The 72,089-nt window shown below is 44.8% G+C and overlaps 1 protein-coding gene, 2 long non-coding RNA genes and 1 pseudogene across 3 annotated transcripts; all 4 read left to right on the forward strand.

Annotated features, from left to right (window-relative positions):
- The first annotated feature begins 7,337 nt into the window (after positions 1–7,337).
- On the forward strand, positions 7,338–7,479 carry LOC123100895 (uncharacterized; annotated as a pseudogene).
- A 6,781-nt stretch (positions 7,480–14,260) lies between these two features.
- Positions 14,261–14,836, forward strand: LOC123100091 (uncharacterized). The gene is made up of 3 exons (XR_006448353.1): positions 14,261–14,283; positions 14,384–14,699; positions 14,768–14,836. It is a non-coding gene; the product is annotated as an uncharacterized lncRNA (long non-coding RNA).
- Positions 14,837–14,843: 7 nt separating this feature from the next.
- Positions 14,844–15,339, forward strand: LOC123100092 (uncharacterized). Its single transcript, XR_006448354.1, has 3 exons — positions 14,844–14,916; positions 14,998–15,174; positions 15,255–15,339. It is a non-coding gene; the product is annotated as an uncharacterized lncRNA (long non-coding RNA).
- Positions 15,340–15,827: 488 nt separating this feature from the next.
- On the forward strand, positions 15,828–17,476 carry LOC123100093 (uncharacterized). Its single transcript, XM_044522076.1, has 7 exons — positions 15,828–16,035; positions 16,123–16,321; positions 16,400–16,516; positions 16,582–16,841; positions 16,935–17,010; positions 17,101–17,230; positions 17,329–17,476. Exons 1-6 carry the CDS (start codon positions 15,965–15,967, stop codon positions 17,224–17,226), a joined length of 849 nt encoding a protein of 282 aa, XP_044378011.1. The 5' UTR covers positions 15,828–15,964; the 3' UTR covers positions 17,227–17,230; positions 17,329–17,476.
- The last annotated feature ends 54,613 nt before the right edge of the window (positions 17,477–72,089 follow it).

Here is a 72,089-nt window from a genome sequence, read left to right on the forward strand (position 1 = left end):
TCTCCTGCTCCCAAATCGAGCGACTTGGCTAGTGGCATCCTGGCAGGTCGATGCATCATAGGAGCTTGTAGTGAGGGGAGGGGGCAGACCGTGCCATCACGGGCAAGCCGACGCTCGACGAGGAGAGGGGAGCAGTCGTGCGGGCTAGGGGCAGAGGCTAGTGGATGGAAGCTATGGGGGCATAGGGCTAACAATGGCATGTGGCGACGCCGCGGCTTGGAGGGGTGCGGGTGATTGGACGGAAGCCAGCCGACGACCCATCAATCGGCAATCGGGAGGCGAGTGGATGTTAGGTCTCTCTCTTGTCTAACCTCTGGGAGGAGAGGAGTGTGAGAGGAGATGGATTGTTGCTGCACCTGGGTTGTGTGTCTATTTCAATTGACTTGGATGGGCCTTCAAATTTAGCTAATTATAACATGGTAAAAAGATTTTCCAAAACTTTGGGTGTGCCATGGCACACCCAGCACTAGGTCCGCCACTGCCGCCGGGCCCTCTTCCAATACTTACATTTGGCACGTTACTCTTCGGTCTCACCCGAAAAGGGTCCACGAGGAGGGTCCGAACGCGACATGGCTCTAGTGAGGCGGTCGCAGAGGAAGATAGTGGGAGGAGAGGAAGATGGGTGGGTGTGGCGGCAACAAGGAGACTACCGGTTTATATAGCCGCGGGCGGCCTGCTTCAACGGGAAAAAGGGGCTGAAAAAGGTTGCACGCAGCCGCCGTCCACCCAGGATCCCACCGCAGCCAAGTACCATCTGCCCAACTGCCGACGACGTCCATGGCGGACATCATGCCCGACAGGTGTTCGGTCAAATGTCATTAAGCTTATTTTTGAACTTCATGTTATTTTCTAGAGTAAGCACAATGCCGGGGTACTCGATGAAGGAGGATGAGTTGTTGTGCGATGCATGGTTGGCCATATCTGCGAACATTGTAGGCAGGTACTCAAGGGGCTTGGTCTTTTGGCGTCCCGTGCTTGGTTCATTTCATGGGAAAAAGCACTTTGCGCCCTACGACATGCTAATCATCCATGAACACGGTGTGAGGTCATTGGGGCACATGGTACAACATCCAGAACTCCGTCATAAAATTTTGCGGCACGATTGAACCCGTGGAAGCAATGTGGCCATTGGGCGTGTCCATGGAGGTCGGAAGTTTTGGTTCTTGTTGCTATACATGTTGGTTAATTCTTTCATTCACACAATGTTACTCTACACGTTGATAGTTTGCACACTCTGCAGTGATGTACTATAGGACCGAGGGCACGCCATTCATGTACATACATTGTTAGATGAAGCTCAAGGAGAAGCCTGTGTGGGACGACATGAGCCGACTCTGATTATACTGATATCATTGAATTCGAAATCAATGAAATCGAAAAACTTATAGAGCATTTTTTATCTCATTGAATTTAAACTAGTATTGTATTAGAGATATCCGCATACTATTTATGGATGAATTCTGTTATTTTCTACAATTACTTCGAATGGTGCGGGCTTGATTTAGTTAAACGAATGAAATATTGCCCGTTTTATGTAAATTATATTTGAACTTTGCCGAATTCCTGTCGTGCTTGATGTAATTTGTCTGATTTGTTAAAATCCGGTTTAAAGTGTATGCAAGGACTGTTGAATGACCGGCTCTCACATCACTATATGCAGACTGGTTCTCACCGGTCCATGGACTCAGTGTCCGACTTGAGGATCAGCGTTGCATATGCCCTTATTCTCTTGCGTTACGTACGTGCACGCAGTGTGCCAATTCATTTTCTGAAGCACATAAGACAAGTGGCAGATCCTTTCTTTAACTAGCCTGCATATACACGCGAAAAAAAGGGTCAAATTATGTCATCATACCGAACCTTTGCCGAGCAATGGGAAGGATCATAACATCACGAGCTTGTTGATATGCTCAGATTTTTGTTCCCCACTGGATACCAATGTGCTCAGCCCTTGACATGCACGTTGGCCTTTCGCTGAAACACTGCCACACTTGCACAAGATGAGAAGCGAGGGTTTAAACAACGTGAGGCCATGATTGCTGCGACAAATTCGCTTGGGGTGCACTGGCCGGAGCTTAGCCTAATCGCATGCCAGTATGCCACTGCTCTCACAAGACAAAACCAAAAGGACAATAGAGTTCACATGCCGCCCAGGCTCTCTTGTCGCACCCATGGGCCGCCATGGCATCCACTGATCCACACGTGCTTTCTTCGAGCAACGAGTACAGCATGTCGGCGCTTGTACGCATACCATTTTTTGCCGGGTCCTTTTTTCCGGGGTTAGAGCATCTTCAACAGAAGATGTATATTTAGAGATGTAAAAATAAGGGTTGTATAATTTACATCATTAAAAAATAGTTTTACATCTTCAGAAAAGTTTAACCTTCAACAGATAATGTATATTTAGTGATGTAAAACTTCTAGTCCGATGGATGATGTATTTAAAGATGTAAACTAGTTCAACTACTACATCATTTCAAATACAATTCAAACATAGAGGGTTAACTTGAAGCAAACATAGTTTTAAATTAAATATAATTAAACATAATTCTAATTTAAACATAGGTCAAACTACTACTACTTCAACTACAGCGAACATAAAACTACTTATCATCGCTCTTGAGCTGCTCCCAGAACTACTCCTTGTTGGGTTCGTCGCACTCGTCGTCCTCCTCCTCCGAGTCAGGCCAGTACGACGAGTCGTGGGGCCGGCCTCATCCTCCTTCACCCCCTTCTTATGCTCGCCCTCGCGCTTCCAGAAGAACTCCCGCTCGACCTGGAGTTAACCTCGCCATTGTTGCCTCGTCATTATCGCCGGGAGCAACGCGAATAGCGAGTTTCTTCTTCTTCCTCTCCTCCATCCAGAAATTCTTCAGCGCGAGGAACTCCGCATCCACTCGGGTCTTGATCTTCGGAAAGTTGAGCTCTGTCCTCGGCCGGCCAGAACGCCACACTGCCACATCGAACGCACGTGCAGCCTCCTCGACAGTCTTGTACGTGCCGAGCCAGAAGCAGCGGCGGTCGTCGGAGAACTCGACTTTCAAGTTCCAGGACGGCCTCGCCAACACCTCGAAGAAGCTTGTCTTGCTCTTCGAGAGCTTCTTCAGCGGCGGGGCAGCACCGCAATGGGTGGGGCTTCAATCGAGCGGCGGCGGTCGTCGGAGAACTCGACTTCGAAGTTCCAGGATGGCCTCGCCAACACCCCGAAGAAGCCCGCCTTGCTCTTCGAGAGCTTCTTCGGGAGCGGGGCGGCGCAGCGATGGGTGGGGCTTAATCGGGCGGCGGGGGTGGCGTAAATGCGGAGGGTGATGGCTAGGCAGCGGAAGGAGAAGAATCGGGTTGCGGCAAGGTGGCAGCGGAGCAGCGGAAAAACAACAGATTGGGCAGATTTAGAGGCGGGCGGCGGCGGAACATGCGGCGGGGGTGGTGGAGAGGCCGAATCTGGTGGCGGAGCGGTGCAGCGTGGTGCGGTGGGCGGGCGACGGAAGGAGAAGACGTGATCGCGTGGTGGGTGGGGGAGGAAATGAAGTGACAGTTGGCTGTTCGCGCGGCTGTCGTTTTACATCACCACGTAGGTGGAGATGCAAATTTGCATCTCCAAGTGTTGTATTTTACATCACTTGAAGGAGGTGGTGTCAGTTTTTTGTTTGCATCTACATCATCTGTTGGAGCTGCGTTTTTAGGCCTTAGTGATGTAAAAGTTAGTTATTTTTGCATCTAAATATTCTACTGGAGATGCTCTTAGGGCATCTCCAACACTGATCCGCAAAATTGCTCTGGTATCCGTCCACGGACAGGGGGACCAGTCTGCGAATATGGATGGGGGAGCCAGCCATCCAAAGCTAGCCACATATGTCCGGTTACGTTTCAAACACTATTTAAGCTAACCTGATGAAATTCATGCAAACACGACGGATTTCATCAAATTTCAGATATAAAGTAGCACAAGTTATCCAGACATAGCATGCAAATAAGTCTAGTACAACAATAGTTCAAATTCAACAAGATTAACCGGATATTCAACAAGTTTTTTATGAACGGATCATGTCGTCCCACACATACTGCCTCTTCAGCTTCATCCAACAGTATATGTGCGTAAATGGTCGTCTCTCTGTCTTGTGGTACATAATGACAGTGCATGCGGGTTACATAACATGTAGACCAACATTGAGTGAATGATTCAATCAACGAGTTGAGCAAGAAGAAACAAAATTTACGATCTCCTCCTCTGCTGCGCACAATGGCTACATTTCCTCCAGCCGACTAACCGCATCACAAAACTTGGTGACGGAGGTCTGGATGGCACACTGTTGATACGATAACGACTTCACATTGCTGTTGGAAATCTACCCAATAGTCAATAATATTGTATTATTTATTTCCATGTTTATAAATAAAAATTTATATTCCATGCTATAATTGCTATAATCCTGGAATATGCGATTCAATGGAGAACTCATTAGCACGTGTGGAATGATAAAACGGTAAAATCTGATTCCTAGTCTCGCCTCTAGGACTAGCTCAAGTGTTGTTTGTGGTCATGTTTTCCGGATCTTGGAATATCGTTAAGCGTAACAGTAGTCCCAAAACAATTTTGAGAATATGACGTTGGAAGAACGATCATATTGAACTGACCGAACTTATTTGTTATACTTTGAGATTCTATCGTCACAAGTCAATCGTTACAACATGAAGAGTAAACGTATGCTTTAGTTCCTTAGACCATGACAGTATTGTTAGGGCTCTCTCGGTGTGATGACATCCATCATCGTCTGGCCAAACAGGTGACTAGGTCACAAGGATGGCGGAACATGTCAACGAGAAAGAAGAACAAAACAGGTAAAGAGGAGACATGTATAGTAAGCATGAGAGTGACTAAAGAGGATAACGATATATCTCACCTCGGGTTTTGTAAAGTATCGCAAAGCGAAGGGAATAGCACATGATACCCAAAGGTTCGCTCGAATATCATTTGTGTATTCATAAGGATCAATACAGATGTCCGTGATTCCGCTATTGATCATTGAACAAAAGGAGTTTTTTTCATGACTATGTTTTACCGAACCTACAGGGTCAGAAGCTTAAGGGAATCATTATCTGCTGAGTGTTAGTGGAGTGGGAGTTATGAGAAAATATTCTCGGAATAGTTTTGGGAACATAAGAAATAGTTTTGAGAGAGTCTGGAAAGAGTTTCAGATGTTTCCAGAAATGTTCTGGATGGTTCTGGGAACGTCCTAGGAACTTCTGCTAATGTCCAGAAGGTTACAAAATCTTGCGGATAAATCTAGAGGGTCCCTTGTGCGAGGACACCTTGGTTGGGCCAAAGGGTAAGGCCCACGAGGCCTTAGGTCGGTGCACAAAGGGGATGTATGGAAGGCAGGGGCTCGATGCCAGGGTCCATGACATCTACCCTTGGGCCACACGCCGGAGCCCGTGGCGTTCACGTAAACGCCGGGATCCTTGGCGTTTAGCCCTAGAGTATGACGAGGACTCATCTTTGAGGTTTAAACCGACCTTAGGGAGGTCCCCTCCCCAAGTTGCGACCCCAGGTCTGCGCATATAAATAGAGGAGTAGGGCAGCCCCCAGAACATAAGTTTTGGAGCCTCTAGTTCTCTCTTGTTCTAGTTCTCGTCTAGTTCGATCTAGACTAGATCTAGTTCTAATTCTCTGTAATCCTCATAATAGAGAAGCCTTGTGCTATTCTCTTCTTCTCCCTCTAATTCTTCAGCAACGATTAGCTCTGGACGGCGAATCACTGCTGGATCACGAAGCATGTACACTTACAATCTATAGAGAGGTCATGCTTTCGGTCTTTTATTCGAGGGATCGTCGTGGACGGTTCAAGGGACTTCAAGAACGATCTACACCAACTCTTCTTCTGCTGCATCTCGAAATTGATAATGATCTGAACTAACCTTGTATGCATCTTCATAGTGATCCGGGACCTTGATCGTTGGGCGATTTTTTTTGTTTTCTGCTACGTTTCCCAACAATTGCGTTGTTGGATGATGTGCATATCGTAGGGCACAATGTGCTTTCACACGTGAAATGAACCATGCACGCACTGCCAGAAGATTCCCCCTCTGTTTCTGCCTACGAAATCTGCGGATACTGCCAACCATGCATCGCACAACAACTCATCCTCTATGGTCGAGTATCCCACGATCCTTTGTACTCTAAAAAAATGACATGCCGTTCGAAAGCTCGATGACATTTGACCGAACACCTACCAGGTGTGGTGTCCGCCATGGACGATGTCAACTGGGGGGCGGAGTGTACCTGCCTACAGACGGGTCCTAGGTGGACGACGCCGTCGTGAAAGGCGAGCGGACGTGTCGGTGCTGGTTGTGGAAGTCCGGCAATGCCTGTGTGCCGGCCGGAGAGGTACAACGACATCGTCGGACGAGCAGGGTGCGGATGCAAAAGCAAGGTAGAAGGGGCGGAATGAAAGAAAATAGGACCGGGAGGGGTGATTTAAAGGGCCGGGGGTGTCGGAGTCCTTTGTGGGGGGAAATGCGTCCGGACTGCTCGGTGGGCCGATACAAACCCGCGTTGGATGGCACAACACATTTGGACTATTAGAATACATTGTAACATGTATATACGGTATAAATATAAACCGTATATACGCCCGGTAGGCTAGCGTGTTGCGTGGTTGTTGTAACAGGTAGTTGTGGTTGTTAGGATTCATCCTCATCTCTGTATACCTTTCTTGAGGATCAATCCAACACAACCGAACTACCAAATCTTGTAAACCTCTTTGCCTATATAACATGCAACGCGTCCCTGCCAGAGGCATATGCTTCATCCAATCTTTCATGGTATTCAGAGCCAACTTCCTCTCCCACATCCAAACCTAGTCATGGCTAGCTCCAGCTCCGCCGCCGCCGCTTTTGCCCTCATTCCCATCGCTGATAAGCTGCACCGGGGCAACTACCTGGTCTGGCGCGCGCAAGCCCTAGCCGCCATCCGCGGAGCGCAGCTGACGGATCACCTCAACCCTGATCACCCGTTCCCGGAGCCCAAGCTTGCCGATAAAGACGGTAAGCCGACAGATGTGCCAAACCCGGCGTATCTTGTCACCCTGGCGCAAGACTCGCAGGTGCTGAGCTTCATCCTCAACTCGATCTCGCCACCTGTGATGATCCAAGTCACCCACTGCACTAAGGCCGCGGCGGCATGGACCGCCATCAGGGAGATGTTCCTCTCCCAGACGCAGGCCAACATCGTCAACACGTGGATCGCCCTCTCCACCACCAAAAAGGGCACTGCAACCATCGCCGACTACATCGGGCGCATGAAAGCGTTGGGCGATGAGATGGCTTCAGCAGGCAAGCCGCTCGACGATGATGACATGGTCTCCTACATCCTCGCCGGACTAGACTACGACTACATCTCGTTTGTCTCGTCCATCTGCGCCGCGAGGACTGAACCAATCAAGGTAGCTGAACTTTACTCTCAGTTGATCGGTTTTGAAAAGCGTCTTGCTATGTTCGAAGGTGGCAACCACTCCTCCCAGTCCTCGGCCAATACTATCTCTCGTGGCCGTGGTGGTTTTGGCCGCGGTGGAGGTGGCCGTGGCAATGGTGGCCGCGACAATGGAGGAGGTGGCCGCGGCAACAGAGGCCGTGGCAATGGAGGCGGTGGCCGTGGAAATGGAGGCCGCGGCAACGGCAACGGAGGAGCCAATGACCTTCCTGAGGTCGTCTACCAGATCTGCAAGAGGTCGAATCACACCGCCCTCGAATGCTACCGTCGCTTTGACATCTCCTACACCAAGAACGAGAAGAGCGTCGGATCTGCCACAACCTCGTCCTATGTAGTAGATACCAGCTGGTATCTGGACACTGGCGCCACCGATCACATCACCAGCGAGCTCGACAAGTTGACCGTCCACAACAAGTACCACGACAACGATCAAGTCCACACTGCAAACGGAGAAGGTATGGAAATTAGTCATATTGGTCACACTACCGTTCGTACCCCTACTCGTGATCTTCATCTAAAGAACATCTTGCATGTGCCCGATGCCGCCAAAAACCTTATCTCCGCCCATCGCTTATCCACTGATAATCATACTTTCCTTGAAGTTCACCCAACTTTTTTTCTCATCAAGGAACATGGAACGAGGAAAACCCTTCTGTGCGGCAGGTGTAGACAAGGTCTCTACCCCGTATCATCGGCTCCTTTAGCTCAAGCAAGCAAGCGTTTGGTGCAAATAAACTGCCTGTTGAAAGGTGGCACAGTCGGCTAGGGCATCCGTCATCCACCATAGTGCGTCATGTTCTTAGCCAGAATGATATTCCTTTTTCTAGTAGCGAGTTGAATAAAGAAGGAGTTTGTGATGCATGCCAAATGGGCAAAAGTCACCAACTTCCTTATCCTAGTTCAAACAGTGTGTCTAAAGCTCCTTTAGAGCAAATTTTCTCCGATGTATGGGGGCCTGCCCGTGATTCTATCAATAAGAAGAACTATTATGTGTCTTTCATTGATGATTACAACAAATTCACGTGGATATATCTACTTAAGCACCGATCCGAAGTGTTTAAGGTCTTTCATGAATTTCAAACCCTTGTTGAAAGGTTGTTCAATAAAAAAATAATCACTATGCAAACAGACTGGGGTGGCGAATATGAATGCCTAAATTCCTTCTTTCGTCAATTAGGAATCACTCACCATGTCTCCTGTCCCCATGCTCATCAGCAAAACGGGTCAGCAGAAAGAAAACATCGACATATTGTTGATGTAGGGCTCTCTCTCTTGCCCATGCCTCCATGCCCTTGAAGTTTTGGGATGAGGCTTTCCTCTCTGCCACATATCTGATAAATCGCACCCCTAGCAAAGTGATTAATTTTGAAACTCCTCTGACACGTTTGTTTCAAGAACAACCCAATTATCATTCTCTTCGGGTCTTTGGATGTGCATGTTGGCCGAATCTTCGCCCTTATAATTCAAAAAGTTAGAATTTCATTACAAACAGTGCGTGTTCCTTGGCTACAACAATCTTCACAAAGGTTTTTAATGCCTAGATGTTGCTGCTGGACAAGTATATATATCCTGTGATGTTATTTTTGATGAAACAGTTTTTCCTTTGCAAATCTAAATCCAAATGCAGGCACCCCTCTCCGGTTGGAAGTCCTTTTACTTCCTGAGTCTGCACCTCTTGATCAGGGGGACGAACCTGCAGTTGATCAATAGACTAATTTTCGCCCTAATCCTGTTGCTAACAGTGGATAAAGTCCAGTTTTTGTGCATGATTTTATGCAGCCAGAACAAGACGAAAAAGTTGCGGAACACGAGGAGGATTCAGGTGCTGCGGGCAGCGATCCCGAGCCTGCAGCATCAGCGGGCGCAGGCGGCGCAGGTGGACCACGGGGCGAATCTGCCTCGACTGCGCAGACGCCGCCGCGGGAACGACGCGTGGCGCGCGCTGGATCGCCCGCTGGATCTCCCGACAGCGCGTCGTCAGGTGGGCCAACCGGCTCCCCTCTCGCGGGCCGCCAGGTGGGCCAACCAAGCGAGGGAGGCGTGCGCACGGGCTCCCGCGTCGATCTGCCCCGACAGGATGAGAGATCCTCTGTCGCTGGCGACAGATCTGCTACGGGATCGCGCGCTGACATGGGATCGCGTGCGGATCCTCCCTCCTCCGGCGGATTTTCTGTGCCGCATGCACCTGCAGCTCCTGATGTGCCAACTCGGCGAACACGGTCACAACACGGTATTTCAAAACCTCAAATTCGTACAGATGGCACAGTTAGGTATGACAAGCTCAAACATCGTTTTGGTGGTCTGATAACTACTGGTGAACCTCATAATTTGCAAGAAGCTTTGAATGATACAAATTGGAAGAGGGCCATGAATGATGAGTATGATGCTCTTATTAAAAATAAGACTTGGCATTTAGTCCCACCAACAAAAAATAAAAATATCATTGATTGTAGGTGGGTCTATAGGATTAAAAGAAAGGCAGATGGTCAAATTGACAAATACAAAGCAAGGCTAGTAGCAAAAGGTTTCAAACAAAGATACGGTATAGATTATGAAGATACCTTTAGTCCTGTTGTTAAAGCAACTATTATCAGACTTGTTCTTTGTGTTGCAGTATCCAGTAACTGGAGCCTCAGGCAATTGGATGTTCAGAATGCGTTCCTCCATGGCGTTCTAGAGGAAGAAGTCTATATGAGACAACCACCTGGCTATGAGATTAAAGGCAAGGAAAATCATCTCTGCAAACTTGACAAAGCGTTGTATGGTCTAAAACAGGCACCTCGAGCATGGTACTCCAGGTTGTGTGACAAACTTCAAGCACTTGGTTTTAAACCATCAAGGGGGGATACTTCTCTGTTCTTTTTTAGAAGAGGAAAAACTATTATGTTTATGTTGGTCTATGTTGATGATATAATTGTTGCTAGCTCATCACAAGATGTAACTGTAGCTTTGTTGGCAGATTTGAGAAGAGATTTTGCCTTGAAGGATCTAGGAGATCTGCATTATTTCTTGGGAATTGAAGTCAAGAAGGTAAAAGATGGCATCCTTCTGACCCAAGAAAAATATGTCATGGTTATATTGAAACGTGCAGGTATGACAAATTGCAAGATTTCAAACATGCCTCTCTCAACATCTGAAAAACTGTCAAAGGAACAAGGAGAACCTTTGGGGGCCGAAGAGTCAACAAGGTATAGAAGTATGGTAGGTGCCTTGCAATATTTGACATTGAAAAGATCGGATATTTGTTTCCCAGTGAACAAAGTTTGTCAGTATTTGCACTCTCCTGCCTCCCAACACATGACAACAGTTAAAAGGATTTTGAGATACCTTAAAGGTACCATGAGTACAGGTCTAAAATTCACTAAGTCAGCTTGCAACATTGTTAGTGCTTTCTCAGATGCTGATTGGGCAGGATGTCCTGATGACAGAAGATCAACAGGAGGTTTCTGTGTGTTTTTTGGTCCCAACCTGATCTCTTGGAGTGCACGTAAGCAAGCTACTGTTTCAAGGTCAATTACTGAGGCAGAGTATAAATCATTAGCCAATGCAACTGCTGAGATTATTTGGGTCCAAACTCTTCTGCGTGAACTTGGAGTTGCTCATTCGTCAGTTGCTCGTCTTTGGTGTGACAACATTGGTGCCACATATTTGTCAGCAAATCCAGTGTTTCACGCAAGAACGAAACATATAGAAGTTGACTATCATTTTGTTCGAGAGAGAGTAGCTAGCAAGCTACTAGATATTCGATTTATACCCACAGGTGATCAAGTTGCTGATGGGTTTACCAAGGCCTTATCAAGGCGGAAATTGGAAAATTTTAAGAGCAATCTCAACTTGGTGAAGTTATGATTGAGGGGGCGTGTTAGAATACATTGTAACATGTATATACGGTATAAATATAAACCGTATATACGCCCGGTAGGCTAGCGTGTTGCATGGTTGTTGTAACAGGTAGTTGTGGTTGTTAGGATTCATCCTCATCTCTGTATATCTTTCTTGAGGATCAATCCAACACAACCGAACTACCAAATCTTGTAAACCTCTTTGCCTATATAACATGCAACGCGTCCCTGCCAGAGGCATACGCTTCATCCAATCTTTCATGGACAATACGATCAAACATATGCGGACAGTTTAAGAGTCGACGTTGGAGATGCCCTTAAGCACGCTGTAGCTTGCACGTGCTTACATATTCTATAGACTTGTAGTGTTCGAAGATCGGTGAACAGACCGTCAATCGTCAATGAATATGTGGTCTCGTGGTAATGGAGCCCGGGGTAGGCCCTCATGGAAAAAACGGGTTCATGCTAATTTGCAGGCATCTAAGATTTTCATTAGCACCCGCTCGACGTGAAAAGTCGATTGACATTTCAATCCATGTAAAATTTTGATGTCCAGCAAAAAAAGATTACTTTCTGCACTAGTTGAACAAATCGTCATAACACAGTGTACATTTTTTAGATATATGCATGGACAAAATTATTAAATTGTCTAGAAAAGAATAGTTAATTCCAAGTAGACTGGGACATAGGCACCCCCGAAAACTTCAAACAAAATTCCAGCCTGATAAAATACGCAATGATTTTTTTCTTGCAAACAAATATGCAATGAACTTAAACTTGCATAGTCACGGGTTAAAATCTCTCCCTAATAATAAAGCACGGATCGACTTTGTCGGGTTCACCGTCACAATACGCTTTCTTCTCATGTCATAATACGCTTTTACAATTTGTATGGACAAAATCATAATATAAACAAGGTGGTACTAATAATTACGTAAAAACCCAATTTCATCTCCTGCCTCCCAATCCCATCTCGCGGCTTTCTTCGCTGTTCAAAACTCCTCCCTTTCCAGCGACGGCAGCGACGGCGGAGCACGAGCACGTGAGGGGCGGCGCCTTCCTCCCTTTCCAGCGACGGCGGAGCACGAGCAGGTGAGGGGCGGCACCTTCGTCGGACAGCTAGCCGCGGTGGAGGAGAAGGCGGACGCCATGGGTGCGGCTACAGACGAGGCGGAGGAAAAGGCGGACGCCGTGGGCTTGCTGCACGGCTACAGCCGAGGCGGAGGAGAAGGCGGACGCCGTGGGCTTGCTGCACGGCTACAGCCGAGGCGGAGGAGAAGGCGGACGCCGTGGGCGTTCATGGAGGATGGTACACCGGCCGCCAGCTCCGGCCGCCAGTCCTCTCTGGCCTCCTCCGTGGTATCCTTCTCAACCTCCGCTGCTCCTATCGTGATTTGGATGGAAAATTGGAGGCCGGCCGTGTCCTTCTCCAACACAAATTGATGTAGTGCCCGACCCGGATTTGATTGGCTGCTATAAGAAGCAAGGATCCTCGGCCGGAATCTCCATCAGGTTTTGCCCTTCGACCATAATCTCCATCATCCTGTCCAAATTGCAATTTTTGAACAAACATCCAATGTCGCCGCCAAGTTCGCCGGAGGAAGAAGCGCCGAGTTCGCCGGAGGAACAAGCGCCGAGTTCGCCGGAGGAACAAGAACGCCCGCCGAGTCCTGTGGTGGCTACACGAGAGGTATGTATCCCCTCGAAGCTACGCCACGGCGCGGTAGAGCCTGAAGTTCGTCAAAACTTGACCTGACCGTGACCGTCACTAACGCCACCTTGCTGCCGCTGTTGCTGGAAATGAGCTGAATATCAAGCTTTGGTTGCCTCTTTGCTTCCACTTCACTGCTCTTCGACTATCTGTAATTGTAAAACACCTAATACGATTCTTCAGCACTTGATACTGGTGGTCATGGTCTTCTTCTCTTACTGTTGCGAGACTTGGTTTTAGTTAGTAATCTTGAGATCAAGTGTACTCGTGGATTGCTTAGATGGAGGACCACTGTTGGTTTTGTACTTAGATGCGATTGTGAATCATGTACGGTTCAATTCAGATTCATGTGGTATTTTTCCTAAATTTGTACCTGCCTGAACATTATTACTATTAAACTATGAATAATGATTTTTGCAACTGTAGGAGAATTTCTTTGCCGCATCACAAGAAAAACAATTTGAGACAGAGAACTGTACTGAACCTTCTAATTATTGTATGAACTTGCTTCACTTAATTTGAACGGCATATTTTTCAGTAGAATTAAGTGCCGGGTGCCACTTGAGAGAATAAAAGAATGATCAGCTATTTTTTTCACAGTTATGATTTAGTCAACATTGATGTCCGTCTGCAAAAAGCTTATTCTGATTTGGAGTTGATTTTTTTTCAGGCCCTTAAGATGAGTGATGAACATCCGTTGAGCCGTCCAATGTTGCCTTTGGCAACTACACCAGAGGTATGAATCCCCTTCATATTAGTTTGCATATGTGAGCACTGGTACATGTACAATGCGTCTATTACTGCGACACTTTTCTCCATATATACCTTGTAATACTTTGTTTTATCTAATAGAAGCTGGGTGTTTTCCCTTCTGTTAGGGAAAAAAATTAGAAGAACATAGCTCACCAATGCAACATAGCTCAGTTCTTATCAGAACAATTGAGAGAATGATGAATACAGCCTTTTTAGTTGATGGCACTGTTTGTATTATTTCTGTTAACACTGAAGTGTGGCATCTCTTTGATGGTTTAGTAGAATTAAGTGTCTGCTGTCACTTGATGTTCAGAATTGCCCTGCCATTCATGCAATAAATAAAAAAGCGATTTGGCCTGGTTTTCATGTCTCTGATGTGTATGCACGTGCAGGTGCCAAAGGCATCCAATCCAACTCAGGTGGAGGCCAAGGAGGTTCAGCTCTCGGACATTGCACCAATAATGTTGGATGATACCGACGTGAAGACTGTACGTTTCATATATTCAGATTGGGAGCTATGGTGTACTACCTCTGTTTCAACTGATCTAACGGTTGGAGATTTACATTTTATTTTTGTTCTGACTGCAGAAAATAGATGACATCGCTGAACTGGACATTGCAGAGGATTTTGATAACCGGCCTTCCAAAAAGGCAAAAATTTCTGAATCACGTGTACTGGAACCATCACCTATGTCACCAACTATGAAAACATCTTCTCCAGGTTCAGAGTGTTTTGAATCGTTTGTGCCGGAATCAGATAATTAGATGAATCATGATACACTACCATCACCTCCATCCCCATCTAGCTCGACAATATCTCCTGTTTTCCCATTGCATGATATTAAGGAACCAAATTCACATAAAGAGATCAAAGTTGATGAGACATATGATTATCTCCCACAAGGTATTTGCTTGATTTATCACGTGTGCTTTCATATACAATATATTCTTAAATTATTTGATTTTCTGCAGACTATACATTGACCGACCATGATCTATGTGCTCATATAGCAATAGAATCATCTTTGAGAAAACAATTGCTGGCTCAGATAGATGGAAGTTCTGTCTTGCAACATCAATTGATGTGCCTGCTAGATGAGAAAGAGTGGGTAAATGATGATGTAAGTACCCTTACTCAAACAGTAAAGAGTTTCTAATCACTAATATCAATTAGTAATGTATTTTTTAATTCTTAATTATAGGTGATCAATGCATATATATGTTGTATAAAGGACCAAATACATCTCCAGAATGATAATAAAGTATATTTTGAGAGTCCATTTGTTACCTCACTATTTAAACGAGATGGCACCATTGGAATACAAGAAGGTAGTGCCTTCATGACAGAGATTGTCCTCGAATATATGCAGCATGACATGGTAATCTCCATATTCATAATTTACATGTTCTAGGTTTCATGCATTTTCATTTACTATTTTCCTAATTATCTTTATTACAGATTAAACTTCCAATAAATGCCAATAACACACATTGGTATTTAGCTGTTGTGAATACAAAAAAATGTGAGGTTCAAGTTCTAGACTCCTTGTGCTGGAATTCTGGCAGAGATGATCTTGCTAATACGGTTAGTTACAACACGATTTTTAATATACTTAGATAATGTGTATCATTTCTTCTTACCACTATTTTATTTTTAGCTACGAGGAATACAATTTCATTTGGACCTTCTTAAAAGTCAAAAGTTGGTAAGCGACGATTGGAAAGACGTTGATCTTACTGAATGGAAGATCATAGAACAATTACAAAAGGCAATTCAAAAAGATAGTTCTTCATGTGGTTTATTTATGGTTAATTTATGGAATATTTCACCGGATGTGCACTATCCTACCCAATTACACAGGTATATATCTTTTTTTAATAAAAAGTATGTTACTTTTACAAAAAGTACTTTTTAAATATACTAATAATTGTTCGTGTTGCACAGGAAATGATTACTTCTTTTAGGTTTAAGTTAGCCAGCATACTATTATGTTGGAAAACAAACACTGCAGCAATGACTATAATCGTTGAAGAAAGTGACGATGACAGCAAGGGAGATCCTGATGATGTTCAAATATTGGAAAGTTTAGATGATATAAAAAAACAAAAACAAAAATCCCATTATCTGTTGAAAATAAATACAGATCACTAATATCAATTCTTTCTAATATGACCTTACATGAGTTAACAGCTGGACTCTGTAGCTTCATTAAATCAATTAATTACACCGAGATTTTAGAGTAAGTAATTTTAAATTAGTATTGCAATTGTATAGTATCTGAATTGTTTTATTAATGGTTTATTTTCTTAATTTGTATCATTATCAGGAAAGTATGGATCCGAAGTTCAAAACCATATCCAATTAGCTTGTCTCTCAGAAAACTACAAGGATTGCTAAAGGATGATTTACCCATGGACCGTGATTGCTTTAATTTGATCGTACGGAAGATTATGTTGGATGACATCCAAACATCACAAAAAACAAAGCAACTGATAGCAAAGCATTATCTCGACATGAAATTTTGGGTATGTTTTTATATTCGTTATATTCTTTTTATATTCTAATTTTTTATCATCTTTCTAACCAATAATTTTATATACTAGATGACTACTGATTTTGGAAGGCACCCAGATTTTCGTAAAAAGTTAGATGTGGAGCAACTAGCAAATTCTGTTCGTAGTTGGCCTGGTATCAAATATAATGTTTCAACATGCAAATCGGTAAGAGCACTTTTGTATACTTTAGAGCAATTTTTTTATTGCATCTAATATGTAGCCTATTTCAGATCCATATTCCAGTACAATGCATTGATGAATTCATTCTATTCACATTGGATCAAGATACCAGAACAGTGTACATTTTGGACCCTACTCCTATTAATCCAATGTACCGATACAACCCACTCGCAAAATATGTGAAAAAAATTATATGGATTTCCGAACATTTACCGAAAGCAATGTCAAAAGCATGCCCTGGGTCTAGATGGAACGAGGATATTCTCTTATGGCATCATAGAATCCTAGATGATATTCCAGTTTACAACAGGTATTTTTCAGAAGATGAATACTAGATACTGATTATTTGTTGATTTGAGTATGTAGACAATATTAATAAAGTATATTTATATTCTTATATAAGGGAACTGTCTGGTTATCTTGTTCCCCTATTCATGTCCACATGGGAAGACGAAAGACCACATTTGCCATTTTTAAAGGTAAATATTGCAACCGTATAGATATTTGCTTTTATGATTATTATACATGTGATGCTGATGTCATTCTTTTACAAAAAAATGAATGAATAGGATGGATATGAACTCAGAAAACTAATTTTGGGCCAACTACTAACATTCAAGGACAATGAATGTGAAGATAACATGCCTGCTGGTGTACTGGACTTCATCAATTGTATTAGGAAAATCCAAAGTTAAACGGGTATGTCAAATAGTATCAATTCATCTCGAAATGTCAAATGACTCAAATATCTTATTCCAATATGCTAACCTTGTTTTCCTACCAATATGCTTGTGTAGGGAGCTCAATCGGTGGAAGGTAATTTGTCAGAGAGATTTCTTGCAGCCAACAGTTAATAGACAATGAGCAGGGAGACGATGAACATGTAGAGATGGATTTTTTTCCTTTGAGAAATTAATAGTAGATTTTGGTTTCTACTTAAGATATCCCTTACATATATGTAGAAAACTTTTGGAGCTTGCCAGGATATACATTTTTGGGGGTTGCCAATTATAAGAGATGACGGATTGCTTCAAAATTCGATGTTTGTGGGTTCAGACATGACAATACTGTGGAAATCACAAATAGTACAGAATCGTGTACTCTGTTGATTAATAATTATTTTATAGTTTGTTTCTATTCGAAAATGCCAACTAGAGACCGAGCTCCACGGAGGCCTTTATTTGAAAACTTCTAAATCCAAACGTTTTAGTTTCAAAAAATTCTGAAAATAAATACACATATACGTAGATACATAATGCACATGTAACTTCTAAATCCAAACTTTTTAGTTTCAAAAAATTCTGAAAATAAATACACATATACCTAGATACATAATGTACATCTGTGCAAATTTTCAGGTCGAAATACATTAAAATGTGAGCTACACAAAAAAGACAAATCTATATGTACTGTACCAAAAAAAATGCTTTGTATTTCCCTCTAACGTCACTGTAGAGTGTACGTACATGTATGGTATTGATGAAAAAATTAACGTTTGGATTGGTATATTTACTTAATTCTCAAGAGCTAAACGAGAATATATTCATAAAAACACGTAATTTAAACAGGCTACAGAGTTTAGCAGGCTTGACCTAACTTTGGCTAGAGAAAAAAAAACCACATAATTTTGGTTCAAATCCTGAGTCTTCAGTCACACAGGAAAAAAAAAATCAACTAATGACTTTTATTGAGTTGAACTTTGCGAGGAGCATTTTTTTCGAAAATCTATTTCCTTTTTTCTATTATATTTTCCACTGAGACAGAGATCCTTGAATGATATATATCTCTTCCTAATAATAAAGCATGGATTGACTTTGTCGGGTTCACCGTCACAATACGCTTCTCCTCGTAAGTTTACGCTTTCACTTTGTATTTCGTAAGAAGGAAGTTGCAAACCAAAACTGTTGGTTTTTTTAGATTCTGAACTTCAGGGGTGGGGGTGTCTTTAGCCATGCTTATTGGATAAGGTTAGGACCATGGGCTATTTTTTAAAACTCCCGCTGCAACGCACGGGCATGTTTTCTATGCTATAAAAAACACTAATCTGCTTAACCTTATTATCGATGTTTATTAAAATTGGATATATAAAATGGTGCATAATGAAACATGAAGCCAGTTGTGCCCCTTTTTCGCCCGGTGCAACGCACGGGCATTTGTGCTAGTAAATAAACCTAAATGCTATAAAGTATAGTTCACTACAATTGTGCCTCTCGCGAAACAAATTTGTGCTTCCGTGAGAAGTGAATATGTGCCTCTCGCGGAAGAAAAAAACATTTTTGTCATGCAAAATTATTTTCTTGAATTTGTTTTCTCCAAAATCTCACGAACATTCTTTTAATGTATGAATTTTTTATATGTGAATACTTTTTAAAATTAGTAAATATTTTAGAAATTCTGAATTCTTTTCAGCAATTTTCATATCTTTAAGTTGTTCAGAAACTAACCCTATGTTTAGTAGTCGGTTTTCTCACATTGTTTTTACCTACCGAGTAAATTTTTTAGGTGAACTAGGGATTTATTCAATGTTCACAACTCGGAAGGCTGGCCCTTGCTATGGACCTTTGAAAGTGCGTTATATCGACTAGAGGGGGGTGAATAGGCGATTTTTATGAATTCTTCAGTGAGGAAATTCCTTAGTGAAGAACTACTTGCAGCGGAATAAGTACTCAAAAGTATGCATAGCAGAACACAAACATGATCATCATGATGAAATGAAGACAAGCACAGAGTACAGAAAGTGTAAACACAGGATAACACAGGATGAAGACAAACGGACTGAAGAAATTGAACTGAGGAAATTGAGAAAGTCTTCAGTCAAAGTCTTCAAACACAGATATGAACAAATGCACTGTGACGCCCGGATAATTAAGCTACAGTAAATCTCTGTTAATGATGCCACGTCACCACGGTTATTGTTCCTAATCTCGCGTTAGTTTGAAACCGATTCAAATTTAAATTCAAAATCAAGTCAAACGGTAAACGTTTTCAAACATTAAAACTAAAATGTTTGGGGAGAGCCAAATAATGCATAGGTAATATGAGAGAGAAACCACACTTTTATAAAATGTCTCAATACTCTAAAATGAGTAAAACAGTAGCAAAAACAAATATTTAAATGCTTTTAAAATGATAAACAATTACAAAATATTATATTTAGGTGCCAAGTTAATTGTGGCAGTGGTATAATTACTATTACTAATTTAGAAGCTAACTATATATTTTACAAAACTAAAACAATTTGAAAGATGAAATAAACAGAAAAGAAATTGAAAGATAAAAGAAAAACAAAAAAAATCAAAAGGGTAGACCCCCAAGCTCCCATGGGCCTCGGCCCATCCCAACCCAGTCGGCCACCCCACCAGACCGGCCCAACACCCCCACTACACCTATCCCCACTTCCTAGAAACCCTAACCACCCCACTCTCCCCCACTCCTCCCTCTCCCCACCCCGTTTCTGGACCGGGGGAGCGACCCCCTTTCGCCCTCCCCCCCGCGCGATCTGGATCGGGAGCGCCCCAGCGCTCACCGCCTCGATCCCGCCGCCGCCCGGAGACCCCGTCGCCGACCACCGCTGCCTGAGGTCTCCGCCGACGCCGCCATCGCCCCGCGTGCCTCGGCCTCCTCCTCGTCCCGTGCCGAGGCCGCCGTTCCTGTGCCGCGCCATCGACCCCGTCGCCTCGCCGCACTCGTCGCCAGCGACCCGGACGCCGCCCCTTCGCCGTCCTCCTCCCCGAGCCCACTGCCCCGTCCCTACGAACCCCCAGTGAGGCCCCATCTTCTCCTCTTCCCCGCACCACGCTGGTCGCGGTCGCCGCGGACACTCCGCTCCCGTGCACTCGCCCGCAACCCCCTCGCGCACGCTCACCACGGACGGGCCAAGCCCTGGCCGCGCGTCACTCCGTCTGGCCGCGCCCGTCGCCCCGCGCCGACGCGCCTCGCCTGCACCACCCAGTCGCGCCGCCAGCCTCTGCCCCGTCGCACCGTGGCCGTGTCGGCTCCGTCCTCCACTGTTGCGGCGTGACCGCACGCCCGCGCCCGCGCCCGCCAATCGCCCCGCGGCGCCCAGTCGGGTGCACACCCACGGGCCAGCGCCCGAAGCCCATCGCCCGATTGGCCCCTATGGGCTAATGACATGTGGGGCCCCGCCCCCAGAACGTTTTTTTAAAGAAAAAAGAAAAAGAAAATAAATTAAATTAAATTAATAATTAATTAATTAAGTTAATTAATCCTGTTTAATTAATCTTCTTAGCTAGTTAGTTTAATTACATAGTAATTAGATTAGCTAAATCCTAATTAATCTAAATAGAGTATGACAGGTGGGTCCCACCTGTCAGGTTGACCAGGTCAACAGTACAGTTGACTGCGGACGTCATACATACGTCATGCTGACGTCATCCCGCACTGTTCTTGATAATGTTAGAATTAAATAGATAAGTAAATTCAGAAAATGATTAAAACTTTAGAAAACATAGAAAATAAACCGTGCTCAGATGAAAATGTTTTCTACATGAAAGTTGCTCAAAACGACGAGACGAATCTGAATACGCAGCCCGTTCGTCCGCCACACGTCCCTAGCATAGCGAACATGCAACATTCCACCTTCGTTTCATCTGTCCGAAAACGCGAAACTCCGGGGATACTTTCTCGGATGTTTCCCCGCTTCGCCGGTATCACCTCCTACCGCGTTAGGGTACACCTAGCACCGCTGTTTGCTTTGTCATGCATCGTCATGCATCTGTTTGCAATGTATTTACTGTTTCTCCCCACTCTTCTCCTCCGGTAGACCCTGAGACCGACGCCGCTGCTACCCAGTACGACTACGGTGTTGACGACCCCTCCTTCTTGCCAGAGCAACCAGGCAAGCCCCCCCTTGATCACCAGATATCGCCTATTCTTCTCTATACAGCTTGCATTAGAGTACTGTAGCATGTTACTGCTTTCGGTTAATCCTATTCTGCTGCATAGCCTGTCATTGTTGCTACAGTTGTTACCCTTACCTGCTATCCTACTGCTTAGAATAGGATGCTAGTGTTCCATCAGTGGCCCTTCTCTCTTCTCCGTCTGCCATGCTATACTACTGGTCGTGATCACTAGGGAGGTGATCACAGGTATATACTATATACTTTATATACATGACACATGTGGTGACTAAAGTCGGGTCAGCTCGTTGAGTACCCGCAAGTGATTCTGATGAGGGGGCTGAAAGGACAGGTGGCTCCATCCCGGTAGAGGTGGGCCTGGGTTCCTGACGGCCCCCGACTGTTACTTTGTGGCAGAGCGACAGGGCAGGTTGAGACCACCTAGGAGAGAGGTGAGCCTGGCCCTGGTCGGCGTTCGCGGATACTTAACACGCTTAACGAGATCTTGGTATTTGATCTGAGTCTGGCCATTTGGTCTATACGCACTAACCAACTACGCGGGAACAGTTATGGGCACTCGGCGTCGTGGTATCAGCCGAAGCTCTTTTTGACATCAGCGATGGAGCGGCGCGCGCCGGATTGGACTGGAACGCCTGCTAGGCTAGGCCTGCTTCCGGCCGCCCTCGCAACGTGCAGGTGTGCAATGGGCGATGGGCCCAGACCCCTGCGCGCATAGGATTTAGACCGGCGTGCTAACCTCTCTGTTGAGCCTAGGTGGGGTTGCGACGTGTTGATCTTCCGCGGCTGGGCATGACCCAGAAAAGTGTGTCCGGCCAAATGGGATTGAGCGTGTTGGGTTATGTGGTGCACCCCTGCAGGGAAGTTTATCTATTCGAATAGTCGTGTCCCTCGGTAAAAGGATGACCCGGAGTTGTACCTTGACATTATGACAACTAGAACTGGATACTTAATAAAACACACCCTTCCAAGTGCCAGATACAACCCGGTGATCGCTCTCTAATAGGGCGACGAGGAGGGGATCGCCGGGTAGGATTATGCTATGCGATGCTACTTGGTGAACTTACCATCTACTCTCTTCTACATGCTGCAAGATGGAGGTGGCCAGAAGCGTAGTCTTCGGCAGGATTAGCTATCCCCCTCTTATTCTGGCATTCTGCAGTTCAGTCCAGCGATATGGCCCTTTACACATATACCCATGCATATGTAGTGTACCTCCTTGCTTGCGAGTACTTTGGATGAGTACTCACGGTTGCTTTTCTCCCTCTTTTCCCTCTTTCCTTTCTACCATGTTGTCGCAACCAGATGCTGGAGCCCAGGAGCCAGACGCCACCGCCGACGACGACTCCTACTACACCGGAGGTGCCTACTACTATGTTCAGGCCAATGACGACGACGAGGAGTAGTTTAGGAGGATCCCAGGCAGGAGGCCTGCGCCTCTTTCGATATGTATCCCAGTTTGTGCTAGCCTTCTTAAGGCAATCTTGTTTAACTTATGTCTGTACTCAGATATTGTTGCTTCCGCTGACTCGTCTATGATCGAGCACTTGTATTCGAGCCCTCGAGGCCCCTGGCTTGTATTATGATGCTTATATGACTTATTTTATTTTTAGAGTTGTGTTGTGATATCTTCCCGTGAGTCCCTGATCTTGATCGTACACGTTTGCGTGTATGATTAGTGTACGATTGAATCGGGGGCGTCACAAGTTGGTATCAGAGCCGACTGCCTGTAGGAATCCCCCTTCCACACTCCTTGGCTGAAGTCGAGTCTAGACATTACAAAAACTTTTATTAACATGGCTGTGTGTCTTACGGGCCCACGTCGCCTTTTGGGTGGTATTAGTATCTTTTATTCCTCGACCTATACTCTGGGACTCTGACCTCTCTTCTATTCGAGTGAAATGATTTTACTAACTCTGACTCTAGGTTCTCGTAACTACTTCCTCCCGGAGAGCCCCTCACTCCAGATGATTGCTTGGTGCACCGAAGGATTTCAAAGATACTCTCCGATGTTCTCGAGACCTTGTGCCCGTTGCTTTTGCAATGCCCTACCACCAAAATATCCCTATTGATAAATACTTACACCTGTCATTCTTACTTTTATTCCCAGTCGATCTTGTTATTACAAAATACCCCGAGAATACTTTGTGCCTACTACCTTGCAGTTCTTTGCCACCTGAATACCCCTACGGATAATTTCTCGCACTTATCGAGTATCCGCTCATCCCCAAATGATTCATGTATTTCACAAAATTCTTCGAAATACCATTCAGTCTTCCGAAAATCCTGAGCAGCCTATTGCTCCAGAAATTCTTGCTTGTGTTATGGTTAATACCATAAATCTCGTAATCTTATTGGCATCCCTCATCATTTTCATTTTGAGTCTGTTGATTCAATATGTTGCGAATGCTTGCAATCCTCAACCAGATCCTAGAATTCATCCTTCCGGCTCAGACGGCATTTTAAACATGAGCTGGATCTCGACCAGTCAAATTGTCGTCGATTGTACCCCTAAGCTTACTCAACTTATCCGTCCTTAATCAGAGCATTTGCTTCTGATTGCTTCATTTGGAAATCATAACCCCTTTACATTGAGCTTTGAATTAGTCAGTTGTTTCTATAAAATGATCTCCTTGCATTCTTTCTCCTTCTAGTTGAGTACCGATGCTCACATAAGATCCCTTGTGGACCGCCAGATCCTTTGTTGGATTTCATCCAACAACGTCCTTCATATTCAATAAACTTGTGAGTTTTCCTCGGATACATAATGCCTTTTGGTAAATCGTGTCTTTTGCCTTTGGAGACTTGTATCCTTTGCTTGTCAACCGTGCTCTACTTTCGAGCTTGTGCTAACTACTCCTACAGATTGTGGTATATGTTCCTAAGATGCCCCGATGGGTTGAACCTATGCCTTCCTTAATATGTGTGAACTCGAAAGTTTTCACGAGTCATACTCTTCTGGTATTTTGCCAGATAAAATTTCAACACTACAACTTCATCGAACGCGAGAAGTAAATGAATGGTTATGCATTGGAGAAGTGGGAGTCGACCTTGAACTTTGTGTTCATGCCCATGGACACGATGTAGATCTTCTCATCGAAGCTTCTTTTAAAAATTAATTATTCCCTTGGTATAAGTTCATCTTATATCTGGGATCTGACCTTTTTCAATCGTGGTTCCGACCATGTTCTCCTTTAAATACCATTTCCTGTGCAAGTTTAAGCACTTGTCTTCTATAGAGCAATACCCCGGTCCAACCTCTACTTTGATCTATCGTCGAGTATTACCCCCCTGGTATCTCGAGATTATCACGGAACTGCATAACTTCTTATGAGTTCTTCATCAAGTACTACATTCTCACTGATTCCATTTTTTTCACGGGCTCTGAGTTATTAGACACTCAAAGACACCGATAACTGAATCAAAATCGCACCGCGATTAAACAACTCTTGGTAACCTTCATTACTTACGAATTTGAACTCGATCACGTAAGTCCTAGCCTGCTCGGCTATATCATTATCATGCTAAACTTTAACTGTGCTACCTGGTCCTTAATCCCGGAGCACAACTTTCAATGATGAGCTAAGCTTACGTCGATCTTCCTCGTCATATCAGTTCGCCTTGAACAACAAGCTTGATTTCAAGTTTGTGTCCTACCCATGGTTCCAATAACCTTCTGCTTTTCATCATTCCTTTGACTTGATGTCGTCGCTGATTGATTACATCTTCATGAAATCTCTCGACAAATGTGCCGTGATCATCATCAACCTTATGAGCTCTTCCAGGATATCAATTGAGTTCATGATGAGAAATACCATCCTTGCCCGCGATGATTTGCGTTATCATCGACCACTTTATTGCCTTTCGTTCAACACAAACTTGTTCGTGATTTGTGATATACCTTGAGATCCTTGCTATCCAGCAATTGTTCTTCTTTACCTTGGAGTATTACCATCTTTTATGTCAGGAATGTCGTGAGAATCTCACCACCTCTTGAGAATTCTTGATATAAGTGATACTTCACCATCACCATTCTTTTCTTGGTCCCCGTGTTGTTCCTAACAGGAATACCGACAGATGGACTAGTAATTTTAAAACTTCTAGCAACCTTATTGCTTTGAAGTTAATGGTCAACATTTCATTCTTAGACCATTGGTTATCAAATCGCCATTCTAACATTGTTTGTGCTACCTAAGTCCGTATTTCGGGTGCACCGTCAACCAATGTTCAATCGTGTATGTTTCCTTGAGCATACCTCATTATATAATTTGAACTGACAAAAGCTATCTCCTTGTACACATAATTGTGGAAATCCATCTTTTGGAAATCTCAATGGAATGTCGCTGAGTCCATCAGCCACCTCCTAACCCTCTCCTTGGTTTAATGATGAACTCTTGTTTCGGAACTTGCTTTCATAGTTCATTTCCCGAGAATCTTACAGTGTCATCCCATCAATTTGTGTTGCACCTTTCTTCTCAGACATCCTGAGTCTGAGGTATCCTGACACCAATCAGATCTGAATCTCGATCAGATATGATGGTTGGAACATATTTCCAAGAGTTATAATGTTGGTCTTTATATGACCCGGTAAGGTGGTGTCATACCTAGCCCGCCTGGCCGGAGGCCCTATTGTTATAGTTCCCTTTTAGCAATGTTATCCATTCTTCCATGATGAAATTGTAAAACTTATTCTATAAGTTGTTCCTGATGGATCCTTTGTGTATCCAAAATCTGACCCTTACATGATGACCATGTCAATGCTATCTCAAAGCATGTATGTGGTACTCCGATTTTTCTACAAGAACACTCGCAGCCCAATGCTAATTGTTTCTTGCTCAATTGTCCAAACAGCGTTGTATGGGTGATGTCATGAAATTTCTCTCCCCTTTCCTAAAGGGAATTCTTTTTTATGTTATATCCCGTCATGGATAACATGCTCTGCTTGCCCTTGGGAAGGATATACACCTGAAATATGTGTTTAAACACATTTTTTCCTTTCCATTGTTCTGTTTAATCTGATGATCAGCTTTTCCTTTCCATTATTTTGTTTAATCTTTCTTGTGATCAATATGAAATAAGCAGTAATAATTCACTGCTTAAGTAAACACCTCGGTGTACTAATCTATCAATAAGACCCTGATACTATTGTTGATTAAATTCCGGTAGCCACCAATGGATGAGAACCTTGCCTATTGGTCCGCCTCGTTCAACGAGCAGAAAAGTGGTTCTCTTCGTCCCTCGCCCTTGGTACCGATGTTATTGCCGACATAACCGACAGACTATCCTCTGACATGCCTTGCTTACGTGATCGTGCAAGATGTCACCGCCCTTCCTACTTTTAACCCACATGGTGGGCCCATAACCCACAGTTCCACAGGATCGAAACCTGACTCTTCTGTACACCCCTGTTCGCAAGGTTGTTCCTCGCGCGTGGCCTCGTATGTAACTCATGGACCACCTTCCTAGTGATCTGTTCCAGTATCAGATGCAATACTTAAACTTGATGCTTTGAACCCCTTCCACACTCTTTTTCAGGCATCGAACGATTGTCTATCCGCTTGGAACCTCTTATTGTACCTTCGTACCTTACTCTCGATGTATTTTAAATATGGTCAACTCGAGAGATACTCTTATGCTCATTCATGGGTTAACCCCCAGATTGTTTCCCTCATAAGCATTCTGTCGTAGCCGAGCTGCCCCTTACATATTCGTAAGTACGATGGAAGTCCCGAAGAAAGGATGACGACTTCATCATGATGACCTGGAGCAGAGGAATGAAGGCATCAACGTAACAGATCAACTTCTTCGAGAAGAGTAACCAAGGCCGAGAAGATCCGTTAGAATTTCACAACCACAAATTTCCCCCTTACACCACCTCTTAAATCTCGGGACGAGATTTCTTGTAGTGGAGGAGAATTGTGACGCCCGGATAATTAAGCTACAGTAAATCTCTGTTAATGATGCCACGTCACCACGGTTATTGTTCCTAATCTCGCGTTAGTTTGAAACTGATTCAAATTTAAATTCAAAATCAAGTCAAACGGTAAACGTTTTCAAACATTAAAACTAAAATGTTTGGGGAGAGCCAAATAATGCATAGGTAATTATGACAGAGAAACCACACTTTTATAAAATGTCTCAATACTCTAAAATGAGTAAAACAGTAGCAAAAACAAATATTTAAATGCTTTTAAAATGATAAACAATTACAAAATATTATATTTAGGTGCCAAGTTAATTGTGGCAGTGGTATAATTACTATTACTAATTTAGGAGCTAGCTATATGTTTTACAAAACTAAAACAATTTGAAAGATGAAATAAACAGAAAAGAAATTGAAAGATAAAAGAAAAACAAAAAAATCAAAAGGGTAGACCCCCCCAGCTCCCATGGGCCTCGGCCCATCCCAACCCAGTCGGCCACCCCACCAGACCGGCCCAACACCCCCACTACACCTACCCCGACTTCCTAGAAACCCTAACCACCCCACTCTCCCCCACTCCTCCCTCTCCCCGCCCCGTTTCTGGACCGGGGGAGCGACCCCCTTTCGCCCTCGCCCCCCCCCTCCCGCGCGATCTGGATCGGGAGCGCCCCAGCGCTCACCGCCTCGATCCCGTCGCCTCCCGGAGACCCCATCGCCGACCACCGCTGCCTGAGGTCTCCGCTCACGCCGCCATCGCCCCGCGTGCCTCGGCCTCCTCCTCGTCCCGTGCCGAGGCCGCCGTTCCTGTGCCGCGCCATCGACCCCGTCGCCTCGCCGCACTCGTCGCCGGCGACCCGGACGCCGTCCCTTCGTCGTCCTCCTCCCTGAGCCCACTGCCCCGTCCCTACGAACCCCCAGTGAGGCCCCATCTTCTCCTCTTCCCCGCACCACGCTGGTCGCGGTCGCCGCGGACACTCCGCTCCCGTGCGCTCGCCCGCGACCCCCTCGCGCACGCTCACCACGGACGGGCCGCGCCCTGGCCGGGCCTCACTCCGTCTGGCCGCGCCCGTCGCCCCGCGCCGACGCGCGTTGCCTACGCCGCCAGCCTCTGCCCCATCGCACCGTGGCCGTGTCGGCTCCGTCCTCCACTGCTGCGGCACGACCGCACGCCCGCGCCCGCCAATCGCCCCGCGGCGCCCAGTCGGGTGCACACCCACGGGCCAGCGCCCGACGCCCATCGCCCGATTGGCCCCTATGGGCTAATGACATGTGGGGCCACGCCCCCAGAACGTTTTTTTAAAGAAAAAATAAAAAAAATAAAATAAAATAAAATAATAAAATAAATAATTAATTAATTAGTGAATTAATTAAGTTAATTAATCCTGTTTAATTAATCTGCTTAGCTAGTTAGTTTAATTAAACAGTAATTAGATTAGCTAAATCCTAATTAATCTAAATAGAGTATGACAGGTGGGTCCCACTTGTCAGGTTGACCAGGTCAACAGTACAGTTGACTGCTGACGTCATACATACATCATGCTGACGTCATCCCGCACTATTCTGGATAATGTTAGAATTAAATAGATAAGTAAATTCAGAAAATGATTAAAACTTTAGAAAAACATAGAAAATAAACCGTAGCTCAGATGAAAATGTTTTCTACATGAAAGTTGCTCAAAACGACGAGACGAATCCGAATACGCAGCCCGTTCGTCCGCCACACGTCCCTAGCATAGCGAACATGCAACATTCCACCTCCGTTTCGTCTGTCCGAAAACGCGAAACTTCGGGGATACTTTCCCGGATGTTTCCCCCCTTCGCCGGTATCACCTCCTACCGCGTTAGGGTACACCTAGCACCGCTGTTTGCTTTGTCATGCATCTGTTTGCAATGTATTTACTGTTTCGTCCCACTCTTCTCCTCCGGTAGACCCTGAGACCGACGCCGCTGCTATCCAGTACAACTACGGTGTTGACGACCCCTCCTTCTTGCCAGAGCAACCAGGCAAGCCCCCCCCTTGATCACTAGATATCGCCTATTCTTCTCTATACAGCTTGCATTAGAGTAGTGTAGCATGTTACTGCTTTCGGTTAATCCTATTCTGCTGCATAGCCTGTCATTGTTGCTACAGTTGTTACCCTTACCTGCTATCCTACTGCTTAGAATAGGATGCTAGTGTTCCATCAGTGGCCCTTCTCTCTTCTCCGTCTGCCATGCCATACTACTGGGCCGTGATCACTAGGGAGGTGATCACGGGTATATACTATATATATACTTTGTATACATGACACATGTGGTGACTAAAGTCAGGTCAGCTTGTTGAGTACCCGCAAGTGATTCTGATGAGGGGGCTGAAAGGACAGGTGGCTCCATCCCGGTAGAGGTGGGCCTGGGTTCCTGACGGCCCCCGACTGTTACTTTGTGGCGGGGCGACAGGGCAGGTTGAGACCACCTAGGAGAGAGGTGGGCCTGGCCCTGGTCGACGTTCGCGGATACTTAACACGCTTAACGAGATCTTGGTATTTGATCTCAGTCTGGCCATTTGGTCTATACGCACTAACCAACTACGCGGGAACAGTTATGGGCACTCGGCGTCGTGGTATCAGCCGAAGCTCTTTTTGACGTCAACAACGGAGCGGCGCGCGCCGGATTGGACTGGAACGCCTGCTAGGCTAGGTCTGCTTCCGGCCGCCCTCGCAACGTGCAGGTGTGCAATGGGCGATGGGCCCAGACCCCTGCGCGCATAGGATTTAGACTGGCGTGCTGACCTCTCTGTTGAGCCTAGGTGGGGCTGCGACGTGTTGATCTTCCGCGACCGGGCATGACCCAGAAAAGTGTGTCCGGCCAAATGGGATCGAGCGTGTTGGGTTATGTGGTGCACCCCTGCAGGGAAGTTTATCTATTCGAATAGCCGTGTCCCTCGGTAAAAGGATGACCCGGAGTTGTACCTTGACCTTATGACAGCTAGAACTGGATACTTAATAAAACACACCCTTCCAAGTGCCAGATACAACCCGGTGATCGCTCTCTAATAGGGCGACGAGGAGGGGATCGCCGGGTAGGATTATGCTATGCGATGCTACTTGGTGAACTTACCATCTACTCTCTTCTACATGCTGCAAGATGGAGGTGGCCAGAAGCGTAGTCTTCGGCAGGATTAGCTATCCCCCTCTTATTCTGGCATTCTGCAGTTCAGTCCACCGATATGGCCCTGTACACATACACCCATGCATATGTAGTGTAGGTCCTTGCTTGCGAGTACTTTGGATGAGTACTCACGGTTGCTTTTCTCCCTCTTTTCCCTCTTTCCTTTCTACCTGGTTGTCGCAACCAGATGCTAGAGCCCAGGAGCCAGATGCCACCGCCGACGATGACTCCTACTACACCGGAGGTGCCTACTACTACGTTCAGGCCGCTGACGACGACCAGGAGTAGTCTAGGAGGATCCAAGGCATGAGGCCTGCGCCTCTTTCGATCTGTATCCCAGTTTGTGCTAGCCTTCTTAAGGCAATCTTGTTTAACTTATGTCTGTACTCAGATATTGTTGCTTCCGCTGACTCATCTACGATCGAGCACTTGTATTCGAGCCCTCGAGGCCCCTGGCTTGTATTATGATGCTTGTATGACTTATTTTATTTTTAGAGTTGTGTTGTGATATCTTCCCGTGAGTCCCTGATCTTGATCGTACACGTTTGCGTGTATGATTAGTGTATGATTAAATCGGGGGCGTCACATGCACAACACAATTATGAGGAAATGAAAGAGTTCAGGAAATAGAACCAGAAAGCTTGGTGAAGACAATGATTTGGTAGACCAGTTCGAACTGCTATCTCAGTTGTACATCTGGTTGGAGCGGCTAGGTATTTAAACCTGAGGACACACAGTCCCGGAGACACAGTCCTCACTGTATTCTCCTTGAGCTAAGGTCACAAAGACCTCGCCCAATCACTCGTGGTAAGTCTTCAGGTGACTTCCGAACCTTCACAAACTCGGTCACTCGGTGATCCACAATTTCCTCTTGGATGCTCTAGACCATGACGCCTAACCGTCTGGAAGAAGCACAATCTTCAAAGGTAACAAGCGTCGGATCCACGCAGGATCAATCTCTTCAGTGATGCTCAATCACTTTGGGTTTGTAGGTGTTTGGGTTTGGGTTTTCCTCACTTGATGATTTTCGCTCAAAGTCCTCGGAGGATGGGATGCTCTCAAATGACAAGTGTCAGTTTCTCTCGGAGCAGCCAACCAGCTAGTGGTTGTAGGGGGCGGCTATTTATAGCCTAGGGAGCAGCCCGGCATGATAAGACATAAATGCCCTTCAATGATATGACCGTTAGGTGGATAAGATATTTTGGGATAGCTGGCGCGTAGCACAGCAACGGTCGGAAATTTGAGTATCAAATTCCTCAGGGCTATCATGTTCCTCACTGTGTAGGCAATTCGCACTGGCGAATTCCTAACTCCTCAGTCAGAACAAATTCCTCAGAGACCAGAAGAACTTCGTCTCTGTCACTGAAGAATATGACTGAACTGTATGAGATTTCCAATGGCTTCACTCGAAGGGGTTGGTAGGTGTAGGATTTTGAGTTGAGCATCACATGGAAATTTTTCCTTAGTATTTCCTCGACCCCCTTTAACAGTACGGTGTTTCCTATGACTCAAGAAATAGAAAATGAAACTACGAAAACAAAAGTCTTCACGCTTCATGTTCCTCAAATGAATACCAAGTCTTCAAGGTCACACCAATTTCTTCACTTTCAAAGTCTTCAGAAAGTCTTCAGAAATCCAAAGTCTTCAGTCGAAGAACTTCATTTTTAGGGGTCGACTTTCTCTGTAAATATCAAACTCCTCATAGACTTATAGACCTGTGTACACTCATAAACACACTAGTCCCTTAACCTATAAGTCTTCAATACACCAAAATCACTAAGGGGCACTAGATGCACTTACAATCTCCCCCTTTTTGGTGATTGATGACAATATAGGTTAAGTTTTCAACGGGGATAAACATATGAAGTGTAAATACTGATATTGAGGAATTTGATTGCAAGATATAGAAGAACTCCCCCTGAAGATGTGCATAGTGAGGAATTTGCTTTTGAAGCAATGCACACTTGAAGAGTTGAAATCATGGAGATCTCCCCCTATATCTTGTAATTCATACACGCATTTGACATAATATATGAAGAATTTGAAATGCATGATGAAATATGGTGACTGATGTAATTCAGCATGCGTGCAATAATATTAACGAGGAATAAGCATGCAGAGGAAACAACAAAAGTATCAGGCCACCATAGAGTTTAAGTTTACAACTCGATCCAAGAAAGTCATCAGAAGAACAAGAGTTGTAACTTAGAAAAAAATGCCCATATAATAGACCCACTTGAAGACTAACTCAAATTTCTCCCCCTTTGTCATCGAATGACCAAAAGGTTCGAAAATGAGGACTAACGCCCCTGAAGAATATCAAGTTGATGAAGGAGCGTCAGTGTTGTTGGGGTCGTTTGTTGTAGTAGGGCCTGCCGCAGTGTCGTCCAAGTCTTCATGCTCATCGGTGTCACGCGATGAAGAATAGGAGCTGGCCACCAAGGACGGAACCTTGACCTTCTTGTATTTCTTCGGTGGAGGTGCAGACCAGTCAAAGTCCTCCTTGATACCCATTTTCTTCAGATCTTCGGCGCTATAAATGTGCGTCAGAACAGCCCAGGTACGGTTGAAGGTTTCATGGAGGTAGTAATGGTTTTTCTTCACTGCATTGTGGGTAGCAGTCATGTTGTGAAGAATTGAACCAAACTGACGCTTGACCCATTTGTGATTGCGATCAACCTTCTGGTGAAGACTGAGGAGAAGCTCACGGTCAGTCATCACCCTGGGAGCTGTGCCTTGAGGATTTGGCTTGGTTGCATTGGCGGCAGAGTCATGGGTGGCAGAGTCATCATTGGTGGAGTAGGATGCAGCCTTGCGAAATTGACCATCCATTGGACGAATGCCTTCATCAATAACAGCAGTAGCCTTGCCCTTTTCATCAGCTGAGGAAAATGTCCATTTGAGGACTTCAATCGGGGGCAAGTAGCTGCAATGGTTCAGTGTATCAGCTTTGTAGTTGAGTGAAGACCTTGTTCTGATGAATCTCATAATCCACGGAGCATAAGGCTTCAACTCAAACGGTGACATTGCGACATTGGCCAGAGTCCTCATGAAGAAATCATGGAAGTTGACGGGAACGCCATGAATGATATTGAAAAGCAGATTCTTCATGATGCCAACGACTTCTTCTTCATTCGAGTCGTGGCCCTTGATAGGACTCAATGTCTTCGTCAGAATGCGATAGACAGTCCGAGGCACATATAACAATTCCTTCACAAGGAATTTAGTTCTTGGGGCCTGACCTGGCTTCAATGGCTTCATCAGCACTTGCATATAGTGATCTGTAAGCTCAGGTTCACTGTAGACGCAACGAGCAGCTTCAAGGGGAGGACTGAGAGGCAAAGCACGAAGCAATTCAGTAGCTGGTGCCTTGTAGTGAGTATTTTCAGACATCCAGTCCAGCACCCATGAATTCACATCTTCAGAGTCTCCGGTGATGTGCAGAGTTGCATAAAATTGAAGAATGAGCTCTTCATTCCAATCACATATATCAGTGCAGAAATTTAACAGTCCAGCATCGTAAAGAACACTGAGGACTGGCACGAAGCACGACAGAGATTCCATATCCACGTGAGGAATGTGCTCATGATCGAAGACTTTGTCTTTGTTGAACAGCACTGAGGAATAAAAATTTGCCTGGCTGGCAGTCCAGAAACGCCTCTTCCTAATGCGAGCAGAGTCATAGGGGTTGTAATCAGTGAAGAATACGTGCTCGCCGAAGAAATCATTAGCCTTGAATTTTTGCTTCCTTGAGAATGGATCCTTTGGCTTGGGCAGAGGAGTGTCAGTCAGTTGCATTACAACCTCAGGAATCGCAATCTCAGGTTCTTCAGGCTGAGGAATTTCTGGTTCCTCTTCAGTGGCAGCCTGGGTCTTCAATTCTTCATTTTCATTTTCTTCAGCACTAGTGGCTGGAATTTCTTCATGAGCTTCATCAGATCCCATTTGAACTGTAGTTGCTGGGGACTGAGGAATTTGTTGCAATGGTGTGAAGAGTGGAGAGTTGGGGTGCTGACTTTCCCAAAAGTCATCATTCATCACTGGTGTGGTACAGCCAATGTCCACATCTTCATCTTCCATTTCTTCAACGCCAGCCTCTTCAGCAGTAAACTGAGGCATAGGCGAGAAAACTGTGGGGGTTGAAGGGATTTTATCCACTTCAATTTCTTCATCCATCTGCTCTGACGAAGCAACAGAAGGATTTTCTTCATCAGATCCGCTAGGGATCACATATTCTTCATCAAAAGGGACGATTTCCTTTGATGGCATGGAGGAAACAGGAACAGCATCAATTGGATTAGCAAATGAGCTTGTCAATTTCTTCATCTTCTTCGGTGCTGAAGAATCTGAAGGAGCTGATGCTTTCCTTTTCTTCACTGCTGCACGCTCTGCAGCCTTGGTCTTCTTCACATCTGATGCAGATGGAAGGATTGGAGTTGGGGTAGGCGCAGGAGGAGCAGAGAAATGTGGTTAATTTTCTTCAGGCACAACTGATGCAGTCGCCCTGACCTCTTCATTTTCTTCAGGAGCACCACTAGTGGATGCCCTGGCAATTTCATCAGCGGCTGGAATGCAGTCATCAGCCCTGGAACTCACATTTTCTTCAGCAGCCTGATTGTCATCAGCGGTGCTGGCATGTTCTTCAGTTGGCTGAGCAGATGCTTCAGCCTGAGGAATTTCTTGTTGCAATGGGGCTGCAACATTGGAGGTGAACATCTTAGTCAGTTTAACAAACCTGACCTTGGCTCCTTCCCAATCAGCATAGTAACCATTGAAATCATCGCTGAGGACTTTGATTTCAGACTGGATCTTCACAAGTTCATCAGTTGTCATAGAGACAACGTTGTTCTTCAGGAATTTCTCCTTCCTGTACTGCGCTTTCTTGAGCTGCCTGGCCTTCTCAAATTTCCATTTCTCTTCTTGGATGAAGGCAGTCAGCATATGACTTTGGCCAGGAGTCAGCTTGAAGTCAGGCATAGGAGTGTTTGGGTCCTTGTGCCAGAGATCAATGTATTCGAGGATCAACTTTGGATCCAAAAGCAGAGGCACATTTGTGCCCTTGGCTCTAGCGGCCCTGACTTGCCTATCTCTGATGATTTCAGCAAGTTCTTCATCATCAGCTTCGTCTTCTTCAGACGGCACTTGGAAGGCGACCTGCTTCTTGTGAGGACTTGGGCGAGAGCCTCGTCCAGCAGTGGTCTTTGTCTTCAACAGAGAGGGTCCTGTTGAAGAATTTGGTGCAGCTGAGGAACTAGCTGAAGCTCCTGAGGCAATAGAGATGCCTGTAGTCCTTTGGCACGTGGCGAGATGCACAGGTGCCGAGGATTTTGTCAGAGCAGCTGAGGACTTTGGAGGAGCAGGAGCAGCGTGAGGAATTGGCCGTGAGGGCTTAGCTGAGGAACTTGGTCGTGAGGGCATTGAAGAAGAAGCACTTGGCTTATGCGCAGGCTTCTTTGCCATGTATTTCTTCGGCCTTACAGAGGCCTCAGCAGCAGCAGCAGCAGGGTCTTTGTTGAATTTCCTCACTGCATCTTTTGCCTGTTTGGCCAGCTTGGCCTGGCGCTTGGCCCATTCTTCAGGATAATCTTCACCACGCTTGAGGCTGGTGAGATCAGCTTCTTGGCCAGGTGCCAACAGAGGTCTTGAGCATGGAGGACTGAGTGCGAATTTCTTCATGTACTTGGGAGTCACATACCTGTACTCCCTCCACTCTCCTGCCCATCTCCTCTCTATATTTTGAATGCACACCTTTCGCTGATTTTTATCTTCCTCAGGGGGTGTGCAGTACCCAGCATAGATGTCCTCGGGGTTTCAAATGCAGTGTTGATCTCAGGCCTCTTTCCTCCTTTTTGTGGCTTCTTTCCATCAGCCATTTTCTTCAGATGAGGAATTTGAACAATTGAATTCTCTGAAGAAGTATGCAACCTTTCTTCGAGGAACGCTGCAAATGAGTTAAGTTGATGAGAACCTAGTGATTCAGCCGCGGACATGAGTACCTGTGAACAGAGTATAGTTGCGAGGAATTTGAAGAGGTCCTATGCGTTCTCAGAAGATTTTTCAAAAAGAACAAGTTTGAGGAATTTGACTAGATGAGTCTTGAAGAATTTCACTAAGCGTTCTTTGTCTTAGGTTCCAGATTTGTATAGATCGAAGATCCACACAATTGAGGAATCTTGAAGAAAAATTATTGCTTAGAGAAACGAATCAAGAACAGATGACATGTGTGGTGCTTAGTGTGTGAAGAATTTGAAGAATAAACGCCTTTGAAGATTTTGTAGAAATCATTTGAATCAAAGAGGGTAGTAAAAGTAGCTTTTAATTACCCTGGATGAAGAACACGACGAACTGGGAGGTGGAGAAGTGAAGTTCGTCTGTGCAGATCTTCCACGCCCTAACTCGGCGGGGGAAGACGGCTACGGCGGCGGCGGAGTGAAGATTTCCGCGGTCAGCGCGAGTACGGCGGCAACGAGGTTGAGGAAGTGAAGCTCTTCCTCACCGGTGACGATGAAGTAGCGGCGACGCTAGGGTTTGAGAAGCTCGAGCTTGAGAGAGGTCGAGCGGAGTAAAGGAAGTGAGGAAGGGGAGGGGGTATTTATAGCCACGGTGAAAAACTGTTCGCCCGAAGAAATTGGACGAACGTGCCCCTGACCCTTCTCATTCGCTTGACATGTGTCACCCACGTACTGAGAAGTGGAGATCGTGTTAGATCGTGGGTGAATAGATAAGTATTTCGTGGGATGCGGAACGGTTTGAGCGGCAAAGCCAAAATTTGGATAAGATAAGTTAAAAGTTCCGTTCGCAAATTCTTCAGCTGACAAGGACACAGTGAAGATTTTGAACGAGTTTCAAATAGAACGCATATGAAGAATTTGTGAATAGATTGGGTTGAGTATAGCATAGAGGGGGAAGGGTCCGATCACATTCACTTAGCATAAAAACCAACTTGAAGAATTAGCCATAAGTGAATGCTGTAGAGGACATAAACTCATATATATATATATATATATATATATATATATATATATATATATATATATATATATATATATATATATATATATAGCCAATGAAGAAAAACGACGGAAACAGTGAAGACAATGCAAAGTTGAAGAACATGAACAACTGAGGAATTTCAAAAACTGAGGAAAAACTCAAATTGAAGATTTTCAACTTTTGTGGTGGCGTGACCCACCGTATAAGAATGATGATTTCAGACACCGCGTACAATTGTCGTAGGGCTCTGAGAATCAAATTCTTCATTAATTTCTTCACACTTAGAGTGTTATTCTTCATTGATTGAAGAAAAACGTTTCTTCATGTGTTGCACATCTAAGTCATCAATTTTGCATAAGTGTTAGGATGAGTGTCCTTTTCAAAGAACATTCGAAGATTCTAGGATATTTAGCTCACACCGCAACTTGCTAAATCTCTTCTCATCCAAGGGCTTTGTGAAGATATCGGCTAGCTGTTCTTCAGTCTTCACATGCTCAATAGAAATGTCGCCCTTCAACACATGATCGCGAAGAAAATGATGACGAATCTGAATGTGCTTTGTCTTCGAGTGCTGAACTGGGTTGTGAGCAATCTTGATGGCACTCTCATTGTCACAGAAGAGAGGCACATTCTTCACGTTGACGCCGTAGTCCTTGAGAGTTTGCTTCATCCACAGCAATTGAGCACAGCAAGAACCAGCAGCAATGTACTCAGCTTCAGCAGTAGACAGTGATACGCAGTTCTGTTTCTTCGAGGACCAACAGACCAAAGATCGTCCGAGGAAATGACATGTACCAGATGTTGACTTGCGGTCCACACGATCACCAGCATAGTCAGAGTCAGAATATCCAATGAGATCAAAAGCCGAGCCCTTGGGGTACCATAATCCAAGTGTTGGTGTGTGAGCTAGATATCGAAGAATATGTTTCACAGCCTTATGGTGTGATTCCTTCGGTGTAGCTTGAAATCGGGCACACATGCAAACACTAAGCATAATATCTGGCCTAGATGCACATAAATACAATAAAGAACCAATCATGGAGCGGTATACCTTTTGATCGAAGTCAATACCATTTTCATCAGTGCACAGATGGCCATTTGTGGGCATCGGAATTTTGACGCCTTTGCAATCTTGCATGCCGAATTTCCTCAGTACATCCTTGAGGTATTTCTCCTGAGATATGAATATGCCATTGCGCTGTTGACGAATTTGAAGACCTAAGAAGAATTTCAACTCTCCCATCATAGACATTTGATATTCTTCACTCATCATATAGGCAAATTCATCACTATAACGTTGGTCAGTACAGCCAAAGATAATATCATCAACATATATTTGGCACACAAACAATTCACCATCATAAGATTTAGTGAAAAGAGTAGGGTCGAGTGAACCGGGTTTGAAGCCTTTCTTCATGAGGAATTCCTTCAAAGTATCATACCATGCCCGAGGGGCCTGCTTGAGGCCATAGAGGGCCTTATTGAGTCTGAAGACTTTGTCAGGATGCTTTGGATCTTCAAAACCTGGGGGTTGAGCAACATATACTTCTTCCTCAAGCTTACCATTGAGGAATGCACTTTTCACATCCATTTGATATAAAGTGATATCATGATGGTTAGCATAAGCAAGTAATATGCGAATAGCTTCAAGTCTAGCAACAGGTGCAAAAGTTTCATCGAAATCAATTCCTTCAACCTGTGTGTAGCCTTGAGCTACAAGTCGTGCCTTATTCCTCACCACAAGGCCATTTTCATCTTGCTTGTTGCGGTAGATCCACTTTGTGCCAATGATATTGTGCTTGCGAGGATCTGGACGTTTAACCAGTTCCCAGACGTTGTTGAGTTCGAATTGATGTAATTCTTCTTGCATGGCCTGAATCCACTCAGGCTCCAGAAATGCTTCATCTACCTTAGTGGGCTCTGTGATAGAGACAAAAGCATAGTGCCCACAAAAGTTAGATAAATGTGAAGCTTTTGAGCGTGTGAGAGGACCTGGTGCTTCAATGTCATCGATGATCTTTTCAACTTGCACTTCTTTTGCAACGCGAGGATGAGTTGGTTGTCGTCGAGGAATTTGATCAGCATTTTCTTCAGCACCATTTTTCTTCAGGTGCATTAGCTCGACGTTCTTCACGTTCTGGAATGAATTCTTCAGCAGATTCTTCGGTAGGAATGACATCCTCAGTAGCCTTGAACTTGATAGTTTCCTCAGGTGCTGGTTCATCTATCACAGAGGGTAGGTGCTCTCTTTGCGAGCCATTAGTTTCATCGAACCGCACATCTACAGTTTCAACAACCTTGTGAAGAACGTTGTTGAAGACTCTGTAGGTGTGCGAGTCCTTTCCGTAACCAAGCATAAAACCTTCATGTGCTTTCGATGCAAATTTAGCATTGTGATGAGGATCTCTAATCCAACATTTAGCACCGAAGACTTTGAAATAACTCACATTGGGTTTCTTGTCAGTGAGGAGTTCATAGGAAGTCTTCTTGAAGAATTTGTGAAGATATACCCTGTTGATGATGTGGCACGCAGTATAAATTGCCTCAATCCAGAAGTGACGAGGCGTCTTGTACTCATCAAGCATAGTGCGAGCCATCTCAACAAGAGTTCTGTTCTTGCGCTCCACGACGCCATTCTGCTGAGGAGTATAAGGAGCAGATAACTCATGAGTAATACCAAGTTCATCAAGATAGTCATCAAGACCAGAATTCTTGAACTCAGTTCCATTGTCACTTCTGATGTGCTTGATCTTCACACCAAAGTTGGTTGAAGCCCTCGAGGAAAATTGTTTGAAGACTTCCTGCACTTCATGTTTGTAAGTAACAATGTGCACCCATGTGTATCGAGAGTAATCATCAACAATAACAAAGCCATAGAGAGATGCGTCATTTGTGACTGCTGAGTAATGGTTAGGACCGAAGAGATCCATATGAAGCAATTCAAATGGTCGAGTAGTGGTCATGATAGTCTTCGCTGGATGCTTAGCCTTGGTCATCTTTCTAGCTTCACAAGCTCCACACAAGTGATCCTTGAGGAATTTGACATTCTCAATGCCAATGACATGCTTCTTCTTCGCAAGCGTGTGCAAATTCCTCATGCCAGCATGACCAAGTCGTAGATGCCATAGCCAGCCTTCTGAAGCTTTTGCAAGTAGGCACACGGCTGGTTGCGGTCCTGTAGAGAAATCAACAATATACAGGTCTCCTCTCCTAAAGCCTTCGAAGACTTTGGAATTGTCAGCTTCCATAACCACAACACAACGATACTTGCCAAAGACAACAACCATATCAAGATCACAAAGCATTGAGACAGACATAAGGTTGTATCCTACGGACTCGACAAGCATGACTTTGTCCATGTGTCGATCCTTTGTGATCGCAACCTTACCTAGACCCAATACCTAACTTTTGCCTTTGTCAGCGAAGATGATATGCTTTAGATGCGATGGTGATAAGGGAGCATCCATCAATAGATTCTTGTCACCAGTCATGTGATTTGTACATCCACTATCGAGGACCCACTCAGTGGCTTTGGGTTGATCATCCTGCAGATGAATTAGTGCAGCTTACGAAATTCATATACTTCATCAGTGAAGAATATGACATCACAATTCATCAGACCAATTTCATCAAGCAATGCAACAGATAAAGCAGTATGAGGACGTGAGAAATGAAAGTTCATTTCTTCATGATTAGCCTGCGTCCTTTCAGGCAATTTTCAGGTCTCCAGCAAATTCTTCAGACGTTAAAGTACGTCTGGAGACCTAATCCTGCATAAAAGATTAGTTCTTTTTCTTCACCACCCACATCTGAAGGGGTGGCAAAGAGTTCATCACTCTGCGAGCTCCATACGAGAAAGGTGGCATAGAAGCCAATCCATTTCGTTTCACATAAGAGGAGTTAGGGTAAGCATATGAATAAGCAGAGAAATTCTTCGAGGACTTATGAACATAATGATTAGAAGAATAATGCTGATATTCATAGCCCTTAGCTCTTCCCTGCGAAACAGAGTTGTTAGCACGATGATGTTCATATGAGGACTTTGATCCTTTTGAGGAATTTGGTCCGTATGAGGACTTAGATCCATATGAAGAATTTGGTCCATATGAAGAATTTGATCTGGGGTTCCTATTCTTCACAGGTGGTGTCATGAGGACATTCACCTGAAGACTTTCAAGGCACCTTTTGGAAACCCAGATTTTCTTCATAGGAGAACCGTTCCTGGAGTTAGTGCCAACATATCTAGCAAATACTTCACCATTCTGATTTTTAAACAGTTTATAGTTGGAGTCAAATGACTCATCAGAAGAATGAGAAGATTCACATGTAAAGCCAGATAAATTAGATGGATCAACTGGAGCTCCCTTTGCAGCAACCCATGAGGTTTTGGGGTACTGCCCAGGCTTCCAATATGTACCATCAGCATTGAGTTTCCTCTCAAAGGCAATACCCTCTTTCCTAGGGTTCCTGTTGAGGATCTGCTTTTTAAGCACATCACAAAGAGTCTGATGCCCTTTGAGGCTTTTGTACATGCCTGTCATGTACAATTCCTTCAGCCCTGCATCGTCAGTGATACTAGCAATGTCCTCAGATGAGGAATTAGTGATAGCAGAGACAGTTGAAGAATTTGTAGCATTAGAAGCATTTGAACATTCAGGTGAAGAATTAGAAGATTCACGTTCAATGCATTTCAAACATGGAGGAACAAATTCTTCCTGAGCAGCGCTGATTTGTTGAGCAAGTAATGAATCGCGCTCCTTCTGAAGATCTTCATAACTCACTCTTAGCTTCTCAAGATCTTGCTTTCTTTGAAGAAATTCATAAGAAAGCTTCTCATGATCAGATAAGAGAGTGTTATGATGACCTTGAAGGTTGTCAAACCTAGTCTGAAGTCTCTGAAGATTTTCAGTCAAGGTTTTAGTGCGATCCATTTCTTCACCCAACATATCATCACTTTTGTCTAGCATGTTTTGATGATGAAGATTTTGAGGATTTCTTCTTTTTCTTCGCATCATCAGAACTGTAATCCTTGTATTTCTTCTTCTTTGATTCCTTTTCCCACTGAGGACAATCTTGAATGTAGTGTCCAGGTTTCTTGCATTTGTGACAAAGCCTCTTCTTGTAGTCACTGGATGAGGAATCATTGCTCCTTGAGGATCTTCCAAAGCGACCACGTCTTGAGAACTTTTGAAATTTCTTCACGAGCAGTGCTAGTTCCTGGCTCAGTTCTTCAGGATCACCAATGCTGCTGTCAGAGTCTTCATCTTCAGACTCAGAAACTGCCTTGGCCTTCAGTGCACGTGATCTGCCATAGCTCAAACCATAGAGGTTCTCTTTTCAGCAAGCTGGAACTCATGAGTATTCAGCCTTTCGAGGATATCAGCGGGATCAAGTGACTTGTAATCAGCACGTTCTTGTATCATCAATGCCAGAGTATCAAATGAGGAATCAAGCGGTCTCAACAATTTCTTCACCACCTAATGGTCGGTGATGTCAGTGGCACCAAGCGCTTAAAGCTCATTTGAGATGTCAGTGAGGTGATCGAAGGTTTGTTGAACATTTTCATTGTTGAGTATTTTGAAGCGGTTGAAGAGATTGCGAAGAACATCAACTCGAGAGTCACACTAAGTTGAGACTCCTTCATTCACTTTGGACAGCCTATCCCAGATAAGCTTAGCAGTTTCCAAAGCACTCACTCTTCCATACTGTCCTTTGCTCAGATGGCCACATATGATATTCTTCGCTTGAGAATCGAGTTGCTTGAATCTCTTCACATTGGTAGCATTCAGTGAGGGTGAGACAGAGGGAACACCATTTTCCACAACATACCAGAGATCGTTATCAATTGCCTCAAGATGCATTCACATCTTATTCTTCCAGTAGGGGTAGTCTGTCCCATCGAAGGTAGGACACCCAGCAGAGACCTTGATCATACCTGCGGTCGACATAACTAAAACTCCAGACGGTTAAACCAAAATCACACAGAACAAGGGAGTACCTTGCTCTGATACCAATTGAAAGTGCGTTATATCGACTAGAGGGGGGTGAATAGGCGATTTTTATGTATTCTTCATTGAGGAATTTGCCGGTGAGGAAATTCCTTAGTGAAGAACTACTTGCAGCGGAATAAGTACTCAAAAGTATGCATAGCAGAACACAAGCATGGTCATCATGATGAAATGAAGACAACCACAGAGTACAGAAAGCGTAAACACAGGATAACACAGGATGAAGACAAACAGACTGAAGAAATTGAACAGAGGAAATTGAGAAAGTCTTCAGTCAAAGTCTTCAAACACAGATATGAACAAATGCACAACACAGTTATGAGGAAATGAAAGAGTTGAGGAAATAGAACCAGAAAGCTTGGTGAAGACAATGATTTGGTAGACCAGTTCCAACTGCTGTCTCAGTTGTACATCTGGTTGGAGCGGCTAGGTATTTAAACTGAGGACACACAGTCCCGGACACACAGTCCTCACTGTATTCTCCTTGAGCTAAGGTCACACAGACCTCGCCCAATCACTCATGGTAAGTCTTCAGGTGACTTCCGAACCTTCACAAACTCGGTCACTCGGCGATCCACAATTTCCTCTTGGATGCTCTAGACCATGACGCCTAACCGTCTGGAAGAAGCACAGTCTTCAAAAGGTAACAAGCGCCGTATCCACGCAGGATCAATCTCTTCAGTGATGCTCAATCACTTTGGGTTTGTAGGTGTTTGGGTTTGGGTTTTCCTCACTTGATGATTTTCGCTCAAAGTCCTCGGAGGATGGGATGCTCTCAAATGACAAGTGTCAGTTTCTCTCGGAGCAGCCAACCAGCTAGTGGTTGTAGGGGGCGGCTATTTATAGCCTAGGGAGCAGCCCGGCATGATATGACATAAATGCCCTTCAATGATATGACCGTTAGGTGGATAAGATATTTTGGGACAGCTGGCGCGTAGCACATCAACGGTCGGAAATTTGAGTATCAAATTCCTCGGGGCTATCATGTTCCTCACTGTGTAGGCAATTCGCACTAGCGAATTCCTAACTCCTCAGTCAGAACAAATTCCTCAGAGACCAGAAGAACTTCGTCTCTGTCACTTAAGAATATGACTGAACTGTATGAGATTTCCAATGGCTTCACTCGAAGGGGTTGGTAGGTGTAGGATTTTGAGTTGAGCATCACATGGAAATTTTTCCTTAGTATTTCCTCGACCCCCTTTAACAGTACGGTGTTTCCTATGACTCAAGAAAGGGAAAATGAAACTACGAAAACAAAAGTCTTCACGCTTCATGTTCCTCAAATGAATACCAAGTCTTCAAGGTCACACCAATTTCTTCACTTTCAAAGTCTTCCGAAATACAAAGTCTTCAGTCGAAGAACTTCATTTTTAGGGGTCGACTTTCATTGTAAATATCAAACTCCTCATAGACTTATAGACCTGTGTACACTCATAAACACATTAGTCCCTTAACCTATAAGTCTTCAATACACCAAAATCACTAAGGGGCACTAGATGCACTTACAACCTTCCGAGTAAATAGCTTGCAGCAAGATTATGGGCCATTTTTTTGTCGAGCAAGGAGTTATTGGGCTTGGCCAGTTGGGCGTTTTAGCACCTATTATTTTCCACGAGCTCTCGAGGTCCATCATGAATTTGTTCCTCCTACGCCGTTTCGCCCCTAGGCGATAAAACTAGGGTTTCTCCGTCTTCCGGTGCTAGCCGCCGTAATTTATCTTCTGATCAGCGCTGTCTCTCCGCCGGGCTTCCTCGGATCGGGGGCAATCGTCCATCGCTGTCTTTTGTTTTTCTCTCGCGAGGGGAGATTGGATCTGAAGATGGCAGCAAGTTCCAGCTCACAAGGACGGCGGGGTAAGGAGACTGCGGATGAGTTGTTGGCTCGGCTGAACTTACAGGAGGAGGAGGATGATGACTTCATTTGGGAAGAAGAATTGCCGGACTTGGGGGTGCCGGCGAAGTGGCTCGCTATAGCCCGGGTGCATACACCAAAATCTTTTAGCCCTAATAATGCTCTGTACGGGGACATGCGAGCGACATGGAACCCCACGAGGACTGTGGTGTGGAGGAAGATCAAAGATAGTCTGTTCACAGCCCAGTTTGGTTGTCTCGGTGATTGGAACAAAGCAATGTTGGAGGGACCCTGGCTGTTCAGAGATCATGCGGTAATCATGAAGGAGTATGATGGATTCAAGAAGCCCGAGAGTGTTGTCCTGGACAAGCTGTCGGTCTGGGCTCAAATACATGTTCTCCTGGATAATTTCCTTATAGAACGGGCAGTCAGGGGATTGGCGTCTCGCATCGGGGAAGTGGAGGAGGTCCAGTTGAAACTCCCGGCAGGTTTCTGTGGGGAGTTCGTCCGGGTCAGAGTGAAAATTGATATAAATGCCAAGATAAAATGTTTTGTTACGGGGACGAAAGGAGAAGAAAGGGTGAGATACGAAGTGAAGTGTGAGAAACTCCCAATCTTTTGTTATAACTGCGGTGAATTTGGCCACTGGCATGAGGAGTGCGGAGATGGAGTTCATGATGAGTCCACTTTTGAATGGGGGGAGTTTGTTTTAGCTAACAATGTGAGCTTCAGGCCTGTTGGCCGAGGGAATTTTGGCACCCAGCAAGGCAGAGGAGGCCCCGGGAGGTCAGGGGGGTGAGGAAGAGGGAGGGAACCCTATAATCCCAATCAGAGCTGGCGCTTCAACCGCAACAACAGAACTAGAACTATGCCAGGGCACCAACAGATGAAGTGACAGAGCCGGGAGTTCAGGTTGTGACAATGGAGAAGCCCAGTGGTGATCTAGAAGGGGTAGATGGAAACCCAGCAAAGAATAAGCGTGCCTTTGTGGAACATCTGCCAAGCACCTCAGAGGAGAAACAAGTTGTGGGCGAGAAAAGATATGATCACAACCCGGGGGCGGTCATAGTGCGGGAGAAACAGGTTCTGGTCCCGCCGCTCCCTCCGGTATATGTTTCACCATGCAAGAACATCAAGAGACCAAAGAACACTGGTATGACAACATGGCTGAGAGTGAAGGGGGAGTCCCTCTCTTTTGAAAACATGGCTGAGAGTGAAGCAACACCAACCAACGAAGCTTTATCGGCGGGCTCCTCCGAGGAGTGCCACCTGGCGCAGTGAGTATTCTAAGCTGGAACTGTCGTGGTGCGGGCAACGCTGCGACAGTTCGAGAGCTTAGCGAGATCGCGAAGAATTTTGCCCCACTCTTTTATGTATCGTTGAAACTCAAATTGATAGGACAAGAGTAGAGAAGCTAGCAGGAACTGTAGGTTTTGATAATGGCTATGCTGTTAGTAGTCAAGGTAGAAGTGGAGGTTTAGGGATTTTTTGGAATAACCCAATAAATATTGAGATTCTCGGTGGCTCAGTTTATCACATTGACTGCTTAGTTCAAGATCCAGGGAGTGATCCGTGGAGAATGACCCTGTTCTATGGTGAAGCCAAAACACATTTACGACACCAAACATGGGATATATTGAAGGGGATAAGCACTTTGAGCAATATCCCTTGGGTTTGTTTGGGTGATTTCAATGAAGTCTTACGTCCGGATGAACATGAAGGCATCGGAGAGCGGAGTAATGCTCAAATACAGGGTTTTCGAGATGCGGTGGACATGTGCATGTTAATGGATATAGGCTACCAAGGCTGTTTCTAGACTTACGAGAAGAAAGTGGTGGGTGGCAGCTATACGCGGGTTCGACTATACTGAGTGCTTGCCACTGCAGAATGGAACAAGAGGGTCCCAGCAGCCCACTTGAAACATTTAACTGCTGCAACATCGGACCATTGTCCTATTCTGTTAAATCTCCATGATGAAGCAGCAACATCTCATAAGAAAGAGTTTAAGTATGAAGTCATGTGGGAGACGCATGAAACATGGAGCGACAATCCTAGAGAGCTGACAGGCTGGGGGGATGGTAGAAGGAATGAATGAACCGCGAAGGAAGCTGAAGGCAGTTTCCGTAGAATTGGGAACATGGAACAAGAACACCGTTGGTTCTGTTCGGAAGGAGATTAAATGCCTGAAAGTCGAGCTTGAGAGATTGCGAAACGACCCAGCAAGGACTAGACCCACACATGTTGAGCTAAAAATAAATGAGAAGCTTATTGAACTGTACCACAGGGAGGAGCTTATGTGGCGGCAGAGGTCCAGGCTGGAATGGCTTTCGGAAGGTGACCGTAACACAAGAATTTTTCACCTCCGAGCCAACCAGAGGCGCAAGAGGAACATGATTAAGGCCCTAGCAAACTCACTGGGCGTTCTAACAGAGGATACAGACGAGCTGAAAGCTATGGTGAATGATTTCTACAAGACTTTATACACCACCGAGGGAGTAGAAGGAATTGAGCAAGTACTTTCCAGTGTACCTGTCAAGGTTAACCAACAAATGAATGAAATGTTGCTGGCGCCGTACAGCAAGGAGGAGGTGAAGACCGCACTCTTCCAGACGATCCCAACCATGGCCCCGGGCCCGGACTGGTTTCCAGCACATTTTTTTCAACGGCGTTGGGACAAATGTGGAGACGAGGTTACTAAATCGGTGCTCAGAATTGTGTCAGGCGAAGAGGATGCAAGGTGTGTCAATGACACGGTATTAGTGCTTATTCCGAAAGTGGTGAATCCTACCCAACTTTCTCAGTATCGCCCTATTAGCTTGTGTAATGTAAGTTACAAAATTGCGTCCAAAGTGGTTGCGAATAGGCTAAAGCTCATCCTCCCAGAAATTATATCAGAAGAGCAATCGGCGTTCGTAACAGGCAGGCTCATCATGGACAATATTATTTGTGCCTACGAGTGCTTGCATTTCATGAAGAGGAGCAGGGCCAAATCAAATAGCTACCGTGCATTGAAATTGGATATGATGAAGGCATATGATAGGTTGGAGTGGGATTATCTCCAGGCCATAATGGAGAAGTTGGGGTTTTTCCCCCGCTTGGATCCACACAGTGATGAGCATGGTTCGGTCAGTGTCTTTCTCGGTACTTTTTAATGGGGAAAATTAGAAGAATTTTCACCTACACGAGGTATCCGACAGGGAGATCCGATCTCTCCTTATCTTTTCTTAATTGCAGTAGAGGGCCTTTCGTGCCTTTTAAAAACCGGTTCTTAACCGTCCATCCTTGAAGGGATCAAGGTGGCACCTACAACTCCATCTGTAAACCACCTCCTTTTTGCAGACGATAGCCTGTTGCTTTTTTAAGTCAAGTGTTGAGGGAGCAGTGACGGTATCAAACCTATTGGAAACATATTGCAAGGCGTCTGGGCAACGAATTAACCATGAAAAGTCTTCCATCTTCTTTAGTGAAGGGTGTCCACAAGTCAGGAGAGATGAGGTCAAGCAAATCTTGAATGTGCATAATGAATCTTTGAGTGAGAGGTACTTGGGCATGCCCACTGATGTTGGTCAATCAAAAATGGGCACTTTCAAATATTTGAGAGACAGAGTATGGGAAAAGGTGAGATGGTGGATGGAAAAGCTACTATCTGCTGCAGGAAAGGAAGAGCTTATTAAAGCAGTGGCTCAAGCAATCCCAGTCTATTCCATGGCATGCTTCAGATTACCAAGAGGACTGTGCGATAATATTACATCTATCATAAGGCAGTTTTGGTGGGGGAGAAAGCAAGGCAAGAGGAAACCATGTTGGGTGTCATGGGAAGTGATGACCAAGCCAAAACATCTCGGAGGTTTGGGTTTTCGAGATATATATATTTTCAATCTTGCACTACTAGCAAGGCAAGCATGGAGACTACCGGATGATCCCAATTCCCTTAATGCAAGAATTCTGAAGGCAGCTTACTACCCAGACCGAACAGTGTTAGAAGCAGAACTCGGTAATCAACCGTCCCAGATTTGGCGAGCAATATTAGATGGGAGAGACATTGTAAAACAAGGCATTATCCGGAGGATAGGGAATGGCCAGACTACTGAAATTTGGGAGAACAATTGGATTCCAAGGGCTGGTCCAATGCGCCCAATAGCTGCACTAGTTGAAAACCCACCGATGATGGTCTCGGAGCTGATCGACACCACATCGGTGTCGTGGAAGGAGGATCTGATCCGTTCGGTCTTCTTACCTTTTGATGCGAACGCCATCATGGCTATTCCTTTGTGTACCCGGCCGGAATGTGGAGGATTTCTGGTCATGGAGTGGCGACAGCAGAGGGAGGTTTTCAGTCAAATCGGCTTAACAAATGATCTTGAATACCAAGGAACATAGAGAGAACTGGCTAGAGGAGAATGCAGGAGCATCGGACCTGAACACGAGTAGCAATGCATGGACCTCCCTGCGGCATATGAGAGTCCCGTCAAAACTGAAAATTTTCGCTTGGAGACTGGCGCAACAATCGATCCCGACGGCGCATTGCTGCATCACCGTAACATGTCTACCTCACCGGCATGTGCGCTCTGTGGAGGAGAGGATTCGTGGAGGCACGCGGTTCTAGACTGCACGATGTCTCGGTGCGTCTAGGCGCTATCTGATGAAAGCATGGTGGAGAAGATGAACCTGAACAAAAACACCAATGCCAAGAACTGGCTGTTTGAGTTATTTGACGATCTGTCGCAGAAGGAATTTGTGCTCTTGGTGGTAAAACTCTGGGCAGTGTGGAGGTCAAGGAGGAAAGCTATCTATGAGGGCCTGTTCCAAAGTCCGGCGTCAACAAATATGTTTATACAATCCTACATAGATGATCTAGAAGCCATTGCTATGCCACGGGAAAATGTAGTAAGGGAACCAGTAGTGCGCCCAGCTCACTGGATACATCCACCAGAACTATTTTTCAAGATTAATGTTGATGCCGCGGTGGCTAGGAACCGGGGGCGACGGGCTGGTGCTGCCATATGTCGAGATCACGAAGGTAATTTCCAGGGTGCTTCATCAATGCTGATCAGAGGGGTGAGTGATCCTCCATCTCTGGAAGCCTTAGCGGTTCAGGAGGCTCTAGCCCTCGCCGACGATCTAAACTTGCAAAGAATTCATGTGGCATCCGATTGCAAGGTGGTGGTGGACGACATCAAGCATCGGAGCAAGGCTAGCTATGGAGCAATCATACATGAAATCATTGATCATAGTTCTTCTTTTAGTGCTTGTAATTTTGTCCATGAGTTTAGGAGCTCGAATTTTGAGGTTCACAATTTAGCGAAGCGAGGTCTGAAGCTAGGGGTGGGCCGCCATGTTTGGTTAGGGCACCTCGGAGATCTTGGTTTTATCCCTGTAAACATTATGACAACTTGAATAAAAGCTTCGCGAGATTGTCTAAAAAAATGAATCTGTTCCTCCTTCAAATAGACCGGGAGGTCTATCCTTCGCTTACTGCGAGACGTATGCTACTCTTGCCTCTGGTGTTCCCACTGATCGCCCGACGAAATAAGGCGTGTTGTGTGTTTTTCAGAAGCTCCTGGGAGCAGTTTTGGGAAGCTTTTATTGGCTGGTATGGACCAGATTTAGAAGTTTCCCCGCGGATTATTTGTTTTTGTGCGTGTTTTCTCCATTTTCTTTTCATATTTTCTATTTTCTATCCATTTATCTATTATTTCTGTTCACTTTTTCCTTTTTTACTTCCATTTTCAATGCATGTTGACTTTTTAAAAATACACATTGAACATTTTCGTATACAAGTTGAACCATTTTTAGGTACATGCTGATATTTTTCAAATACAATCTGAACATTTATTCGAAATACACATTGAACATTTTTTTTAATGTTCATGAACATTTCTTAAGTCTTTATGAACTTTTTTAAATTGGAGCAAACATTTTATATATTTTATAGTTCTTAAAATAATTGAGTGAACAGATTTTTTCATTTTTTCATTTTTTGAAAAATGTGTAAATATATTTTAAAACATGTGAACATTTTAAATACCATGAGGAATTTTCAATGTAGGAAGGTTTTCTAAAGAATATCACGGACATTAGTTTGCATTTTTACAAATATTTAAGTAAATATATAATATATTAATACATGTGTCAACATATTTTAATGGCACAAACATTTTATTCAAAATTTTGAAAATTATCATATTTTACATTCCATATACATGTTTCAATACGTGGTGAATATTTTTAAAACTTTATGTAAAGTATTTTTTGTAATATACATATTTTTATCATGTTTTGAAAATAAATTTAAAAAGAGAATAGAAAGTAAAAATGAATGAACATAGCAAACAAACTAACTATTACTGGGCCGACTCACTATAGACCCTCTTGAGGCAAAGCAAGTTGGTGGTTTATTTTTCTTTTGAGCGAGGAGTCATTCGACTGGCTTAGCCGTGCAATTTGGCACCTATTATTTGCGATGAGCTCCCCAGATAACTGGCGCTCATGCACCAGAGCATATTGGACGACCAAGCTGCATTTTGGTTTAAAATAGGTTAACTAGTGGACCTGCAACCGTTGATTGGTCGACCACCATGGAGAGTTGACCATTGACTTTTCCAAGAAAAGAAAGAAAGGTTAAAAATGAAAAAAAAACTTTGGAAGAAAGTTCATGAAACTAGGAAAAAAGGTTCGCAAGTGTGAGAAAAGTTCACGAATTCGGAAAAAAGTTCATGACTTGGAAAACTTTCCAAAAACAAAAAAATGTAAAAAATTTAAATAAATGTCCGCAAGATTTTAAAAAAGGCTCAATTTTGTTAACAAATCATGAAATTTGGAAACAAATCATCAAGCCTTCACGGCTTTGAAAATTTTCATAAGATTTGAGAAAATTTTCAAATTTATATTTCTTGCCAATTTGTGAAAAAATCACAAATTTGATAAGAGCAAAAAAATAAAGAAAAACGGAGAATGTAAATTAAAAACAAAACAAAAAAAAGACAAAAGAGAAAATAAAAACAAAACATTGAATAAAATGAGAAAACTAGCAAACCTCACGCTGGGGAAAACAGAAGACCGTGAGAACATTCATCGGTAGGTTCCTGGAAACCGGTGGGAATAAAAGACTTACATGGGGCATCCCATTTTGATACACAGTGCTTTGGAGGGGTAGCAAAAAGCCATATTACTGGCGCTTATGGCGCCAAATAAGAGTTGGGGCTATATCTCGCTTGTCATGAGACCTAGCTCGGTCACGCCTGGTGTGATTGACACTGCACCCACCTTAGAATAACTGGCGCTTTATGGACGTTTTTGTTTCTTTTTTTTTGTAAGTTTATTTATCGGTTTTCTTTGGGTTTTTCTATCTATTTCTCCCTTGGTTTACTTTCAGTTTATTTTTATTTTTTATATTCATTTTCTTATAAATGCAATGAGAATTTTAATGAATGCAATGAGCATTTTTTTAAGTACAAACCAATTGTTTAGTGTTTGATATCTTTAAATGTACCTATTTTTTTGAATGGAACGAAACATTTATTTACATTGTATAAATTTTTCTAAAAATGTCATGAACATATTTCTGAATGCTTAAACAATTTGAAATGTTGCTACCATTTTTTGTATGATACTGATCATTTCTTCTAAATTATGCAAACAATTTGTTTTACATTGTGCAATTTTTTTAAATGTCGGACTTGGTTTTTTAAATGTCTGTCATTTTTCATGCTATCAACATTTTTTAAAAGTTAGGCCAACCTTTCTGTTACACCGCATGATGCTTTTTATAAATGTACCATGAACACTTATAAAATTTTAAGTAAATTAATTGTTAGAATATATGTATTTAGAATATATCAAATATATAAATTAATGGAAAAATACTAGATTCTGGAAGATTCGTGGGTAGTGAACAAACCTTTTAAGGTGGCCAACCCAAGACTATATTTACTTAGCTTTGATCACAACATCTCTGCAGCTGAAGCTTCAAATAGAGGTTGGGAGGGTTTCACTTTCAGAATAACTATTTTTGGAGATTCACTAGACTTATGGAATAGCTTAAAAAGAGACGTGGGAACTTTCAAATGAGAGGGGGTAAAGACTAAATAAAATTGATGCTTACCCCTGATAGGAAGTTTACTATTAAATAACTATATCTGCACTTGGTAAAATCTTCTTGTGGCTTTCCACATATTTTTGTGTGGAAAATCAAGATTCCTTTAAAACAAATTAAGATAATGGTGGTTAATGACCAAGAAAAGCATTTTAACTAATGACAATATATCTTGGAGAGGTTAGAAGGGAAATAAAGATTATGCTTTTCTGGGCAAGATGAGTCTATTGACCATCTATTTTTCTAGTGTTCAGCTGCTAGGTTAAGCTGGAGTCGAATGAATCTTTTTCTCACTTGAACTCTACTCATAATAACCTAACTGATTGCTTTAGTAGATAGATTAAGATATTTTCCAAATCTAATATGCAGTTGGTTTTGGTTCGGGTTTCAGCTATGGTCTGTACTATTTGGAGAAACTGTAATGATATTATCTTTGAACAGAAAATGATCTCCAAGCATATGATTTAATAAAACTGATGTGCTCTTGGATCGTCGACTCGCCTATTTTGCAGATAAAGGATCTAGGACAAAAGATCTAATGTTCGAGGCAAAGCTAATATAACGAGTAGCAATTGAAAATTGTCGAGCGTCACATGGATGGAGACCTGGAGTTCTTCAACTTGATGACTCATCTTGAAAAATGAATCTTGCTTTTTTGTTTCACCTTGCCTCTAACGATTAGCTACCTTCCCTGTGATGTTGCTTTTCACATGCTAGTTCCTTTCCCTGCCTATCTTAAGTTTGAACTTTTTGCTATTATCGAAGTCTGTTGAATTTGGAGGGTTTCCAGCTATGGTTTGGCCTTTGTTTTGATCTTGCATGATCCTGGGTGCGACTTGGTGGTCTTCGTACCCCATCCTGTAAATGTCACATGAGTCTGGACTATTTGTTGGCTATTGGTTTAGCCTTAGGTTTTGAGGTGGTAGTTTGCAAAACTAAGACCAATTGGTTTCTTATATGAAAAATGAGAGGGAGGCCTCACTTTTGCTATAAAAAAACAAAGCCGGCATTTCCTATTGGACACTCATTGCTTCCAATAGTCGTGGTTTCACACAGGGAAATGGCGAGGTGGGCCGACCCGGGAGAGTATCCTGTGATACGGGAGCTTAGGTGCTCCCATGATACGGGCTTTTGGGCCATCGGATCTCAGATCCAACGGCGTATGAGAAGCTGCTGTAGCTGTTGTACATGCGCGCATTTTTCAGCTTCTATGATGGCTTTTGGGCCATCGGATCTCAGATCCAACGGCGTATGAGAAGCTGCTGTAGCTGTTGTACATGCGCGCATTTTTCAGCTTCTATGATGGCTTTTGTGCAAAAATGTTCATCATCTCAGAGGAGCTGTTGGATTTGAGATCCAACGGCTGAGGAGCACCAGATATTTTCCCGGGCCGACCCATATAGGTTATATCGATCCGGTTTCATGAACCTTCTGGAACATTCCCTATCCTATTTTTAACGGTTTTGGGAACCTTCTAAAAGGTTCGTGAATCATTTGTTTCCTGTTTGTTTATTACTGTTTTTTATTTTTTAACCCAAAATTTCGAAAAAAAATCAAGACTGAAAATTTGTTTCTATTTTCAAACATGTTCAGAATTTCAAAAAAAAAGAATCATGTTTTAGAAAATCACAATTTAAAAAGTGTTCATAAATTTCGAAATTTGTTCTTATTATTCAAAAAGATTCACATTTTTCTAAGATGACCACAAAGTTAAAGATTATTACTTTTTTGAAGAAAAGTTTGAAATTGTATAAATTGTTCCAAAGTTTCAAAAAATGTGTGTTTTAAAAAAAGTTCACAAACTTGACAAATGCCACTTAAAAAAGATTTTTATGGCGAGGGCTACAGTAAACACACGCGCAGGAAATCACATTGCTACAGAAAGTCAGGGCAAGCTCATAAGGTGTATTGCGCAATCTTACCAGCTCAAGCTCCCTCGCAAAAAAAAAAAAAAAAAAAAATCCTACCAGCACAAGCTGCCGAGTTGTCACGGACTCATATGTGAGAGTTTGAGAGAAGTGTATTCTCCAAACGCTGGTTACAGGTTAGCATGCAAAAACTATTCGTGCGGCGGAGGCAGCGGACGCATCGCCTCGTCACGAGAAGCCATCGCGATCCAAAAGCCGAAAGCCGCGCCAACCCGTACGTGGCGTGCCGGCGGCCGGTCTCGGTCGGCCAGGTGCTGGAAAGTTGTGGGCGAGGATATTCCATGGGGCCATCTGCATCATCGCGCCAACAGCAGCTTTAGCACGCCACAACAGCGCACGGGTGATCTTAATCGGCTCATCGCGACGCACAGAACGGTTGTTAATCATGCTTTTTGTCCGGTCACAGCATGGTTCGTGAATAAAGGATTCGTCATGCGACCCCGCTCGCGGTGTGATCGTCGTCCCTTCCATCGCTAGCTGCAGTGGTTTGTTTTGTTCCTGTGATCCGACAATCGGCAAAGGGACCGTCACAAGACAGTGCGCCACGCACAGCACACACCTCAAATCATTTTAGGTACACGTGGACCCATCTGGGTTGTCGCACAAAGATACCATCAACCTGCTTGCTGAATCCCATCTGAGTTGATTGTTTTCCATTTCAAACTCATCCTTTTATTGATGGATCGTAAGGCCAACTCTAGGGCGTGATCCCACCCTGTCCCGGTGCGTTTGTTTGGGGTAAAACGGATAAATCAGACGGCACAGCGCGCGGGTGCAAACAGACTTTTGTCCGTTTTCTGTCCGCTTTCGACCCATCCCGACCCAAATTTGGGCCGTTTTCGGGGAGAAACGGACAGCACGCGGACGGGCGGGACGCGCGCGCTTGTCCTCCCCTGGCCCGCCCGTCGGTGGCACGAAGAAAAACCTCCGCGCCCCATTTGGCGTCATTTTCCCCCAAACCCTCCCACGTCCCGCCCCCACCCTCCCCCGTCCATGGCCGACGCCCTGCCGAATTCCGGTGGCCTGGCCGTCGACCCGCCCGGAAAGGTGAAGAAGAAGGCGGCCAAGGGTCCAAGGAAGCCGCGGTCGGAATGCACGCTGGAGGAGCTCGCCAAGATGGACGCGGAATCGGCGAAGAGGAGGAACCGGAGGGCGGCTGTCAAGGGCAAGACCGCCGCGGCCAAGTTCGCCGCCGAGCGCGATGCAGTGGAGGCCGCGTGGCGCAAGGCCGAGGTCGACGAGAAGGAGGCCATCGTGAACAAAGCACACACCCTCCTCATGCTTGGCCTTTGCCGTCCGGCGGGTTTCTCAGGTGCGGCCGTTGGCCCGGCGAGCACAGGCTCGTCGGTCGCCAGGCCTCAGCACTGCCCGTCGCCGACGACGCGGACCACGCCTATGTCACCCGGCTTTCCCCGGCCAAGGCATGATGGCCAGACCCATTTTTCGGGGTTGCCGGACGTTGGCGTAATCGCGCCGTCCACCCCGCGCCCCTCGACCGTCATCGACCTCAACGTCACGCCGAGGTCCAGCAGCGGCGGCCAGCCGGCCGTCGAGATGCAAAGAAAGCAAGCACGGGAACCATTTACGGGCACCATGCCGTCGCCCCGCGTCCTATTCGACGAAATGCCAACACCAACGCCAACGGTCGACGACCCCTTCTACAACCAGTTCATGGAGAATGTGATCTACGAGGGTGGGCATGGCGGTGCCTACGATCCCGACGAGACCCAAAGTCAGGATGGCCGCGCCCAGTACGTTGCCGATGAAGAGGCCCACGACCATGCTGACTACGACCATGGTGACTCGTGGCATGAAGATGATGACATCTATTGCGAAGTGATGGTGATGAAGAAGAAGGCATTGATATTGATATTGGGGGCGAGCCATTGTTCATCGACGAGCTCACCCAAACAGCGGAAGCGCAAAAGAGGAAGAAGAGCATTCGCACGGGTTCATATTCACAAGACGAGGACAAGTTGATTTGCCAATGTTGGATGGAGATTAGTCAAGATCCGAGGACCGGCGCGCAACAAAAGGGCCTTGTTTTTTCGACGAGAGTCCAGAAAACATTCCATGAAAGAAAGATGTTTGAGCCCTACCAAATTACGAGCGACCGTGGCATCACCTCGATTCAAAAGAGGTGGTTGTTCATCCATCAAGAATGCAACAAGTATTGTGCCGCACTTGAGAGCGTTGAAGCACGGCCCGTGAGTGGTCTCGGCATTGGGGACATGGTATGCTCTCCTCATCCTAGTTCTTTTGTTGCTACGGCCATGAGACTTCTGCCTTGTATATGTTTGCATGTTCAATTGTTGTTGATCATGTGGTGTAGGCATTTCAATCTTTGGAAGCATTCAAGGCCTGACACAATGACAAGCCATTCACTCTTACGCATTGTTGGACGATCATCAACAATTGCCCTAAGTTCAAGGATCAATACCGTGAACTTCAAAGGAAGAGAGGCAAAAAGACGGCTACGTTGGCCGGAGGTGGAGATGGTGAGGCATTGAAGAGGCCGAGGGGCAAGACCAACTCCAAGGTGGATGACATACGTGATGCGTCATCCATGGCCTTGCATGAGACTTTGCACGACATGATGTCTCAAAAGGATGTGAGGGACGAGAAAAAACGACAAAGCTGTTGGGGAACGTAGTAATTTCAAAACAATTCTACGCACACGCAAGATCATGGTGATGCATAGCAACGAGAGGGGAGAGTGTTGTCCACGTACCCTCGTAGACCGAAAGCGGAAGCGTTAACACAACGTGGTTGATGTAGTCGCACGTCTTCACGATCCGACCGATCAAGTACCGAACGCACGGCACCTCCGAGTTCAGCACACGTTCAGCTCGAGGATGTCCCTCGAACTCCGATCCAGCCGAGTGTTGAGGGAGAGTTTCGTCAGCACGACGGCGTGGTGACGATGATGATGTTCTACCAACGCAGGGCTTCGCCTAAGCACCGCTACGATATTATCGAGGTGTAATATGGTGGAGGGGGGCACCGCACACGGCTAAGAGATCAATAGATCAATTGTTGTGTCTATGGGATGCCCCCTGCCCCCGTATATATAGGAGCAAGGGGGAGGCGGCCGGCCTACGAGGAGGGCGCGCCAAGGGGGGAGTCCTACTCCCACCGGGAGTAGGACTCCTCCTTTCCTTGTTGGAGTAGGAGAAGGGAAGGGAGAAGGAGAAGGAGAAGGAAGGAAGGGGCGTCCCCCCTCCCTAGTCCAATTCGGACTAGTCCATGGGGAGGGGTGCGGCCACCCTTTGGGGCCTTTCTCTCCTTTCCCGTATGGCCCATTAAGGCCCAATACGAATTCCCGTAACTCTCCGGTACTCCGAAAAATACCCGAATCACTCGGAACCTTTCCGATGTCCGAATATAGTCGTCCAATATATCGATCTTTACGTCTCGACCATTTAGAGACTCCTCGTCATGTCCCCGATCTCATCCGGAACTCCGAACTCCTTCGGTACATCAAAACTCATAAACTCATAATAAAACTATCATCGTAATGTTAAGCGCGCGGACCCTACGGGTTCGAGAACTATGTAGACATGACCGAGACACATCTCCGGTCAATAACCAATAGCGGGACCTGGATGCCCATATTGGCTCCCACATATTCTACGAAGATCTTTATCAGTCAAACCGCATAACAACATACGTTGTTCCCTTTGTCATCGGTATGTTACTTGCCCGAGATTCGATCATCGGTATCTTAATACCTTGTTCAATCTCGTTACCGGCAAGTCTCTTTACTCGTTCCATAATACATCATCTCGCAACAAACTCATTAGTTGCAATGCTTGCAAGGCTTAAGTGATGTGCATTACCGAGAGGGCCGAGAGATACCTCTCCGACAATCGGAGTGACAAATCCTAATCTCGAAATACGCCAACCCAACAAGTACCTTCGGAGACACCTGTAGAGCACCTTTATAATCACCCAGTTACGTTGTGACGTTTGGTAGCACACAAAGTGTTCCTCCGGTAAACGGGAGTTGCATAATCTCATAGTCATAGGAACATGTATAAGTCATGAAGAAAGCAATAGCAACATACTAAACGATCAAGTGCTAAGCTAACGGAATGGGTCAAGTCAATCACATCATTCTCCTAATGATGTGATCCCGTTAATCAAATGACAACTCATGTCTATGGCTAGGAAACATAACCATCTTTGATCAACGAGCTAGTCAAGTAGAGGCATACTAGTGACACTCTGTTTGTCTATGTATTCACACATGTATCATGTTTCCGGTTAATACAATTCTAGCATGAATAATAAACATTTATCATGATATAAGGAAATAAATAATAACTTTATTATTGCCTCTAGGGCATATTTCCTTCAGTCTCCCACTTGCACTAGAGTCAATAATCTAGATTACACAGTAATGATTCTTACACCCATGGAGCCTTGGTGCTGATCATGTTTTGCTCGTGGAAGAGGCTTAGTCAACGGGTCTGCAACATTCAGATCCGTATGTATCTTGCAAATTTCTATGTCTCCCACCTGGACTAAATCCCGGATGGAATTGAAGCGTCTTTTGATGTGCTTGGTTCTCTTGTGAAATCTGGATTCCTTTGCTAATGCAATTGCACCAGTATTGTCACAAAAGATTTTCATTGGACCCGATGCACTAGGTATGACACCTAGATCGGATATGAACTCCTTCATCCAGACTCCTTCATTTGCTGCTTCCGAAGCAGCTATGTACTCCGCTTCACATGTAGATCCCGCCACGACGCTTTGTTTAGAACTGCACCAACTGACAGCTCCACCGTTCAATGTAAACACGTATCCGGTTTGCGATTTAGAATCGTCCGGATCAGTGTCAAAGCTTGCATCGACGTAACCATTTACGATGAGCTCTTTGTCACCTCCATAAACGAGAAACATATCCTTAGTCCTTTTCAGGTATTTCAGGATGTTCTTGACCGTTGTCCAGTGATCCACTCCTGGATTACTTTGGTACCTTCCTGCTAGACTTATAGCAAGGCATACATCAGGTCTGGTACACAGCATTGCATACATGATAGAGCCTATGGCTGAAGCATAGGGGACATCTTTCATCTTCTCTCTATCTTCTGCAGTGGTCGGGCATTGAGTCTTACTCAACTTCACACCTTGTAACACAGGCAAGAACCCTTTCTTTGCTTGATCCATTTTGAACTTCTTCAAAACTTTGTCAAGGTATGTGCTTTGTGAAAGTCCAATTAAGCGTCTTGATCTATCTCTATAGATCTTGATGCCCAATATATACGCAGCTTCACCGAGGTCTTTCATTGAAAAACTCTTATTCAAGTATCCCTTTATGCTATCCAGAAATTCTATATCATTTCCAATCAGCAATATGTCATCCACATATAATATCAGAAATGCTACAGAGCTCCCACTCACTTTCTTGTAAATACAGGCTTCTCCAAAAGTCTGTACAAAACCAAATGCTTTGATCACACTATCAAAGCGTTTATTCCAACTCCGAGAGGCTTGCACCAGTCCATAAATGGATCGCTGGAGCTTGCACACTTTGTTAGCTCCCTTTGGATCGACAAAACCTTCCGGTTGCATCATATACAATTCTTCTTCCAGAAATCCATTCAGGAATGCAGTTTTGACATCCATTTGCCAAATTTCATAATCATAAAATGCGGCAATTGCTAACATGATTCGGACAGACTTAAGCATCGCTACGGGTGAGAAGGTCTCATCGTAGTCAATCCCTTGAACTTGTCGAAAACCTTTCGCAACAAGTCGAGCTTTATAGACAGTAACATTACCGTCAGCGTCAGTCTTCTTCTTGAAGATCCATTTATTTTCAATGGCTTGCCGATCATCGGGCAAGTCAACCAAAGTCCATACTTTGTTCTCGTACATGGACCCCATCTCGGATTTCATGGCCTCAAGCCATTTTGCGGAATCTGGGCTCACCATCGCTTCTTCATAGTTTGTAGGTTCGTCATGGTCTAGTAACATAACCTCCAGAACAGGATTACCGTACCACTCTGGTGCGGATCTTACTCTGGTTGACCTACGAGGTTCAGTAATAACTTGATTTGAAGTTTCATGATCATCATCATTAACTTCCTCACTAATTGGTGTAGGCGTCGTAGAAACCGGTTTCTGTGATGAACTACTTTCCAATAAGGGAGCAGGTACAGTTACCTCATCAAGTTCTACTTTCCTTCCACTCACTTCTTTCGAGAGAAACTCCTTCTCCAGAAAAATTCCGAATTTAGCAACAAAAGTTTTTCCTTCGGATCTGTGATAGAAGGTGTACCCAACAGTTTCCTTTGGGTATCCTATGAAGACACATTTCTCCGATTTGGGTTCGAGCTTATCAGGTTGAAGTTTTTTCACATAAGCATCGCAGCCCCAAACTTTAAGAAACGACAACTTTGGTTTCTTGCCAAACCACAGTTCATAAGGCGTCGTCTCAACGGATTTTGATGGTGCCCTATTTAACGTGAATGCAGCCGTCTCTAAAGCATAACCCCAAAACGATAGCGGTAAATCAGTAAGAGACATCATAGATCGCACCATATCTAGTAAAGTACGATTACGACGTTCGGACACACCATTACGCTGTGGTGTTCCGGGTGGCGTGAGTTGCGAAACTATTCCGCATTGTTTCAAATGAAGACCAAACTCATAACTCAAATATTCTCCTCCACGATCAGATCGTAGAAATTTTATTTTCTTGTTACGATGATTTTCAACTTCACTCTGAAATTCTTTGAACTTTTCAAATGTTTCAGACTTATGTTTCATTAAGTAGATATACCCATATCTGCTCAAATCATCTGTGAAGGTGAGAAAATAACGATATCCGCCACGAGCCTCAATATTCATCGGACCACATACATCTGTATGTATGATTTCCAACAAATCTGTTGCTCTCTCCATAGTTCCGGAGAACGGTGTTTTAGTCATCTTGCCCATGAGGCACGGTTCGCAAGTACCAAGTGATTCATAATCAAGTGGTTCCAAAAGTCCATCAGTATGGAGTTTCTTCATGCGCTTTACACCGATATGACCTAAACGGCAGTGCCACAAATAAGTTGCACTATCATTATCAACTCTGCATCTTTTGGCTTCAATATTATGAATATGTGTATCACTACTATCGAGATTCAACAAAAATAGACCACTCTTCAAGGGTGCATGACCATAAAAGATATTACTCATATAAATAGAACAACCATTATTCTCTGATTTAAATGAATAACCGTCTCGCATCAAACAAGATCCAGATATAATGTTCATGCTTAACGCTGGCACCAAATAACAATTATTTAGGTCTAAAACTAATCCCGAAGGTAGATGTAGAGGTAGCGTGCCGACCGCGATCACATCGACTTTGGAACCATTTCCCACGCGCATCGTCACCTCGTCCTTAGCCAATCTTCGCTTAATCCGTAGCCCCTGTTTCGAGTTGCAAATATTAGCAACAGAACCAGTATCAAATACCCAGGTGCTACTGCGAGCATTAGTAAGGTACACATCAATAACATGTATATCACATATACCTTTGTTCACCTTGCCATCCTTCTTATCCGCCAAATACTTGGGGCAGTTCCGCTTCCAGTGACCAGTCTGCTTGCAGTAGAAGCACTCAGTCTCAGGCTTAGGTCCAGACTTGGGTTTCTTCTCCTGAACAACAACTTGCTTGCTGTTTTTCTTGAAGTTCCCCTTCTTCTTCCCTTTGCCCTTTTTCTTGAAACTAGTGGTCTTATTGACCATCAACACTTGATGCTCCTTTTTGATTTCTACCTCCGCAGCCTTTAGCATTGCGAAGAGCTCGGGAATCGTCTTATCCATCCCTTGCATGTTATAGTTCATCACGAAGCTCTTGTAGCTTGGTGGCAGTGATTGAAGAATTCTGTCAATGACGCTATCATCCGGAAGATTAACTCCCAGTTGAATCAAGTGATTATTATACCCAGACATTTTGAGTATATGCTCACTGACAGAACTATTCTCTTCCATCTTGCAGCTATAGAACTTATTGGAGACTTCATATCTCTCAATCCGGGCATTTGCTTGAAATATTAACTTCAACTCCTGGAACATCTCATATGCTCCATGACGTTCAAAACGTCGTTGAAGACCCGGTTCTAAGCCGTAAAGCATGGCACACTGAACTATCGAGTAGTCATCAGCTTTGCTCTGCCAGACGTTCATAACATCTGGTGTTGCTCCTGCAGCAGGCCTGGCACCCAGCGGTGCTTCCAGGACGTAATTCTTCTGTGCAGCAATGAGGATAATCCTCAAGTTACGGACCCAGTCCGTGTAATTGCTACCATCATCTTTCAACTTTGCTTTCTCAAGGAACGCATTAAAATTCAACGGAACAACAGCACGGGCCATCTATCTACAATTAACATAGACAAGCAAGATACTATCAGGTACTAAGTTCATGATAAATTCAAGTTCAATTAATCATATTACTTAAGAACTCCCACTTAGATAGACATCCCTCTAATCCTCTAAGTGATCACGTGATCCATATCAACTAAACCATGTCCGATCATCACGTGAGATGGAGTAGTTTCAATGGTGAACATCACTATGTTGATCATATCTACTATATGATTCACGCTCGACCTTTCGGTCTCCGTGTTCCGAGGCCATATCTGTTATATGCTAGGCTCGTCAAGTTTAACCTGAGTATTCCGCGTGTGCAACTGTTTTGCACCCGTTGTATTTGAACGTAGAGCCTATCACACCCGATCATCACGTGGTGTCTCAGCACGAAGAACTTTCGCAACGGTGCATACTCAGGGAGAACACTTATACTTTGATAATTTAGTGAGGGATCATCTTATAATGCTACCGTCAATCAAAGCAAGATAAGATGCATAAAAGATAAACATCACATGCAATCAATATAAGTGATATGATATGGCCATCATCATCTTGTGCTTGTGATCTCCATCTCCGAAGCACCGTCATGATCACCATCGTCACCGGCGCGACACCTTGATCTCCATCGTAGCATCATTGTCGTCTCGCCAATCTTATGCTTCTACGACTATCGCTACCGCTTAGTGATAAAGTAAAGCATTACAGGGCGATTGCATTGCATACAATAAAGCGACAACCATATGGCTCCTGCCAGTTGCCGATAACTCGGTTACAAAACATGATCATCTCATACAATAAATTTAGCATCATGCTTTGACCATATCACATCACAACATGCCCTGCAAAAACAAGTTAGACGTCCTCTACTTTGTTGTTGCAAGTTTTACGTGGCTGCTACGGGCTTAGCAAGAACCGTTCTTACCTACGCATCAAAACCACAACGATAGTTTGTCAAGTTGGTGCTGTTTTAACCTTCACAAGGACCGGGCGTAGCCACACTCGGTTCAACTAAAGTTGGAGAAACTGACACCCGCCAGCCACCTCTGTGCAAAGCACGTCGGAAGAACCAGTCTCGCGTAAGCGTACGTGTAATGTCGGTACGGGCCGCTTCATCCAACAATACCACCGAAACAAAGTATGACATGCTGGTAAGCAGTATGACTTATATCGCCCACAACTCACTTGTGTTCTACTCGTGCATATGACATCTACGCATAAAACCAGGCTCGGATGCCACTGTTGGGGAACGTAGTAATTTCAAAAATTTCCTACGCACACGCAAGATCATGGTGATGCATAGCAACGAGATGGGAGAGTGTTGTCCATGTACCCTCGTAGACCGAAAGCGGAAGCGTTAACACAACGCGGTTGATGTAGTCGTACGTCTTCACGATCCGACCGATCAAGTACCGAACGCACGGCACCTCCGAGTTCAGCACACGTTCAGCTTGATGACGTCCCTCGAACTCCGATCCAGCCGGGTGTTGAGGGAGAGTTTCGTCAGCACGACGGCGTGGTGACGATGATGATGTTCTACCGATGCAGGGCTTCGCCTAAGCACCGCTACGATATTATCGAGGTGTAATATGATGGAGGGGGGCACCGCACACGGCTAAGAGATCAATAGATCAATTGTTGTATCTATGGGGTGCCCCCTGCCCCCGTATATAAAGGAGCAAGGGGGGAGGCGGCCGGCCTAGGAGGAGGGCGCGCCAAGGGGGGAGTCCTACTCCCACCGGGAGTAGGACTCCTCCTTTCCTTGTTGGAGTAGGAGAAGGGAAGGGAGAAGGAGAAGGAAGGAAGGGGGCGCCCCCTCTCCCTAGTCCAATTCGGACTAGTCCATGGGGAGGGGTGCGGCCACCCTTTGGGGCCTTTCTCTCCTTTCCCGTATGGCCCATTAAGGCCCAATACGAATTCCCGTAACTCTCCGGTACTCCGAAAAATACCCGAATCACTCGGAACCTTTCCGATGTCCGAATATAGTCGTCCAATATATCGATCTTTACGTCTCGACCATTTCGAGACTCCTCGTCATTACCCCGATCTCATCCGGGACTCCAAACTCCTTCGGTACATCAAAACTCATAAACTCATAATAAAACTGTCATCGTAACGTTAAGCGTGCGGACCCTACGGGTTCGAGAACTATGTAGACATGACCGAGACACGTCTCCGGTCAATAACCAATAGCGGGACCTGGATGCCCATATTGGCTCCCACATATTGTACGAAGATCTTTATCGGTCAAACCGCATAATAACATACGTTGTTTCCTTTGTCATCGGTATGTTACTTGCCCGAGATTCGATCATCGGTATCTTAATACCTAGTTCAATCTCCTTACCGGCATGTCTTTTTACTCGTTCCGTAATACATCATCTCGCAATAAACTCATTAGTTGCAATGCTTGCAAGGTTTAAGTGATGTGCATTACCGAGAGGGCCCAGAGATACCTCTCCGACAATCGGACTGACAAATTCTAATCTTGAAATACGCCAACCCAACAAGTACCTTCGGAGACACCTGTAGAGTACCTTTATAATCACCCAGTTACGTTGTGACGTTTGGTAGCACACAAAGTGTTCCTCCGGTAAACGGGAGTTGCATAATCTCATAGTCGTAGGAACATGTATAAGTCATGAAGAAAGCAATAGCAACATACTAAACGATCGAGTGCTAAGCTAACGGAATGGGTCAAGTCAATCACATCATTCTCCTAATGATGTGATCCCGTTAATCAAATGACAACTCATGTTTATGGCATAACCATCTTTGATCAACGAGCTAGGAAACATAACCATCTTTGATCAACGAGCTAGTCAAGTAGAGGCATACTAGTGACACTCTGTTTGTCTATGTATTCACACATGTATCATGTTTCCGGTTAATACAATTCTAGCATGAATAATAAACATTTATCATGATATAAGGAAATAAATAATAACTTTATTATTGCCTCTAGGGCATATTTCCTTCAAAAGCAAGGACGAGCAAATGCAGCAATACCTAGAGCTTCAAAGGAAGAAGCTTCAGATGGAGGAGGCGGCCAAGAAGAGGAAGATCGACATGAGGAGGCGGCCCGGCAAATCCAGCTCGACATCGAGGCCGCCAATGTCACGGTCAGGCAGAGACAGCTCGATATCGAGGCCACCAATGCCGCAACCAAAGCAAAGGAGGTGGCCCTTTGCGATCATGAGCGTGGACTTGATCAAGATGAGCGAGAAGACGAGGAGCTGGTTCGAGACTAGGCAGAAGGAGATATTCGACGCAGACGGCCTGAACTAGGTCGTCTGATTGGCCGTGGCCGTTCTTTTTTGGAGGCTGGCATGGGTGCCGGCCGCTGGCTGTGTGCCGGCGAGAAACACATTCATTTTGGGCCTGGTTGTGTTGCCGACCGCTGGCTGTGTTGCCGGCGACAAAACTATTCATTTTGTAGGCTGGCTCTGTTGCCGGCCACTGGCTGTGTTGCCGGCGAGGACGTGTAGGCCGCTGGCTCTGTTCCCCGCATGAACTAGGACCGCTAGCCTAAACTAGGGTGTGGTTATTTCAAAAGTTGGCGTTTGAAAATGGAGGCGGACAGGATGGGGCCAAAGGATGCGTCCGCGTGTTGGGCGCACGGCCACCGCATCCCAGGACAAGCCCGGACAACACCCCATTGCCCTACCCAAACGGACAAAACCAGGGTAAAACGAACGTCCATTTGGGGTCATGCGCTAGAGTTGGCCTAATGTATTTAGGTGGCACAACAACAAAAGAGTTTGGCCTGTATCGGCGACACACTAGGCCAAGAGTTAGTGGCGTTCAAATGCGAAGGCCGACTGCCACCATGTTGAGAAAAACCGCTTTATTTTTTCCTTTTTGCGGGGAAAGCCCGCTTTAATTGTGTATACGCCATCAGCAACTCATGGTCGCCAAGTATAAAACTAACATATACATAAATACATAACTTACACAAGAGAGTTAACATTCGTTATACACACACACACACACACACACACATACAATGTCATTATGACCAAATCGTAGTGACCAACATAGAGCAGACGATGGCCATAACCTATTTAAGAGCTCACTGACAATAACAAAAATGATGGGTTGATTCATTGTGACTGTGGAATTTACACTTAGAGCTCTCTTGTCAATTCCATTTGAAAAGATTATGTTGGTTCGTAAGATGGTCTTCTGAATTGGTCTAAATGTTGCAATGTGTATATATTGGTTTCGTGGAATATTGGCCATTTTTTGTGCATACTTCATGTATAGGTGTCTCAATCACCTTGTAACTATTCTAAAGATGATCGCATAAGTTGTTTCATGTAATCAAATTTTAACCAATCAAGACCGAGGAAAAACAATCTTTGGCTCACCGAATCAAAGTTTTTTTGGAAAAGAAGGTTAAAATCCCGGGCCTCTGCATCAATTGATGCATACAACCATTTATTTTAACTATTCAACAAAGGCCCAACAAGAACATACATCAAGTCATCCGAAGTCACCACTCACACCTACAATGTGAAGTGCTCTCACTTCTCATATCTAAAACCGGTGTTGTTGCCGATCCATCTGAAAAACTTATCAGAACCTACAACTGGTGCAGCAAACTCAAACGTACACCACATGCGCATGTTTTAGAAACCGCCATCATCACCAAACCGCTGACCCATCTTCAGGAAAAAGATCCGCATCATCCTTGCCAGTTGGGCCATCCGTCGACGCCACCACAGCGCCCAACGACACCACCTCCATGCGCGCAAACTGCTGAGCACGTCACGGTCGCTGCCGGTACGCTGCAACACCATGCCGCCAAGTACCACCAGCGGACACAGCTTGAAGTCTCTAGAAGATCTGTCGTGTGTAGCATCTGCCGAACAGGCATGACACAGCGCAGCACCTGCCGGCCATGCATCACTTGACATCTTCACAGAAGTTCCATGCAAGACGAAACCGCTCCACCTCCTGCCTCTGTCTTCACATACTGCTCCACAAACGATGCTCCCAAGAGAGAAACGACATTGCAGTGCCGCCATCATCTGATCTGGAAGACCAAATCATATGGTTTCCCCCAAAGCAGCACGAGTAGATCGACAGTAGTTACATGACAATGCCTTTATCAAGGTAACGATGCAGAACGCCGCCATCGCCCGCCGTCGGCTCGGCATTCACCGGCAACTATGTCTCCCTGACTCATAGCGAGGACTAGATGATGGATCTCGAGATCCGGCCACCCAGCCTCAGGCCGACCACCTCCGATGAAGGAGGTGGCCACCACCGCCACTCCCAGGGCCGTAGCCCCCAACGTCCTCGTGTTGTGGGTTGAGCCCAGGAGCAGTATGCCATTGACAGAACAGGAAAGATACATGACAGCAACATGTGTGGCCCGCCGAAGCCCATATGGACCCAGATCGGGCGCCCTAGACGCCGCTGCGCATCTCACCGTACGCTACCGCCTGCTTGCCGAACCTGGCCACCGCCTCGCGCTGGTGCCATAGATCAGGCCGGCGCGGACCGCCGCCACCCTGACCGGAGTGTTGGCCGAGGAGAAACGTCGCCGCCGCCGTTGCGGTACACAGGCTTTGCCTGCGACACCCCTGGTGGCAACGATGGGAAGGGGGCTTGCGCTGGAGAGTACTGGAGAGGTGCGGGGACGCCCTAGTGCGGCGTGGCGGCGCCGCATGGGAGTGGGGGTCACGGGGAACTGTTGGCTGTATACTAGCTATTTGGGTTCACTGAATCAAAGTAGTTGAGGATATTTTCCCTCGCATTGTCTTCTATGCGTGGATAATGAAGTTTGCAGGTAAGATTTCCAGACCAAATAGCCTGCAAAACCCCTCACTTGAGGCCCATCTTGAAAGGGGAATCTCTCAAAATTGTTGTAGCAATGATTCTGAGCCTACTCAAGGTCCCACAACCTCTCATACGGGGCACACCACATGGGCGGTCAACAAAGGTCAATGACGGTAACACAAGTTAAGGAGGTCAGCAATAGTCCAGACTCGTGGTCATGAGTCCAAGCAAGCCACTCGGTCAATGAAAGTCCAAGCAAGGCATCATTGTCAACAAGCCAAAAATAAGAACTAAAAAATAATAAGTCAAAATTGTAGTCAAATGAGCAAAGAAGCCCAAGACCAAGCAAATAAGCCTTCAAATAGTATAGAGATTCTCCACTTAGTGGGCTACAACCCATCAAGAGGCATATGGGCCAAAGGGCACTAAATTACCTTGTTCTACCCTTCCACCTCCTCTCCTCAAGGGTAGCTTGGGTCATTTGTCAAGGACCGTTAGGCTATATATTCCCCTCCCCCATTAGCATGTAACTCATCCACTCCCACTTGAATAAACTCAAGAGGATCACTCTCCTCCTCCCTAGAGAAATGTTCGGCTAGAGACTGTAAATCTGAGTCTGAGGGACCTAGCAAGGCTCGGAGTAGTCGGGGGTTCTCGGACTCTGGAAGCACATGCACTCCAAGTGCCCTGTGCACCGGACACTACCCTCAACGACTTGAAGAGTCTTTAGACTTTGGAAGCAGCACCACTCTTTATGACTCTCCTCATAGGATGTAGGTTGCGCTCCAACCAGGCAGTAGAACCTATTCCAAAAACATCGTTGTCACTTTGTCAAGTGTACGATGACCTTCGCCATAAGGTTGACGTACACACCCTTGCCTACTCATCACGAACCACATTGCTCAGGAATCCCCCCCCCCCCGCGTGGGTCGATGAACAATTTATGTTCATGAGACCAACCCAAAACTGGAAGCCCTAGCCTCGTTTGGCCAATCAATATTCTTTCTCCTGATCAACACTTTGCCATTAGAATGTAGACCTTGTAGCATCTAACCATTTTAGCACCCCCTTACGGATTTGGAAAAACTAATAAAGGATAACATATGCACCGACAAACTATTTGAACTTAACTAATTATGGCAAACCCCCGAGGAAAAATTCTTCCCTTTTTAGAAGGCTCCTCTATATTCTCGGCAATCCTCATTGCAAAGATGGTGTAAATAAATTGGAATTCCATGTTGTTGAAATGGAAGTGAGCCTTTCTCGCATCCAAAAATGCTAATGCATTGATCTGCTACTTTCTATGCTTCGGCAAAGCAAAAAATCTCCTTGTTATGGAAGTTTATTTGTAAACGTGTCAATTGCACACATGTACCAAGCAAAAGCTTCTAATTTTTTTTGATGCCATCATCATTTTTATATGCTACGCTAGATCTTGTAATACTGATACACTACCAAGTCATTCATATAGAATTTTTGTCATGTTTTGAGATTGAGTTGTGATTACACTCAGTTGAAGTGTGTCAAAAAATTAGTGCATTGTAGGGTGTTGCTTTTACCCAAAAGGGATAGAGAGGGGGGCCAAACAAAAGATAGACCACAAAGATACCATAGGAAAGAAGAAGAAGAAGAAGAAGAAGAAGAGAGAGAGTAACACCATTATCCTTTTCTCAAATGCTCTAGGTCTTCATGAGTAAGTGAAAGTGCGTTTATCGACTACTTAAGCAACGAACTACTTAGCAGCGGAATAAGTACTCAGATTCAAGCGTAACAGAGTAGTAACAGGGTCATCATGATGAAATGAAAACAAGCACAGAGTACAAGTAGCGTAAAACACAGGATAAGCAGGCTGAAGACAAACTGACTGAAGAAATAGGATTGAGAAAATTGAGAAAGTCTTCAGTCAAATGAAGGAAATATGCCCTAGAGGTAATAATAAAGTTGTTATTTTATATTACTTATATCATGATAAATGTTTATTATTCATGCTAGAATTGTATTAAACGGAAACTTGATACATGTGTGGATACATAGACAAAACACCGTGTCCCTACTAAGCCTCTACTAGACTAGCTTGTTAATCAAAGATGGTTAAGTTTCCTAACCATAGACATGTGTTGTCATTTGATGAATGGGATCACATCATTAGGAGAATGATGTGATGGACAAGACCCATCCGTTAGCTTAGCATGTTGATCGTTCAGTTTTATTGCTATTGCTTTCTTCATGTCAAATATATATTCCTTCGACTATGAGATTATGCAACTCCCGGATACCGGAGGAATACCTTGTGTGCTACCAAACGTCACAATGTAACTGGGTGATTATAAAGATGCTCTACAGGTATCTCCGAAGGTGTTTGTTGGGTTGGCATAGATCGAGATTAGGATTTGTCACTCCGAGTATCGGGAAGGTATCTCTCGGCCCTCTCGGTAATACACATCATAAGAAGCCTTGCAAGCAATGTGACTAATGAGTTAGTTGTGGGATGATGTATTATGGAACGAGTAAAGAGACTTGCCGGTAACGAGATTGAGCTAGGTATGAAGATACCGACGATCGAATCTCAGGCAAGT

This window comes from Triticum aestivum, chromosome 4D (genome assembly GCF_018294505.1).
Source record: "Triticum aestivum cultivar Chinese Spring chromosome 4D, IWGSC CS RefSeq v2.1, whole genome shotgun sequence".
Lineage (NCBI taxonomy): Eukaryota > Viridiplantae > Streptophyta > Magnoliopsida > Poales > Poaceae > Triticum > Triticum aestivum.

Excerpts from the sequence above, each read along its gene's own strand:
- LOC123100093 (XM_044522076.1), top strand. The coding sequence starts at position 15,965 with ATGACCTTACATGAGTTAACAGCTGGACTCTGTAGCTTCATTAAATCA. Across the intron at positions 16,322-16,399 it reads ATCTCGACATGAAATTTTGG|ATGACTACTGATTTTGGAAG; the intron begins GTATGTTTTTAT and ends TTTATATACTAG. Across the intron at positions 17,011-17,100 it reads CACATTTGCCATTTTTAAAG|GATGGATATGAACTCAGAAA; the intron begins GTAAATATTGCA and ends ATGAATGAATAG.